This window comes from Sturnira hondurensis, unplaced genomic scaffold, assembly GCF_014824575.4.
Source record: "Sturnira hondurensis isolate 20B ecotype Veracruz unplaced genomic scaffold, ASM1482457v3 Scaffold0006413, whole genome shotgun sequence".
NCBI lineage: Eukaryota > Metazoa > Chordata > Mammalia > Chiroptera > Phyllostomidae > Sturnira > Sturnira hondurensis.
Genome location: NW_028079044.1, coordinates 59,456,698 through 59,528,786, shown reverse-complemented (window position 1 = coordinate 59,528,786; position 72,089 = coordinate 59,456,698). Strand labels below are relative to the sequence as shown.

Below are 72,089 nucleotides of genomic sequence, written 5' to 3'. Positions count from 1 at the left end.
GAAAGGAGGAAGCTCAAAGCATAACCGTAACGGCTTTGACTCAACCTTGACCTTGAGGGGGTTACTCACTTCTCTTTCTATTTGACCCTGCAGCTCCTAATTGGTATACACTATCATCATGTCTTACTAAATATTTATTGTGCCAGCTCATCTGTGTCTCCAAAAAGTAAGCAAGAAAGCCCAAAGTTAGGATTCTTGTCGTGCCACTCAGGGGCTGTAACGGTTCTCTGGCGTTAAGCCCTGCGCTCTCGGGATCTGGAGTCTGAGTTTAGCAGGGAGGAAGAAGGCTTTAATCAGAAGTTGTGCTGTTTGGGGGTTTCACCGAAGGAAGCAAGGAGATAAACAGCTGTCTTGACTGACCAATAATAGCTGCATTGATCGTGATAGAAGCTACAAGCTTTTGCGACCCTACTGTGTGTCAGGAACAATGCCTGGTTGGTAATGCACCCTCACTCTGACCCTCACAGTGAGTCTGTAACATAGCATCGCACAAGGTGGAAGTATAGGGGCTCTGAATGCAGACTGCCTGTTGGAAGCCTGGAAAAGGGAGGACTAATAATAATAATTTACTCACTGTGCCAGTCGAATGATGACACCTCTCCCCGCGTCCTCTCCAAAAATCATATGTCCACATCAAATCCCTGGAAGCTGTGAATGTAACCTTATCTGGAAAAAGTTTCTTTGCCAATGTATTAAGGATTTTGAGATTAAATTTTCTGGGATTGCCCAGGCGAGAAAATCCAATGACAAGTAGCTTCCTAAGAGGAAGGTGGAGACATTTGAGAGACATGAAAGGCCAGCACAGAGGAGACTCAATGTGACAGCAGAGGCGGACACAGGAGTGAGACAGCCCTGGGGCCACTGTCAAGGAGAGGATTCCGCCCCAGAGTCCCTAGAAGGAACTCAGCTCGCTGGCACCTGGAGTAGAGGCTTCTGACCTCCTGAACTCTGAGGGAATGAATTCCCATCATTTTGGGACACCCAGCATTTGCTAACTTGTCACGATAGCCATAAAAAACACTAGTGTACTCAGTATACTCACTGTCACTGTGAATATTAAATGAGCAACTACACAGAAGAGGTAATTGCAGTTAAAGGAGGTTGTAAAGGTGGGGCCCTGGCCCCATACACCCGGCACCCTCACAGGAAGAGGGAGAAACATGCCGTGCACAGACACACACAGGGCCAGGGCCGTGGAAGATGCAGCAAGAAGGCAGACATCTGGGGGTAAAAAGAGAGAGGCCTCGGGGAAGCCAAACTTGCTGACACCTTCATCTTGGACCGTCAGCCTCCAGAACTATGAGAAGATGCTTTCCTGTGGTGTAAGCCGCCAAGTCTGTGCTTTTTCATTATAGCAACCCCAGCTTCTTAATACAGCCTCCCGGCCCTCTGCCATGGCGGTGGACAGGGCTCAGACCCTAGTGGGCTCTCAGCTGGAGACATGGACTCTGCATCAGGTGGGCCTGCCCACAGGAAGCTCACAACACGGAATCGGCTTCCCACGGAGTATCCACGTGAGCATGCCTCTGGGAGGGGGCGGGGAGGCACGGAGGTAGAGGCGGAGGAAGAGAGAGACGAAAGCCAGAGTCGGTGGGTAGCCAATGTCAGAAGAGGCATCCCCTTTCTTTGCTGTGTTTGGTTCACTGGAAAGGAGTCACCAGGTTCAGCCTGCACTGGAGGGGAGAGGGTCACCCGAGTGTGGGCACCCGGAGGTGGGGACCGCTGGGAGGCTCTTTGCCACCCCGTCCACTCCCCACAGAGCGGACAGGGTAAACTTTTAAAAGTGTCAATCACATAACTGAAGTTGAACAAGGGACCACGACTTTCTATGGCTGTCCAGTGAAATCCAAGTGTCTGCCCGTGGCCTTAGGACGCTTTGCGACTGGACTTTGGCTTACCCCTTCCTCTTACTCCTTCCTCTCCATTCTATCACCTCTGATGTTTTTCTTTCTTGACACAGTAAACTCTTTCATGGCTCAGGGGATGTTCCTTTGCTTCCTCTTCTGCTTGGAGAGATCAGTCCCCAAGTGTCCCCCAGGTGAGCTCTCTTCTGTTGGTCAGACCTTCATCTGCCCTCCTGGGAGCTGTCTTTGCCGGTGTCTTGAGGTGCCGGTTGTCTCCGCTCCCCTCCCCCAAAGCACTTCATATCATATTCCCTAATGTTCTCGCCTTCATCACACTTGCCTGTTTGGTTGCCTGTCGTTGGGCGCTCTCCCAGGAACGCAGGTCAGTCGTGGCCAGTGTACTAACCTGGTGCCTGGACCAGAACCAGACCCGTACTAGCATCCGTGAGCTGTGCGTCAGTGTTACGTGGAGAAGCCAGGTGGGTTTGGAAGGGCCTGGCTGCCAGGCTGGGGAGTCAAAACGTGTTCTTCAAAGAGAGTCTCCAAACAGGACAATGATGTGTGTGTTCAAAAGAGAAATCTCAACGGACTGAGAAGCCGGTGGAAGAGCGATCAGGGGCGGAGCCTGCTGAGAGCCTGAGTCCGGCAGGTGTGGGGGCCAGGAGCACAGGGGATGACGGGGGCCTGTGAACATTTGCATAAAAGACAGTTGCTGGCAATATTCGTGCATGTCTGTGCCCGAGCACCCCTGGCAGGAATCCAGATAAAACTCCACTTTCCATTGTGACCATCCCCAGCTTCGTGCAGTTCTATTTTTAGCCAATTCTGACTCTTTCCAAAGAGACCGTCTCTGCAGATGTTGCCATAAAAATAGGAGGAGCTCCTGCCGCAAAGAGTAAATCACCTTGATGCCTTTCATTTGAGGCTTTTCATGGCCCCAGGAGCCCCTGTGTTTAATGCACACTCGGGGTTCCCGGCGGCGTTGACCCAGTCTCTCCGTTATGCCCTGAGTCAGCAGTAAGCAGCATTCTTCTCTAAACACATCGGCGAAACAGGGGGAAAAGTGTGAATCAGTGAGTGTTTCGACATGCGAGCCCTGCCTCTCCTTTCTCTTTGTTGTCTATCTTTCCAAAGAGAAAGGGGAAAGAGAAGGAACGGAGAGAAAAAGCCTCAGAGAGGCTCTCAGAGATGAGAGACCGATTTTGATTCTCTCTCTCGAGTGGCCGTGGGCACTGTGGGGAGAACTTCATCCTGGCATGGCGTTTAGAGCAGGAAATGTAAGCTGCATGGCTGTGGTTTCTCAGCCTAGAATTGGGCCAACCTTTCCTTCCTTTTGGTGGCTCAGGTCGTATATTGTTAGAGCTAGAAAGAAACCCACGCCAGCCTCAGTTTCCTGATCTGAATAAGGAAGTGGTTAAACTAGATAAGCTTTAAGAAACCAAGATCGTAAAAGCCTGAGATTCTAACTACACACACACACACACACACACACACACACACAATAAGCAAGATTCCGCTCGGGGACCCTCATGCATTGGATACACTCAGTAAACACTTGTTGATTGGATGTTGTTTGATCTTATCTGATCCAACACCATCTGCTTTCCATTTTCAAAAGGATGTGGGTTTTTCAGCTTCTTATTCTTGCTAATGATTTCAATTCCTGCTTTCATGTACACAGCACTAGGCCTGCACAGACAAGGGGGCACACGGTTAGCAGGGGCAGTGGAAAGGGGGGTGTCACAGAAGAGGTGCTCTTTGCGTCCCAAGGCACAAGTGGGAGTTCACCAGACAGAAAGGGTTGAGGAAAGGCATCTGGGGAGAACAGAGCGATGTGTGTGCAAGCTCAGTGACACAAGCCTGGTACACGGACAGTCCGGGCACGTGGGAAACTGAAGAGACTCGAGCAGTAAATTAGACGGTGAGGGATGTGCCGGGATCGCCTGTCCGCTCTCCGGCCCCACTCTGGTTGCATCCCTTCCATTGCTCTTTGAGAACTCCTTCTAGCCCACTCAGCACCTCTTGGTTGGGTGAGGCGGACCCCAACCCCTGGTTCTGGCGGGAGATGCTTTCTCTCCTGGTTAGGAAGAGCCATCTCCACTCACCCTCCAGGGTTTGCAAACAGAAGATGAGCAAGCAATTCAAGTGGCCAAGCCCCCTCCGTGGTTTTGTTGAAACAGATGGGAAAGAGAGATGGCTGCTCTGCTAGCCTGCTCAGCTGTCGGCCTGAGGCTGTGGGGGGCTGTCTTACCTGCATCTGCAGGGGGTCCGCCTGGGCAGGAAGTCATCGTGTGGGCAAAGCAGGGCCCAGACGTGGAGATTCAGCCGGACGGGTGGAGTGCTTTGTTCGCCCGGCCGGGGATTCTCAAAGGAGAGCCGCTGGCATGCTGGGTGAGACAGTTCCCCTGGGAATGGAATGTCCTGCCCATCACCCAGACATTCACACCCTCAGCCAGGGGCCCCGCAGTCAGCGTTCCCTGTCCCAACAGTGATAAGCAAAACTCCCCCTTCCAAATGTCCCATGAGAAGTGGTGTTGCCTCAAACAGGAGCCTGATCCACAGGCAGTCATGCCTACCTTGCGGACACAAAGGTCCCTTTCTATGTTTTGTCCTGTTTTGTTTTGGTGTCGTTTTGGCAGAATTGAGTTTCTGTCACTTGCAAGTAAAATGGTCCTAAGTACTTCAAGGAAGCAGAGCTTAAAGGGCCCACGTGTTCTCCTCAGCCTCCTTTAGCATCTGAGTCATGACTCTGTATGTGTGTGTGTGTGTGCGTGTGTGTGTGTGTGTGTGTGTGTGTGTGGTGGAGATGGAAGTGTGAGAGGTAATCACCACTGATGCTAAAACTGGACAAGCCTAATCTTGCGACTGCTGTCACTTCGACATCAACACTCTTAGGGCTGAGAGACACGTGGATATAAAGACAGGTAGGGAGGACCAAAGGCCAGGCAACTTGAGAAACTGCCACTGACATCAAATAAGCTTTACAAACTAGACACCCAGACAGGATGATATTTATTTTATTAATGTTTATCCTTATTTGAGGACATGCCCATTGATTTTAGAAAGAGGGGAAGGGAGGGAGAGAAACATGGACATGAAAGAGAAAAATTAATCTGTTGCCTCTTGAAGGAACCCCAACTGAAGACCAACCTGCAACTCAGGCATGTGCCCTGACTGGGAACCGAACCTGTGACCTTTGGGTTTACTGGATGATGCTCCAACCAACTGAGACACACCAGGTCTGGAGAGGATGATATTTAAAATATTCTACAATTGATACAGCAAGGACATGGATGTTTTTAAATGAACCTATCTAGTCAGTGTTCTCCAGAGAACCATAAAATTAGAATAGAATAGAATAGAATAGAATAGAATAGAATAGAATAGAATAGAATAGAATAGAAGTAGACCTATACATTACAGAAGATTGACTATAGGAACTGGTTCATGTCCACATGGTTATGGAGGCCAAGAAGTTCCATAATCGGCCATCTGCCAGCAGGAGACTCTGTGAAGCTGGGGTTAAAATTTAGTCCAATCCCTAGGTCCTGAGAACCCGGGGCTGCTAGTGCTGAGCCCCAGCATCCCGGAGCCTGAGAACTAGGAGCTCATGTTCAAGGGCTGACAAAGATGGACAACTCTGCTCAGGAAGAGAAAGGAAGAAGGACTCTGCCCTGGCCTCTTTGCTGCACTTGGACACCCAAAGGACTGAACGATGCCCTTCCACACAGGTGAAGGCAAATCTCTTTATTGGAACAGAATGTTTCTAATCTCTTCCAGAACCGTCCTCACAGACACACCTAGAAATAATGTTTTACCAGTTTCCTGGGCGCCCCTTTGCCCAGTCAGGTTGACATTGAAAATAACCCCCACAGAGACCGGTCCTTAAGCATCAATGCCAGTGGGTAAGAGGCAGCTGACCATTGGCCCTTCAACCAGGGATCTGGGTTTCTCACTAAGGCTTGATTGTTATTACATCGTAGTATCCTCACTACATGGCTCTGGTTTTAACCATAATCCTGTTAGGATTCTTTTTCTAACACAACCAAATTCTTTCCATTTCAGTATCAGGGGAGTGAGTGGGTCCAGGTTCCAGATCAGGAGGACAGTAAATGTACCTGCCTCGTTTTTTGGTGACTTTGCACATGGATTTTTCTTTTTCTAGTTAAGCTACTAACACAGATAGCCTAAAAATATCAGGTTGAGGAGAACAAATTTGATGATGATTAAATGCATACATATTATTTATAAGGTTTCACTCTCTCATTTTATCTTCTATTGTCTTTTTCTTATGCCTTTATCCCTATAAAGAAAATCAGAGACTTCTTTTTCCTTTTCTTTTTTTTCCTCTCTCTCTCTCTCCTTTTTTTTTTTTTTTTTTTTTTTTTTTTGCTTGGAAAGCACTAAACCCTGTAATCTGTTTCCCCTCATTTAAAATTGTGTCTTACTACTTTCTCAAAGAGGAAAAAATAACTATGTTTCCAGTTTCCTGCAGTTAGTTGCTTTTCCCTAAAATAATCCATTCACGCACAAGCACTCATGAGCAATATGTAATTTACTGGAGTTTGCAGAGAGCTGACAGGGGTTTATGTTGGCCCAGCCGGCAACAAATTGCAATCTCCCTCAGGCATCTCCTGGTGCCCAGAATTCTCCAGGCTGGAGGCTGAGTGGTGCCTCTCTTCCTCATTCACCCTCCTCCCTGCCCCTCCGGCTCTTTTTGCTCTATCTTTGGTTTTCACATGACCTACCAAATCTTCACCTTCTGTGTCGGGTGGTGCCATTCTGCTACGCTCTACTCTTTTCTGGACACATGCCTACCACCACCACCTCCACTGCCACCCCGAAGTCCCCCGCCCCCCATCCTAGGACCGGCGCTGTTTACAAACAAGGGGCTGTAAGTAACAAACCAGATGACCTTTTCTTGTGCTGGATGTTCTCCAATGTCTGGGGGTCAGTTCAGACCCTGCACAGCGGTGCCCTGCTAAACAGAGACTTTAAACTGGTATTACGACACTTTTAAGCACAATCCTTTGTGGAAAGAGAGGGAAAACCATTGCCCATGGCCCTGCTTTTCAATGCCATGTCTGTGACATGGGGCTTTCCCCTTCGGGCCTTATCCCCATTTCCGGGAAAAGGTGCTGCTGCCATTTTATCCGAGTTTTGAAGCCAATCTCTCTACTGCCCTCGACTACACCCTCCCCCAAGACTCAGCTGCTTTTCGGGGCACGGAGGGAAATGAGGGATTTTATTTTAAAGTAGGAAAGCAATGGGATTTTTGGTTTGTTTCCCACAGGCAGTGGCCTTTTGAGAAAAGGGGCCTGGATCTACATCTGTGGTAATAAATTGTAGGTTATGTAATAAAACCAACGACTCGGGTTAAAGTGGAACAACTGGTCCCCTGCTTGCTCTCTTCACCATGTCCTTTGGCCCCACACGCTATGTGGAGACCCGCATCTTATTGGTGCTCGTTTATGCGGCTTCCTTGTTCGTTCAAAAGCACATACTGAGCACGTGTGCTGCTGTAGACATGTGTCAGGTGTCAAAGATGCCCAGTGACTGGCCTGGCCTCTGCCCAGAGGGATGCTCTATCCAGCCCCGTGTGAGAAAAGATGAGCAAAGATTATGAAAGTGGCAGACAGCGATGATTACCTACTGGTGATGCTAATGATGGGTCACACACCCATCACTGAATGCTTGCATTCACCACACCAGGGCCCAGGCTGAAAAACTGACCTGCATCATCCCACTCGATCCTCAAAACAACACCGTGAGATGTGCACTAGTAATATCCCTCCTGGAACAGGGAGGTAACTGGAGTTTGCTTACGTCACAAAGTTGCTGAGGAAAAGCCGGCGTGGAATCCAGGCCCATCTGAGAGCAAGCGCATGCTGCCGAGTCTCCAGCGTGTCACACACAGGTTCGTGCTGTGAAGGGGACTAGGATCTGCACGGAAGAGAGTGATAACTGCCCTGGTCCGGAGGCAGCCAGGGAAGACTCCACAGATGAGGGGGATTTCAGCTGGGTCCAAAGACACACACACTCCTGTGCGGCATGGCTACGTGGGGAAGAACAGGCTGTCCAAGGGCCCCGCGTAAGCAGTGTGTAAAAGCAGACTTCGCTTTGGTAAAGAGGAAGAAGTGGGTGTATCAAGAGTGGGAATAGTTAATAGGAGTTGTCGGGAAAATTGGCCTGAAAACAGGATGCAGGCAGGTCGTGGAAGATTCTGGTCTAGCCTATTCAACTGTGCTTAATGTGATCTATTAATACGAGGTCTGTCCAGAAAGTATCCAGCCACGTGCTGTGAAAAATAGAGACCTTTATTGAAGAAGATACAAGAAACACTGTACAGAGGACAATGACACCTCGGTCCCCTTCAAAGTAGCCACCCTGGGACCTCATACAGTTCTCCCAGTTCCCATCAGCTGCTCTGTTGCATTTTCCTGAATCTTATGGACAGTCTGAAACGTCTTCCCTTTCAAAGGTGATTTTAGTTTAGGGAAAAGCCAGAAGTTGCGGGGTGACAAAGCTGGGCTGTAGGGGGGGCTGAGTCACCTGGGCGATTTGATGTTTTGCCGAAAAACTCTGCAGGAGACGTGATGCGTGAGTGGGTGCGTTGTTGTGGTGAAGCTGCCCGTCACCAGGTGCCCACAGCTGTGGCCTCTGAGTCATCCAACCAGTTTCTGAGGAGGAATGTTCAAGCTTCACACAAACTTGGATGAAGATTCATTGCTCTACTCACTCAGTCCTTTTGAATGTGACGGCCACACAATACTCATGCTCACTCAGAGTGTGTTCCACCCCCACTGACTAGTACAGTGAGGTCATCATTGTTTGCATATGCACATTCAAGTCCACTCTCCTTGGCAGCCAGGTTACATCAGTGTCACGCAAACTGTTCTCGTTACATGAACAATGGCTGGACTTTTTCCAGACAGACCTTGTGTGGGTTGAACAATACTCCCAGGTCCATGATGCAGAGAAAGTGATGAGTATACGACACTCTCGAAATATCCTCTCTCTCTTGGCATGGCCAAGCCCTGACATTTCTAGTCCAAAATATGTCCCAAATGCACCCAGTGGCCCTCAACTTCATTGCATGGACCCTGGTCAAACCACCCTCATCTCCTATCTAGACCACCATGACAGCCTCCTAAGTGGTAGCCTGCCCCCAACCCAGTTATCCTCCATTCCAACCCCCACCCACACCACCAGCAGGGAAAAGCTACTTAAAACACTAACAAGATTACAGCCCTCCTGTGATGAAAAACTGCAGTTCAAAGTCAATCAAATCACGAACATGACCCAGAGCCCCACATGGTCACTTGGCTGCGTCTCCCAGAAACGCTTCCTCTGACCCCCGCTGCTGCACGTGCTCTCGCCTCCTCCAGTGCCTCGGGTACCCCAAGGCCCCTCCCACCCCGGCATCACTGCCCCAGGGCCCCCTCCCATGCAGATTCCTCCTTCACCCAAGTCCTATGCATCCCTCTCGGACCCAACACCCCTTGCTCAGAGTGGCCTGTCTCCTCTGGACTTTGGTGTCCCTCACGGTCCTCCTCCCCTTGTGTCACTTGCCATGGTTTGAACATATGTGCTCATTCGAGTCATTATTTGTACTACTTCCTATAATGTCATTAGGACAGGGACCTTGTCTGCTGTGGGTCCCCGCCGGTCCTCAGTACCTCAGCACTGCCTGACGCAGCACCTGCGACACGGAAATGCACAATGAATGTGCTTGAATGCACAGTGGGTGCACTAAATGGACAAATAATGAGTTAAGTGCACACTGGGGCCCCTGTTTAAAAATGCATCCAGTACTCTGAAACCATCTCGCCCCTCCCTACCAAGGAAATGAACAGTCACCTCATCCCCTGAAGTGAATTTAGCTTTTGAAAAACCTAAGAGTCATCAGGAGGCACGACTGTCACGAAAAGTCATGGGCCAGACCGAAGGAGACATTTGGCACTGCCAGTTAGGGCCCCTGAACTGGGGAAGAGGTTGTCCAGTCCTGATCCCAACAGAGCTCAGATTGGGGGTAGGCAGAAGAGGCCGATGTTTAGCAGTGGTTCTCCTAGAAAATCATTCCCAAGGCAAAGCCTGTGTCTGCCTGTGCGGCAGCCCAGCACATGTCACAGCCTCAGGCTCGCAGGTGTGACCATTAAGCTGCCTCTCACGTAAAACTGCAATTCTGGGGCTGTCGATCCCATAATGTATCAACTGCTGTGAGGTGCTGCTCCCCCATCAGTGCCCCCACCGAATGACGGGGTCACACAAGGTGTTCATTTTTCTGAAATGTCTGAAAGCGTGCACATTCGGTTATAAAGCGAAGAAAGGCAAGGGGCGATGTGCAGCAATGTTCCCGGTGCTGTCTGCGCGGACACCTGCTCCCGTGAGATGAACCTGCGCGGCCTGGCCGGTCACTCCTGGCCGAGGTCTGCGCTCTGGGCGGTTGTCACACGGCCAGCTGGCAGCTCCTAGGGGCCTCGCTCTCCCCCTGGGCGGAACGATCTCCGTCCCATGCGGCGGGCTTCGGCTCACGGCCTCTGTTGCTTGATCACAGCAGCTGAAACAAAAGCCACCCCTGTCAGAGCGCAAGTCTGTGATACAAAGGGATACTTGGGCCTTCGATTTTGCTCTGTCTGCCCTGGAAAGGCACCACAACTCCGAAAACCAGGGCACCATCAACAAGGAAAGGCAGGGCCCCACTGGGAGTGGAAACAGCTGTGTGCCTCCGTGTTTATCATGGGGGACCAGGAAGGAAGGTCAAAGGCGATTGGGTCTGGTAGGAGGAGCCCTGAGTCTCCAGATAGGGTCAGCTATGGGTCAGCGACCTATATCATTAGGGGCAAGTCTCCTGGCCCGAGTGTCCGAGCATGGACTTCAGGACAGGAGGGATGCTGCCGTGGGCCCCTCCTGGGCAGCCCTCTCCCCCATACAACCAGTAGTGGCGTGATAGTCCCACCCTTTAGAGTGTGAATTGTGTACTATGGGAATGACCAGTTGGGCTCTCTGTTCATCTTTCAATCCTTTAATTTCCAACACTGTGGGCTCAGGGGAGAAAAAACAGAAGAGAACTATAAATAGAATCCACACAGAAAATCCGGGAGCAATATGCCAACAGCTGCAGTTCACTGTGACCCCCTGGCTCATAGCATTGCCTCTCACAGCTGGTGGGGACTCCACCCTGGCCAACTGCCCTGCTGCCCTCTGCTCTGTGCCCAGCCCCGCCCGGCCAGGGAGCTCTCTCCGTGCACCCTGGTGTTTCTGTCCGGCAGGCACTCATCCTTCCAAAGGGGACCCTGTGCTGTTTTTGATAGCCATGCCTGCGTGAGCCTCTTTCAGTTTTGCTGCTGCGCTCATGTTGCCTCCTCTTCTCCGTGGATTGCCCCCACTCCCCAGCTACCACTGACCTCAAACCTGGCCAGGTGGCGTCAGTTCTCAAGGCTTCCCTGTTCCACTCTCCACCCTCTCCCCAGCCAGGTGGGATTGCGATCATCCATTGAATCTTCGGGCAAATCTGCTAACTCTTCTGCCACACAGTACAGGCTCGGGATGCGCGACTTAGAAGACCGGCCTTTAAAACGAGCTCTGCTGGGCCCTGGCTCATGACTTTGGACCGGTGACTTTGCTCTTTTGTGCCGCATTTTCCTCTCTGTCCAACGAGGACAATATGGGCCTGAGTGGGTGCCGTGGGGTTTAGGTGGAACAACCTAAAGGAAGTCCCTGACGTTGAAAAACTCTTCCATCAACAGCGGTTTCCTTCCCCACCACCACCCGTCTGGGCAGTCTCCATATTTTGTTTTGCATGGTCATGCTTCGTGCCTTTCCCCTCTCTCTCCTCTTCCGGACTGTACGTTCCTGGAGGACAGGAGAGATACCCTACTCAGTTTAATAAGCAAGCAGAACTTCATGAATAGACATAGATGAATAACATTGGAGAAATGAAAGGGAACACAGAAATGCATAGTGCCATTGCCAGAGGGGGACACTGAGGAGATTAAGAGGGGACAAAAGTCCAAAGTTCTCGGGTGAGCCAGCCTCCCCCAGTGACTGAGGTGCGGTGGTAGGGAAAAGAAAAAGGCCCACACTTCTCTCCCACGCAAAACACAAACATTCCACCCCTTTCACTAAGCGCCTTCACGAATGCATGATACGCATTTCTCTCATTCTTAGCAGTCACAGCAGCCCACTGCAACGCCCCGCGTAGAGACCGCACGCCTTGTTCTCCTCACGCTGCACGAATACACAAAGCCCAAAGTGCCCCCCCCCAGCACTTCTCAGGGCAGCCTGTAGTGGCGAGGTTTCTCCACACAACCTCATCCAGTCTTCCCACGGGACAATGGGATTCTCTAACACAACCGGAGTCCCTCCTCTGTCCCCGGAGTGTCATATCTGTCATCGTGAGAAGATTACTCATGCTTCACTGAAAAAGGAACATGAACCCAGTGCAGCGAAGAGTCCCCAGCATTTTGCAGGTCTGAGGCTTCCACGCCCTTTGGTCCTGGGCTGTGGCCCCACCAGGATGGAGAAGGCAATAACAACAGTAGCAGGAACCAGAGGTGGGCGAATTTACTTTTGTGTCTTTGAAGCAGGCTTTTAAACACTTACTCCTGCATAATGGATGGGAGGAAAAACAGTGAGATTCAGTTAAAGTCTCCAGGGAAAGCGGGAGACAATCGGACCCAAGAAGGCTCTCCTAGAACCACAGCTTTCCTAGTGTAGGTCCACACTTTTTAGGGCCCGATACTCTCACGATGACTGTCGGAAATGAAAGCACAAGATTCCATTTCTGATTAGGTCAGAGCTACAGGAGTTATAAAAACAGCCTGGAGCCTCAAGGCAGATGAAACAGAGCTGGGCCATTGAGTTTGCCTCAATAATGAGAGCTGTTGGGCTTTGGGGAAGTGACAGTGTCTCTGAGTCACAGTTTCCCATAGAAAGGGTATTAAAAAAAAAGAATGCCCGCATCTCCAGGTGGCCATCAAGAGTTGAGACAATGGTTACAGAATGGCCTCGGCACTGGGCAGAAACCTTGGGCAGTGGTGGTGGTTCCAACCTCTTTCAAGTTGGTTGTTTTTGCTCTGAATCGAAAAGGGATAAGACCAACAGATATAAAAAAGGAGGAACCTTTCCAAATTCTCCCGAAAGTTACCGGTCAATGATCTGTTTGTGGACTAGCTCCCTCCCCCTGTCCCGTTTGCACCCTGCCTTAGGCACCACAGAGGCCTGGAAATCTGCAGACCACCATCCCAGGGCCCCGTTCCAGGGGGCTTTCTGTCGGCTTCTGCCAAAGGGCATGCTGCTGACAGAATGGAAGGCAGTGAGGGGGTGATGTTGTTTTGAAATGTGTTCCTCTGGTTGCCAAGGGCGCCTCTGGCAGTGAAGACAGCACCTGCGGTGGAAACCGAAGCCGCCAGTGAACAAACCCGCAGGGCCAGGCTCCCAGAGTGCACTCCTGATAGGAACCCGGGGGGGGGCTCGTGAGTGGTGGGTGGGCGCTGGGCAGCCTCCGTGCCAGGGTGGCCCCTGCAGAGTGTTTTGGCCCTGGTGGCTCCACCAGCAGCCTCAGCAGCAGTGACCGTGGCTCTTAGTCACATGTTTCTACCTCCTCTCCTTGTTTTCCTCTTATAACCCCAGCGGTGGTAGCATCTTCCCAGAAGTACTAACTCTGGGTAAACCTTTCTCTCCTTTTTGCTAAAAAGACTTTTTAGGACAGTTGTAGGTTCACAGCAAAATTGAGCAGAAAGTACAGAGAGTTCCCATACGCCTTCTGACCCCACCTACACACAGCCTCCCCCACTATCGGCATCCCCCCCACCCCGACCACAGTGGTGGGTTTGCTACACTCCATGAATCTGCACCGACACATTGTTGTCCCCTGAAGTCCATAGCTCACGTTCAGGTTCACGCTTGGTGGTGTGCCTTCTACGAGGTCCACAAGCGTATGAAGACGTGTGTCCAGGTTGTTATGTAAGCGTTCCACTGCCCTAAAATCCTCTGTGCCCCATCCACGCCTCCCTCCCTCCCCGGTAACCACCAATCTTCTCACTAGGTCCCAGCGATGCCTCTCCACCATGTCACAGGGTTGGAAGCACTCCTCTGTGGTCTTCTCAGACTGGCTTCTTTCACTTAGGGATGGGCCTCGAAGGCTGCTCTGTGTCTTGCGGTGGCTGGGTAGCTCGTTCCCTTTCAGCACCGAAGGATATTCCGTGATGTTAATGGGCCACAGATCATCTGTTCACCTGCCGAGGGACGTCCTCGTTGCTCCCCAGTTTCTGCAGTAATGAATAAAGCTGCTATAAAGACCCAAGTTCAGGGTTTTGTGTGAACATAAATTTTCACCTCCTTTGGATAAACAGCGAGGAGCAGGACAGCGGGATCCTCAGAAAAATATATTCAGTTTTGCAAGAAACTACCAAAGTGTCCTTTTTAAAAGTTTTAATTAATTTATTTATTAATATATTTTATTGATTATGCTATTACAGTTGTCCCATTTCTCCCCCTTCACACCCCTCCACCCTGCCTCCCCTCCCAGCCACATTCCCCCCACTTTAGTTCACATCCATGTGGCATACTTACAAGTTCTTTAGCTTCCACGGGGCTGCGTCATGTTGCGTGCCGTGTGGCAGTGACCGAGGGTCCTGTGCCTCCGCACCCAGCACTTGGAGTCGCCAGTGTCCCAGGCGTTGGCCCTTCCGATGGGCGTGCGGTGGCATCTCCCCATGGTTCTAATGTGCCTTTCTTTAACGACTGAGGGTCCTGGGCATCTTTTCCTGCGCTGATTTGCCATCGGTCTGTCTTCCTCGGTGAGGCGTTTGTTCATCTTTCCCCACTCTGTTTTGTCTTGTTTACGTTTTTATCGTTCCAGCTTTAGGAAGATATAATTGGCACATAGCACTATGCAGGTTTAAGGTGGACAAGACACCAATGTGATAGCTTACATGTGGCAAAGTCATCACCATCACAGCGTCGCCTACCGCTTCCACGACATCACACACTTACCGTTTATTTTGTTGTCGGGGCATTTCACATCAATTCTCTTAGCAACTTCCAAGAATATGATGCCGTATTCTTAACTACAATCACCGTGCTGTACCTTACTCGGTTTCTAGAGCTCATCCATCTTCCAGCTGGGAGTCGGGACCCTCTGACCAGCCGCTCCCCAGTTCTCTCCCGGCCCCCCAGCCCCTGGTAACCACCACTCTACTCTGTGTCTAAGATGCTAATGTCCTTAGATCTCACACGTAAGTGACATCACATAGTATTTGTCTTCCCCTGTCTGCCTTATTCACTTAGTAAAACGTTCTCAAGGTCCACTCATGTTGTTTTACATGGCAGGATTTTCTTCTCAGGACTGAATAATATCCCATTGGTATGTATACCGTCGTCTTCATCCACTCATCTGTTGGCAGACACTTAGCTGTTTTCTTGTCTTGAGTATTATGAATAACGCTTCAGTGAACGTGGGAGTGTAGATCTCTCTCTGAGATTCTGATTTCATTTCTTTCGGCTATGTATGCAGAAGTGGGCTTGCTGGACCGTGTGACGGTTCTACTGTTAATTTTGGAGGGACTCTCCGCACAGCTTTCCACAGCGGCTGCACCAATTCACATCACATTCTCGCCAACAGTGCACACGCCTGTCTCCATCCTTGCCAACACTTCTCTCTTGTCTTTGATAATGGCCATGCTAACAGGTGTGAGGAGGTATCTCACTGTAATTTTCACTTGCATTTCCCTGGTGATTAGTGCTGTTGAGCACAGACAGCTGGAGTCAGGCAACGTGAACACCTGTGGACGGAGCTACTGAAATCTGCAGGGGGTCAGCCGTGGCAGGTGAAGTTTGCAGGTTTGGTCAGTGGCTAAACCTGCTGGGACTGCCATAGAGCAGGTCACTGCGAATCTCGATCGCTCCCGCTGCTGGGTTGCTGTCAGTAGGCCCCGCTTTCCTCCCTGTTTCTAACCATCTGTCTCTACACAACTCAGCTTTGCCAGTCTGGGTCAGGTGAAACCAAAGCAGGACCTCTGTGCCGTTCTCCTAAAAGCCGGGGAGGCTGGTCATTCACCCTGTTCTTCCTTCACCTCTAAAGGGGACTCTTTCCACATGGGACGTTGCCCCTCTGGGTGCTGAGAAATGACAGCTTGTAAGGGGAAAGGATGAAGGCAACACGAAGCTATCTTCCTTCTCTTCTTGCTCAGTTATTCTAGGAATTTTTTTGCTGACTGTGTTACTGAGATGACTAATTGGACTGCAAGGCGCAGGGCTTTCGCTCCTGGAAAGCTGTCCGGCGGTTGGTCTTTGTAGGGAACAGGGGCTGGGGTCTCCTATACTGCCCACCTTTTAATGGTTGTCTTTGTTCGTTTGTTCTCTTATTGTTTAGTTTTAAGAGTCCTTTGTATAGCCCTCCCCATTTTTGTTCCTCCCATTATTCCATTTCTTTGCAACCAATTAGCAATGTTAAACGTCATTGTTTCAAAATAATTAGAGTCATGTTTGTGTTTCTGACTGGACAATGATTGGGACCTTTTTGCCTAGATTTTTCTGATCTTTTAAAAACAAATTATCACAAGGAACCTTGCCATGTAGAGAAAGAGAGCTACATGATTTTTCCCAAGAGAAGAAGTTCTACAAACTTTGGAATCTGAAATCATGATATTTGAAAATCTTAGGACTTTTGGGGCAACGCATGACTGTTGTGAGTACTTAAGTCCCAATGGTCAGTAACACCTAAAAATTCCCTCATTTACTCATTCATTTATTCATTCATTTGAAATGGGATTGAGTTGTTTCCCTCCTGACAGGTGAGATTCATGGTTTCATTTACATAAACGTGTCTTGTTTTCTTTGTTCTGGAGACACGTAGAGAGGAACTAATACATCAGGAATTCTACTCTACAAATAGAGTTTTCTGAGCAGTTGGGCCCCAGCCCCCCAAGCTGTCACGTCGTAGCTCGTTTGCTGTGAAAAGCAGAGTGTCAGGGAGCTCCGTGCCCTCGTCTTCACCTGTGTGCATGTCAGCGGAACCACTTGCACGCAGCGATCCCTGTCGGACCCGCCCTGTTGATCCATGGCTTTTCCCGATTCCATCTGCTTACTTGGGTCACCAAGCAGTTTCAATGACGCCGAGCTGAAGGCAGCACACACAGCCACAGCTTTTCTGCCTGGCTTCTTTATTTCATGTCACAGCGTGGATAATTACACTTGGCACTGAAAATGTAGTAGTCTGGCCCTGGCCAGGGTGGCTTCAGTGGCTGGAGCGTTGTCCTGTAACCAAAAGGTTGCAGGTTCGATACCCAATCAAGGCACATATTGTACCTAGATGCAGGTTCAATCCCCAGTCAGGCACGTACGGGAGGCAACCAATCGATGTATCTCTCTTCCTTCCTCTCTCTCTAAAAGCAATGCAAAAAAATTAATAATCTGCTATATAAGGTCTGTCCAGAAAGTATCAAGCCACACATTGTGGAAAAAATAGAGGAGTTTATTGAAGAAGAAGAAACAAGAAACTTTGTAGAAAGGGCAATGACACCTCAGTCCTCTTCAAAGTACCTCACACAGTTCTCCCAATCGTCATCAGCTGCCCCATAGTATTTTCTTGAATCTCATCAGTGGCCTGAAATCTCTTCCCTTTCAAAGGTGATCATAGTTTGGGGAAAAGCCAGAACTGACCTTGCAGGGCATCATATAAGGGCAATAGGGCAGCTGAGTCACCTGGGTGATATGATGTGTCAGCAAGAACTTCTGCACGAGACGGGATGCATCAGCAGGATGTTGTCATGGTGAACCTACCGATCACCAGCTGCCCATAGCTGAGGCTTCTGAATCATATGAATAGTTTCCGTGGAGGAAGGTGCAAGCTTAACGTAAAATCTGATGCAGACTCATTGCTCTACTCGCTCAGTCATGTTGAATGTGATGGCCATACAGTACACATGCACACTCAGCAGTATCTGCCGCCCTCACTAACTAGTATAGTGAAGTCATTGTTCACACGTGCATATTCCAGTCCACTCTCCTTGGCTACCAGGTTACATGGATGTCATGCAAACCATTCTCATTATATTAACAAAACTGACTTTTTTCAGACAGACCTTGCGTGTCTAGATTTCTCACGCCTCCTCACCTTCAAAGGCAACCTTCCCTGGGTACCCCTGCAGCCACCGCCTAACTTCCGTCCTCTATTCCGCCCTTGCAAAATGCCGAAAGCTGCCTGGTGTCTCCCTTGCCCCCTGCTGGCTCAGGCATCCCTTTAATCTTTGCTGCCCAGCCAGCCGGTTCTGACCTTCTGAATGCTGATGTGTAGATACAGCTCTGCCCCTGCTGTACCGTTGCCCTCAACGTGAAGTCCCATGACGCCCAGGCTGGTCGTAAACCTCTCCTGGGTCTCCAACCTTATCTTCGAGTACTTTGTTAGGTCTTCCCAAGCTACTCAAAGAACATGTTTGTTTCTCTTCCCTGGCTACCACCTCTCACCCTTCAGGATCATTCTTGAGATCTGTTTCTGCTCCAGACCCTTTGATGACAGTCCCCACTGCCTCTGAAAGGCACTGGCTCTTTCTGCCTTGCACTTATCACCAGATATAATACTTGTCCCATTGTGTCAGAAACTCATTTGCATATCTATGCCCCTATCCATCTGTGAGTGCCTTAAGAGTAGAACACATACATCTGAGTATTTCATTCATCCCCAGAGACGAGCAGAGTCTCAGGCACATAGGAGAAGAGATGGGTGGCTGAGTTGGCAAAGCCTTCAATTTTTGACTTGAATTAAAGGGCCAGATTCTAGGCAGCTGCAGGAAGACAAACATGTGGAAGATACGCTTTCTGCCACCAAGCAGCAAAGCACATAGAGAAACAGATAAGTCAGATGCACAGATGCCTTCAGGAGGATGCTTCGTGGGAGAAGGCGCCAAGGCAGAGGGGAAGCCTCTCTGAAGTGGCTGAAGGTCATTGTTAGTCCCTGAGGACAAGGACATTGTTTCGGTCCAGCATTGGACAGTTATTTTCCCAGGAAGACGTGTCTCGAGTTCTTCATATCCCACTGCAGGTGAGGCAGGGAAGAACGTTTCATTGAAAAATGGTGGTGCCCTGACCAGTGTGGCTCAGTGGGTTGAGCTTTGTCCCACGAAGTGAAAGTTCACCAGTTCAAGTCCCGGTCAGGGCACATACCTGCACTGTGGGTTCAGAAACAGGTTGGGGTGCATACGAGAGGCAACTGATTGATGTTTCTCTCTCACATGGATGTGTCTCTCCCTCTTTTCCCCCTCCTTTCCCCTCTCTCTAAAAATAAATACAATCTTTTTAAAAAAGGAAGGAAGAAAAACAGTGGCATAGTCATCATGTAATTGATCGTACCAGCTGCAGACCCCCAAACTGCAAATTGCTCTGAGCTGAAAGGAAGGGGCTGGGAAACAAAACTTCTTGGGAAATTCACTGGAGATTCTCCATGAAAATTGGCACGTCCAATTTTCTTCAGGTCCATGTGCACTGGCTCTCGTACTATCCCTCCTCAGTGACTGCAGCCTGCGGGCTTTTTGCGCTAAAGGTTCAGAGAGGTAAAATGGAATCCTAAAAGTGTATTACTAGAGGAAATTAGAAAAGACTCCATGGATATTTTATTGGCTGCATTTAAAAGTAAAATAAAGGATGTGTGTGTGTGTGTGTGTGTGTATACACTCACACTTCTGACTCAAATCCTTAACTGTATGCATGTGTTCTCTATTGCTGCCTTAAAAGTGACTCTAAATTTAGCAACCCAGAACAACAAAGATTTATCATCAGGTGACTTTTCTTAACTGTCAGGGATACACACTTTTAAGCATTCTGATTGTCAGGTTCATTTCAGAGATCCTGACAAGCAAACACTGCGCAGAAAGTCAAAACCGGTGTGACAAAACCTCGCCCCTGAGACCGCTGGAGCTCGCCCTGGGAAATTAAGCTTTTCACAAAATCCCTGCAGAGTTTGCAGTGGGCACCTCCCCTGTGCCTAGCACCGTGTAACCATAACCAGATGTGATTGAGTCTATTATATCTCAACAATACTCAACTTTGTTACCTTTTCCTTGGATTATTACAAATGCAAGACTTCAAGAGTCCCACAACGTGCTGAGAAGCCTCTCTGTCTGCCGGTGCTTCTTTGTCTCTCTGATCCAAGAACAGAGTTGCCGCCCACAGGCACAGTGGCGACAGGCTCACCTTCAGAGGCTGGGTGGGAGGGAGCGTGGAAGGAAAGTGGGCCATCCCTTCTCTGCTTCGATAGACAACACCCAGTCAAGTTCAAAGGCTGCTATTTAAAATAAAATAAAGTAAGTTGAAATCTTCTACCCCATCCTTCAGAAATATAATGCACAATGAAATGATACACACACAGATTTGTTTTGTTTTACCAAAGACAACAGAAATGAACACACATCTCACATTTCTGTTCTCCCCGTTTAACTGGCCCGAGCACTTGGTGAATCACACTCCGTGAAGAACAAGCCCACTCCATTCATGCAAACAAACTGTTCTTGTTTCCGCTTTATGACTTGTATGAACAATAGAGTCAAATGAATTAGTTGACTGTTCGAGTCTCCTTAATTCACTCTGGGTTTTTTAAACGGATTCCTAGATAGATGATTTATAATGGGATTTTTGAAAGATTGGGTTGAAAGCATAGATTAAGCCTTTACCCTTAACAATTTATTTAGTTCTAAGCTACTGGAGACACTGACTCATTTTAAGAGTTTACAATCTAAACAGAGTCTCTGTTCTGTGTATCAGTGTGAATTCAGACGTTCATTCAGTAACACTGATGATTGCCAGGTCTTGCTATTGCAGGTATGTTGGGAACCATTCACGCACCACCTTTGTGACTTACAAAGCACTTTCACAGGTATGTATCGCTACAACACATCACACAATACATTCTATCATCCAATTTATCTATCAGCTGAGAAAACTGAGGCCCAGAGGTTTTTAAGTGACTCGGCCTTTGTCAGGTCAGATCCCCACCAAGTTTCGTTTGATACAAAACCAGACGTCTCATCTCTATGCCACACCACCTTCCAGAAGCGGTTTTCTCCTATTTCCCCTGTGCCTTCTTGTCTCCTTTCTTCCTCTCCATTGCCCAAGGAGGAGAAGATACCCCTTTTATTGCAATAGGACTGGAGACTTCCCACCTTCTCCAAGTCCACAATCCCTTTCTCGCTCCAGTTCTTCACTCTGCTTCCTACTCATTCCTTGCTTACAACTTAGAGGCATAAGAAGATTTTCATGAATGAGTGAGACTTCCTTCTTCCCTCCCCCAAAAATATTCCTTAAAATTACCTTTCCTTGGTTGTTCTAAATACATTAATGTTCTAGTTCCTGGGCTAGCCTAGCTTCCAACCCCAGAAACCCTAAGGGGGCTGAAGGTCAAAGGTCATAAAGAGAAGGTTCAAATCATGGAGAGAGACTGGCCCTGAGCACAAACACAGCCATATAAAAATTCCTAAAGATTTACTCAGTTTCTCCAAATGCTCTAATATTTGTTGAGGTTTGTTTTGAAAAGTACTCTATACATGTTAAATTTATATATTTTACCTTAAATCATGTAAGGTGGATTAATTATGTAAAGATTAATATAATCTTTAATTATATTATATGGACATATAAACCGGGTCTCAGAAAAGTCCGTGGGCTTGCCTCAAAGTCACACAGAAGAGCCAGGATAACAACACATATTTGACTACAAATCCCATGATTTCCACTCTCTGTCATGATCACTTTCCTTAAAGCAAGACTCACCTCCCAATTTGGGTCTGCTAATTAATCTTCTTAGCACCTTGCATTTGATCGGCCATCTTGGCAAACTTCTTCCTGAAGGAAGGTGGCGATTTCCAGAACAAGGTCATCCTACTTCTTCGAAGAACACCTGTGTTGATTTATCAGCCCCTTTAGAAAATTGCCTTTGATGGGAGAAAATCTCCAAGTTTTGGCTCTCAGGAAACTGGCTTAAGCTGAGGTTTGTAGCACCTCGAGATAGGTGTCTGTGATGGGTGTTCATCAATGCGGGGTCAGGCATGGCTCGCACTCAGACTGTGCTCTACTTCTCCTTTGTTCTTACTCTTTGAAACCAAGGACACCTCGCGCCTTGGCACCTGTGCTTTGGCAATTAAATACGCTCATCAGGACAAGCTAAACAAGGTCGTCACCTTGCAGGTAGAAGAGACCTTCAAAGTCATCTAATTCAACTTCCTCCCTTTTCTGAGGTGGGAAGACTTGGGAACGTCTTGCTAAGTTCACTGCCACATTAAAAACAAAGCCAAATCTGTAAACCTACTCTGTGTCTCTTAGGAAGAAGGTGTTTTCTACCATTTCAGACCACTTCCACACGAAACAGAGAAAGGTTCTTCTAAAAAGTGAGGTCTTTTCTGACTAAGCGTTTCTGACAGTGACACTGTGCCGCACAAGTGAGCACGCACTTCGAAGTCACACAGGCAGGGCAGGAGCCAAACACAGCTACAGTCCGGAAGCTGCCTCTGCTACATGCGTGATTCAAAAGCTCAGTGTCTTTATCGGTGAACTGGAGATAGAAATACCCTCGTAATTATTTTGAGGATTAAAGAGAAGTGATTTAGGCAAAGCTTTTTTTCATATAGCAAGTACTCAGTAAGTATGTGGGCTCCCCTCATTCATTTTGATGAGATTCTATAATCCACAAAAGAATAAAATTCTTCTTCCCTGAATTGTGTCCTGTGTTATTTTTAATTTTTATTTGTAGCAATAGAACATGTAGGTTTAGTCATGTACTGGAGAAATTCTTGTTGAGATACTGTCATGTGCCAAGGATGATTTTAGCCACTGGGAATACAGAGGCGAACAAAACAGACAAAATTCCTATTTTCCTGGACCTTCCAAGACATTGAGAGGAAACAGATAATAAAATAATGAAGTGAATGAAGAGTATGTTAGAAAAGAAAGGCTATGGAGGAAAACAAACCAGGGGGAGAGGAGTGGTGAGTGTGGTAGGGACTGCAGTATTAAACAGGGAGAGTTGAGCCCAGTTTGAAGGGAATGAGGAATGAGCCATGTGGATATCTGGGCACAAACCATTTAGGAAGATGGTGCAGCCAATGCAGAGCCTTAGAGGCAGAGGCATGTCTATTGTGCTTGAAGAAAAGCCAAGAGACCAAAGGTAACTGGAGCCATGCTAGACCACACAAAGACCACCAATGAATCCTTGTTGATTTACTCGCACCAGTAACAATTTTTAGAGAGCTTTTGTCCTAGCCTCTAGGATCCAAGGCTTCTCAAACTGAGAGGCAGTTAGTCCCTGGCAGAGCCAGGACTAGAATTCAAACGCTCTGAGTCTCAGTCTGTTCAGTACTTGTCTCGCCCAGACACAGAAAGGGTGGCATTAAAAGGCTGTGCTCAGAGACCAGGATATTTCTGCCACTGAAATCTGCCAACCTTGACTTTCTCTTGTTCTGTCCTTGTTTAAAGCTACAAGTTTACAATCTCGGCCTTTCTGTGCATGAGCATGAGGGGACAGAGCAGACATGACCCCTGCACTTCGGAGCCCGCAGATCACTGGAGAACAGGGGTGTGAACATCCAGTCTGCACGTATTCACTGAATGTCTGCTGTGTGCCAGGCACTGTATTTGGCCCTGGCACTCAGCAGGGAACAGAGTAAACACAGCTCTTCAGCAGAGGAGTTGACAGTAACACGGAGATGACAACAAATACTTCATGAGTGAGATCCCACGTTATGTAGGGATGCTCAGGAAACGATAGCCCAGCTGTTCCCCCGACTGTTGCTATGAATTGCCCACGAACACCGAAACTCGCCAGGTACAGACCAGTCTATATACACCAATTTCAGATCAGAAAACGTGTGTACTTCTTTCTGAGAATCAGAATTAGACCGTAGACTACATTACTAGTGCTACTGATATCTTAAAATGGCAATGAGAGGAATCAAAATACTCACTACCAATTTTGGAATAACTATTTTGTGCCTATTGTGCCAGATAATTAATATTTTAAGGGAAGTGTGTTTATTTCACTGCTGCAGAAGGAGAAATGGAGCCCAGAAGTTTGCGTAAATGGTCCATGAGCACACAGTTGTCCCTGATCGATTCATGAAGTACGCGCCCACTAGCACTGATTCTCGTGAACATGGCTTCGACACAGGCTTGCTCAGAGACGCTGTCAAACCTGTGAAGACTTCACCTTGAATTCCCATGCACAGTAAGAATAAAAAGAGTCTTGGGAGAAAAGAAACTAACAACCCCTCACAAAGTTGAAAAAGAGTAGAAACTACAGATGAATCATTACGATGATTTTTCTTTTCTGAAAATCCAACTTGTCAGGTAAGAAAAGGTAGAGAAGCATTTAGCTGTCTCCCTCCACCCCGAGCAAGCCTGAGGAAATGCTTCTAGAGGTGCAAATTTGGCTTAAAGGGCTGTGGGCTGGTGGAAAAAGCCTTTTAGACTCCAGCAGAAAGCTCTTTAGCCTCTTGTGTTGGTGTGAAAGTGAAATTTAGAATAGATGCAGAGGGCTGATATATATTAACTCTTTAACAACAGCTGACGATGTAAAAGGTCATTTAAAGACTCAGTGAAAGCTCTGATTTTGTTCCTGGCTCCTGAAAGCTATGCCCCCCAAGTCCCGCTGGAAAGCAAGGGACAGAGATCGCATCAGGCCCGTGCACAGACACTTTTTGTGGGTGTCTCGTGCTAGCCCCCAATAATCAGACCTGAATTCCATGCCCTCCCCATCAGTTAACCAAAGGGGAGGTTTGGTGTGTGACTCACTTCCAAGAGCCTGTTTTCTTATCTATTAAATGAGGGCTGTAAGATATGCCCGGCGATGTTGTTAGAATCGGAAAACGATATGCATAAGGCTCCTCCCAGGAACACAGCATGCCATTATTATTGTTATTGTTGTCATTATTAAATTCCCTTGGCCTAGAATGCCTTTTCCACTAGAGACCCACTTAGAAGGCTTTCCAGTACAGCATCGGTTATGGATAGAATGTTTACTACCTCCCCCCAAGTTCATATGTGGAAGCCCCAACGTGCAATGCGACTCTATTTGGAAACAGAGTCTTTATGCGGGTAAGTAAGGACATGAAGACAGGGCCCTGGTTTGATAGGATTAGTGGTATTGTAAGAAAGACAGCAGAGAGCTCCCTCACACGCTTCCTTCCATGTGGAGACAGAAAGAATGCCCACCTGCAAGCCAAGAAGAAGGTTCTCACTGGAAACCCACTTTTCCAGCAACTTGATCATAGACTCCCGGATTCCAGAATACGAGACACAGTTTCTGCTGTTTAAGCTGCCCGGTCTGAGGTGTTTTGTTACGGCAGCTCCTGCCGATACACCATCTCCTCCAACCTCAGCATAGACATACCAACAGGTTGCTATTATTCCTCCGCTTCTGAATTCCACAGCATGCTTGGCCCTTCTGAGGTATTTACAGGCTTCAATCTCTATTACAGGTGTCTGAGGCACATCCTCTGTCTGAATGGAAGGTGAACTGACCTCAGGAGGGCCAGTCTGCTGCTCCGAAACAGACCTTCCCAGTAAGTGACTATTGACTACATGAGTGAATCCTCTAACCTACATGACTCTCAAAGGTTAATATTTGCCTACGTTAGAAATACAGCTCTTTATTTGTGCCGGCCTCTCTACTTGCGCTTAATGTGACAGGTCAGGTCTGTGTCATTTGTCCAGATGTCCGTCTCCATCCCCAGGGATTGCGGTAAGTGCAAATACATACCTGCTATACCTGAGAATCAAGTAACTCTGCTGAGGTTAACAAGACAGTGGGACATGCAGTGCAATGATTGGGTACACTTGACTGAGGGCTGGAGAAATTTTATGTGCAGGAATTTCTAGAATGGTCAGGGAGGAGCAAGGGATGGGCAAAGGAGTGGACACTTCCCGGGGAGCTCGACACAGCCAGAAGGTCAAACGCTGAACATTCTGGCGGTGGAAGGCTGTCTGATGGGAGAGGTGGAGCTTCTGATGGTTACAAAAGCCAGAATGTTGAGACTCTCCAGATCTTCAGAAACATTTACTGGATCCACATTAACCTCAATGCTAGTGACTTTTATTTTTTAATGAGAATTAGGTAAGGGGTAGAATTTTGGACTCAGCTTGAGGCATGCAGAACCAAGAGAGTAGGTGCAATACCAGAGGAGAAATAGAGATGAACGGTGAGAAGAAAGTCCAGAATTTTCCAAATGATCTATAGAAGTCGGGACTTGGCCAAGCCACGAGGCTGGGGGAGTGAGCCAGGTTCACCTGAAGCCCAGAGAAGTGAACGATTCCAGGCGGTATCTAAATCACACGTCCAGTGAGCGTAGGCAACAGTCCTTGGCCCCTGCTCTGAACCAGCCCTTGGCTGAGTGCGGACAGTTCAAAGGTAAGACACAACGCCCTCCTGCACTGTGAAGACGCTTCCCCGGTGGGTCAGGCACAAATAGGTCTACATAGAGGGCCACACTCATATGAATGTGCAATAACCACCTGCGTTTGTAGGCACTGCACGAGACGGAAAGTAGATCAGAAACCTAGAAGAGCTCAGAGGAAAAGGGCAGTACTGTCTCCCTTGCCTTTACCAAACCTGAGCGGGTGCCCAGAGCAGCATCATTGGGTCTATGTTCAAGGCAAGCACATGAAGGCCCTGACGTGGAGTTGACTTATCCAAGGCCACTCACCTTGACGGTAGCAATATGGGGACCACACCGCATCCCTAACCACCAGGCAGAAGGATCTGGGGAGAGAGACAGACACCAGGATTTTAGTACTGTTGCCACTGGTAGGTCCCTCCTTTCAAACCCTAAGATCATATGACAATGAAAAGTGAATGACTTTATAGGACACCGTTAATTAGTTACCCACATTTTAAATGAAACACGCACAACCACATCTACAAATATGTTCATAAATCCTATAATTATCCAGTTGTTTATCCAGCTTAGCTTCTCCTTTTCTCTTTAGCTTTCCCCTTCACACCTTCTACCTCATGTAATCTCTTCCATATTTTCCTGCATTTACTCAATTCATTCATGTACTCAATTTACATGTACTTACAAGGCACCAATTGTGTGCCAAGTAGTAAACCAGTTGCTGAGAATGAAGCAATGGATAACAAAAACAAGCAAGAAACCCCAAAGACTCCTGATCATATACAGCTTATACAGTCTAATGGGAGCTGATCAACAGTAAACACTGAAGTGGGTAAAAAGTATGTCAAAAGACAAGTGTTTCAGGGAAAAATAAAGCAGACAGTGGGGTCAAAAGTGCTGGGTAGGAGTGGGCACAAAGGGAGATATATGGTGCAATTTTAAATAAGCTGGTCCCTGAACAGATACATACACATATAAAACTTTTGCTATTGTTTTGAGAAAACAATGAATACACACTTGTTTTACTTCTTTTTTTTTGTCCATTCAGTAATACCTTGTGGGAATTTCTTCCATGTTAATCCATTTAGCTATAAATCACACCTTTGAATGACTGTATAACATTCCCGAGTGTGAGTGTACCAAACTTTATTCAGCCATTTGCTGTTGATGGACATCTTGCATTATCTCACTTTATTCTCACAATGTCTAGGGTGGTGGATGAGAAACCAGTGAGGCTTTCCTACCCAATGTTTACATTTTCTTCTGATGCAAAGGAGTGCTTTCAACACACCCATGCTGTAGACAGTAGGGACAAAAGGGGTCTCTCTGTTTTTCACTTACTTGAATGTGTTCTCACCTCCTTGCTACCCCATACATTTCAGTCTTGCTTTCTTCTTTGTCCTTGGGTGGAGTTCTTGGATGGATTAGAAGCAGTAAGAATCTAGAATCAAGTTAAACAGATCACAGCATCCAAAAAGATCTCAGCAGTTAGTTGGTCTCATTGCCCCAATTTCTAAGCGGGCAAACTAGGTCCCAAACTAGGACATAGATCTCCCAGGGTCACACAGGAAGTTTGTAACCAAACCTAAAGAGCATACTCAAGTCTTGAATTCCCACCTGGCGTTCTTGTCTCTTGCATCCTCACCACTCACAGTGTGGTCCACAGACCCTCCACGGCAACATCAACTGGGAGTTTTTTTTAGAAACTTAGAATCTCGCCCTTCTCCCCAGACCTATTGATCAGAATCTGCATTTTGACAACATCCCAGGGCATATATGTAGATGCTATAGTACACAAGATGCCCAGGTGATTTAAGTAGATCCTACATTATAAGAACTATTCCCAGAGGGACACAGACTTACCTGGAGGATGGGTCAGGAATGTGAGCGCACATATACACAGGTGGGGAACACAGATAGGGTAATTTCAATATTGTCTTATCTGGAAATATGGAGAGATACAACAGCAATCACTAGCTTTGCCCGGGCTGGTGTGGCTCAGTTGGTTGGAGCATCATCCCATAGACCAAAGGGTTGCAAGTTCAACTCCCCATCAGGGCACATGCCTAGGTTGTGGGTTTCGTCCCTGGTTGTGCTGCATAAAAGGGGCAACCAATTGATGTTTCTCTCTCACATCAATGTTTCTTTCCCTCTCTCTCTTTCTCCCTGCCTCTCCCGCTAAAATCAATAAGCATGTCTTTGGGTAAGGATTAAAAACAAAAACAATAACTAGCTTTACTTTTTCCCATTTCTCTCAGCAAAATGTTGAAATAACGTGAAGAGCTGTGAGCGTCCCAGATGAGGCTCTATGATGAGATTTTGGACCGAGGCACGAGATCAGGCATGTTCCTAATCAAATCGCAAACCCATCACCAAAAAGTCAAATAAATTTAAAAAAGAAAAGAAGAAAGAAAAAGGGAACAATTTCCATTTCTTGTTAATAAAACTGTATTTTATACATTTGCTCTTGAAGTATTAGATGAACAAAGAATTTTACGAAAATGCGGAGTGGGAGGCAGGAGGCCTGTGTTTCAGAATAAATGCCGCACGTGTCCTGAGGGAAATAAGTTGCTCGTTTTCTCGGAGAGGAGACACTCCATTGCTGAAGAGCAAAAGTGAACACATTTTTCTCCTCTCCCAAATGGCCTGTCACTTACCACTCAGCATTAAAAATTCCCACGGAGATTTTCCCCCACAAATATAAAAACTTACGTTCTGTCTACATGGAAAAAACTCCCATTTTTTTCATGATGTGTATCCTGCTGCTAATAATACCTCCGTTAACCTTTACCATCTGAGTTTTGTGTAACTGAAAGTATCTAGTCAAATCTAGTCTTAGAAAAGTTATTTTTACTCAGTTCAAATGCTAAATTACAACTCTCGTATTTTTGAAGCATTCCTTTTGGGTTCTCATATAGATGATAGGCTGAAAACTGTTAGTAGGAAAAAAGAAAGACAAAAGTAAACAAAAGCAGGAAACTAATAATAAAATTTAAAGATGTGTTTTTTTACTTAGATTCACTTACTCATTTACCTACTTTGTTAGGGTTTACTATGTTAGGGTTAATCTGAATAGCTATTTCTCAAAGAAGATCTTACTCTCCTTTTGGAAGTGAAGAATGAATACTAAAAGAAGTCAACATCCTTGTCACACTTGAATAAACCAAATAAACCACCTGTACAGAAGCCAGGGCCCTGGCTGGTGTAGCTCAGTGGATTGAGCGTGGGCCTGTGAATCAAAGGATCATGGTTCAATTCCCAGTCAGGGCACATGCCTGGGTTGCAGGCCAGTTCCCAGCAGGGGACTCATGAGAGGCAACCATACATTGATATTTCTCTCCTTCTCTCCTTCCCTTCCCCTCTAAAGATAAATAAATAAAATATTTTTTTTTAAAAAGCCGCCAGGACCTCCCCACCACACCGCACTGGGGGGGTGGGTATTTTGGAAGCAGTCCATTCTCAAGCTGAGTCCCGAGCACCTGACCTCCAACAGCAGGGACTGTAGAAAACATTAAAGGGAAAGAAATGCCCTCGGGAGGGAACAGATGATAAGCAAGGGTGTTGGGAATCTCCCTGCCTAGTTTCAGGAGCTGTAATTGCCCCCCCCCCCCCACTCACCACCACCATGGCTAAGGCTGAGTGAGCAACCTTCAGACCATAAGCCACTAAGGAGACAAAACTTATCTCCCTGGCAGGAGCTCACTTCTACTCCTTTTACTTCATCCGTAACTGGCCCCCAATGCTTGATTGGTTAGCCAATGATGGGTAAGATTCCCCAAGCGGGGAATGACCTAAGATGGGCATAATCACATGGAGGCCCCAGGGGAGGACTTGAGGGGCTATGAAGAAAGGGGGTGATGGACCCTCGCCCCTCAGCTTTGACAAAGCCTGAGTCTTCATTTTGTCTGAGAAGAGTTTCCTAATCTCTTGGCTGCCTTACTTCCACTGCCTGACTCAAGCCTGAAACAATGACAGAGGGCGGGCAGTGTAGCCCTGTGCTGGAAAGGGCAGGTTCCCCAGATGATCAGGCCTAAGAAAGAATATATAAAATCCTGTGAAACCTGCCTTGCTAAGAATGCTCTCAATTAAATGATAAGGGTCCGAGCAGGAAGTGAGTTGGTTTCCCAAAGTTTTGTAGCCCTTCAGCTAATAGACCCTGACTCAGAATAGGCCTTCTGAGTTCTTTATATGCTATCTATTGTTTGATCCTTACTGCCTGACAATAACTAATGAACTTTGCCTGTATTCCTGTGCTACCTGAACCCAATAAAAGCCTGTCTGGGCAAGGGTCAGTGCACTCTCCACTTGAGTGAGTGGCCAGGCCACTCCAAGGTGCTCCCCCCTTGAGGGGGTAGCTATGCCATCCCTTTTCCTCCACAGGACTCAGTAGTCCGTGTGAATTTATCTTGTATCTCATCCATAATGCCATGGGCACTGCAGGCCAGTATCTGTGTCAGGAGGGGACCAGAGTGTTTTCCTGGATGGGCCCCTGGGGGTTCTGGGAAACCACGACCGCAGGTCAGAGGCCTGCCCTGCACTGTGTAAGCTCTGCACAGGCTCCCTGTCCTGCAGCGCCAGCTCTCGGCCTCTAGTGACAGACTGACCACTCTTCTGGGCCTCCTTTAAGGAGCTCAGTTTGCATGGAAGAAATGAACTCAGGGATCCCAGCTGCCTCGAGGGAGGGATGGCCAGCAAGTTTTGAACAAAGCAGCCCCACTTCCGCTCTTTCCCATCAGTCTGAACTAGACAAAATGCTTGTTTTGCCAGGAACAACTCCCCGGTTAAGCTTGCTACTTGAGAAAGCCCTCGGAGCCGGCAGCTATAAATCGCGGGGCCACCTCCCTGTGTTCCTTCTACAGCAGCCAAGGTGCAGGGGGGCCATTTATCAAGCAGCTTCCAACACCACTTCATTTTGGGAGTCAGGCAGAGATGCCAACAGGCTTTCAGAGCTGAGCCAGGATTCCCCCCGAAGAAGAAAGCAGGAGACACTTCGTTGAGGAGGGGGTCCAGGAGACAACTGGAGCACCTGGGCTGCATGGGGCGCCCTGGGAGCTGGTGTTTTAGGTGAACATTCTCCCTCCCTCCTGTTTCTTTATCCAGAATGGAAATCACATGGAGAGGTTCCGAACGCTCCCCACTCCCCTTCCTGACCACCCCTTCTCTGCATGCTTCCTTAGACAGGAAACTTTAAATTGCTGGGATGGGCCAGCCTAATTGCTACTCTTTTAGCAGCGTGGTTCACGCTTTAAGGTCTCAGTGAACAAGCTGGAAGTAACGTAGTATGGCTGGGAAGAGAAGCACGTGACTCAGACCCACCCTCCCGCAAGGAGACTGGCTTGGAGGAATCAGACCAGTGTTAATCAGCGCCTCCAGCCTCAGCCCTCCTCTCTGCTGCCCTGCAGGCACTCCTCTGTGTTCACAGGGGTCCACTTACTCCCCACCCCCTCCCCCCAGCAGACTGGTCGTTGCTTTCTCTACTTCTAACCACCTGATGCCCCCTCTACGATGGCACTGCCGAGGGCTGTCAATGCAGCCCAACACCCAACCTGTCCTTCATGCCCTCATTCGGGAAAGGACTGGTCTAAGTCCTTTCACTCTGTAAAAAAGAAGGCTGAGGAAGCCGGGCAGTGTTACCCAGGGCAGCGAGGCAAGGTCGTGTCAGAGCCCAGAGCCCAGAGCCCCAGCATCAGCCAGGACTCTCCCTCTACCTGGATGCCGTTCCAGGTCACCAGGGCTTCCCCGTCACAGCCTGCAGGGATGTGGGGCTGGTAGTGGTGGCCTTTCTCTGTGGCATCACAGGAGGTTTTGATAACTTTCTTAGCATTTCTACATGGAGCAAACTCGTGGAAAGAATTATTTGAAAACCAATGAAATGAATGGGAATTGGGAAATACACATAAACTCCATCTGGACCCATCTACTTCTGTTTTGGTCCCAGGGTAGATGACAGGGTCTGAGAGGTGTTTGCTGGTTTGTGGCAGAAGCAAGAAATTTTCAAATTCTTCTGTCATCAAAAAACAAACTGTCACAATGCCCCTTCCCTGGAAGGCCTGGGCTGGGAGGAGGCAAGTCGTCTTGGTGGCAAAGTGACCAGTTTCAGGACCCAGAACCCCCAGCGTGGTGAGCACCAGGGTGCAAGAGGAGAAACACTGTAGCCGATTCTCAGAGGACCAAGTACAGGGATGGAGCCTGAAGGGAGTAGCAGGACCCATAGTTTCATTCCAAATGCTGTCCACAGCCTCAGGTGGACGGAGTTTGGAGTGGAAGCCGCCAGGAACCAGAGAAAGGGTTGTCTGTTTGCTCCAAGCACCACTAGGTCCCCGCAGCTGCCTTCAGAGGCTGACAGGTGAGCTGGTCGTCAGCCGGCATCCCAAATACCAACAGGAGGGAATCAGCTTGAGTAGGTAACTGAAGGGATATGTTATAAGACAAGAGATTCATTATAAATAAGGCCTGGCTAGCAATGTTTTAATACAGAGACGGCTTCCTGAGGATTTCTTAACTCTGAGATGCTTGGGCACAGAGTGTCTCAGGACATCAGCTACCACTGGGTTCTAAAGAGACGGAATAAAGAATTAGAAAGCCTGTGTGAAGTAGGGTGGGGGTGGCGAGGAAGCTCAGGTGGGCACAAGACTCAGCCCATGGGGATGGGGACTCGGGTGCCCAGTCAACCAAAGAGCATGGCTTAGACGGACGTCAGCGCTGGGGGGTAGGGAGGCAGGACACAGCATGGGCTGGTGGGGGCCGGAGGGTGAAAACATCGTACTGTTTGGGTGGTGATGAAATCTTTACGCTTTGCAGACAGGAGGCCTGGATCTGAACACTATCCATACCCGCTACCAGCTGGCAGTCTCGGGCAACTTATCTAAACTCTCTGAGTCACAATTTTCTCATCTGGAAAATGAGGGTCATTTCTATCTCTTAAGGTTGCTTTAAAGGTTGGTCATGGTGCGATTGGGGATGACGATGTCAGTAATAAAGTGACAGAGAGGAAGGAGGAAGGAAAGGAGGTGGAGGAGAAGGAGCAGGAGGAGGAGAAGTGTCAGGACCATGACAGGGAGCATCTTTAAAGCTACGAGACAACAAGGCTTAGGGGGGTATGGAAATGGCACCGAGCCAGTCGGCAAGTCTCATTTCAGTGGCCCCACCCTCCCATCCCACCCTCAGTGTTGGACTTCCAAAATCCCTTCCATTGCAGCTTAGACCTGGCTCCAGGACTCAGTGAGTAAGGGATGATTCCAGCTGGAAGCCCTGGGGCAAGGCAGGGGTTGACAAGGTTATGGTCTAGCTATCTTGCTGATAGAATAGAATAGATAGAATAGAGTGGGTCAGCCACCACTTATCAGTCAGAACACCTGTGCATTTAGGCGATAAGAGCACGCCGGCTAAACCTAAGCCTACTGGCAAATGTTGACTTGCAACGATCTTCAAGGGGGAGGCGGACACACTTCGTTATGCAGATCTCATTTTTTACAACAGCGCATCTGCACTGTAAGCCTTCATGAGAGCTGCCAGGGGGGTAATGACAAAATAAATAATACTTGTGGTTTGGAAGGAAAAGCAGGACTTTGAACACAGGGCTTTTAATTCCTTAGTAGGAAACCTAGTGTCTAGATTAGTTACCCTGTGAGGTGAAATTCACCCCGCGTTTCTCGGATGCCCTCACAGACTGGCCAAGGGCAGTGAGGGAAGGAGCTCTACCACCAGAATGAAAAAGACTGGCCTTCATCTGTGCCCAGGAGAGTTCCTGGCACTTAACCGAAGAAGGGAAAAGATGTGGGACCTACCGGCCCACTAACTACGGCAGCTCCAGCCAGTTTATTGGCCTCTCTGAACCTGATTTTTGTAGGTAACACAGGACAATAAAACTCCATAAAAACCTGTGAGACATAAGGTATTTCCTTCAAACGACCACCAGAGTGATGGGCAAATTGTACAGACTCAGCAGGGTGGGGAATTGCCCGATGTGAATGTGTTTGAGTAAACCAGGTGTATTCTCTAGATAGTTAATGCTGACCCTTTTAAGTTCCAAAAAAAGTCTTTTCTGAGAAGTTTAATTCAATTTTTACCGGTGTCAAGGTGCTATTACACATTTTCTGTCTTTTAAAATAATGTAACCTTTTCTTTAGGGTCCAAGTTCATCTTAGAAAATAATACTGAGGGTTTTCTATACATATCAATGTTCTTAGTTTTTGTAGACTTTGATGTGCTGTGACTCCATAATTATTTAGCTGCCACATTACACTTTTATATCTGCGCATGTACACAAAAAACACCTCATTTAGCAGGAAGACAGGAAATAGGATGCATTAGAGGGGAAGGGCTCCAGGAGTCGCCATGGGCAGCTGTGGGGCTCGGGCTGGTGACTTTACCCCTCGGGACTTCCCTGTTCTCACCTGACCAAAACACACACACCCACACACAAGTCCCCCAAACATCCCTAAGAGCCCTGTCTGCCCATCGTTCTGTGTTGAGCGATTCACTTTTCTCTCTTTTCAACAGCATTGCACTGGCCAGCTGGTGGGTTCGGAGCCAGCATTTCAAAGGAGACCGTGTGAGAACCAGGTTTTCCTTGGAAGCAGCTGTGGCGGTTACACGGGGAAGAAATGTCCACGGCAGGCTCTCCGAGCTCCTTGCACAGAAAACAGTAGAGTCCTCCCATTTCATCTTCAGGCGACAAGGCCCCGGCCATGCAGAACCACCATGCAGACTTCCCATCAGCTCCTCTGATTATGGGAAATCAATCCAGGCACTCTCCCAAACACTGCTTCGGTGTGAGGATTGAAATGAAAAGCAGGGAGGCCAGCTGAAATAAAAGCAAACCAAAGAAAGATAAGGGGGACATGGAAACTCAGAGAAAAAGACCAAATGACAGGAAGATAGAAAGGACTAAATGACAGAAAGAAAGGGACAGAGCCAAAAATAAACGGAGAAGAAAGAGAGAGAGAGAGATGCCAGTACAAACTGAAAGAGACCTGAACTATTTTCACATTAACTGTGTCTTTCTTCCCATAATCACAGTTACTTCATATCCTGCTGGAGTTGGCAGGCTTCCCCTGGGAAGATAAACCCCCTCTGGCAGGCTGCCTGCCCGCGAGCCGAAGCAGGAAGCGCTAGTCATCCTTGCATTACGCAATCCCGCGTCCGGCCAATAATTGCCTATGTGAATGCTAGCCTCCCACATTCCTGAGATTTGTCTAGAACAGCCAGAAGATTAGATTAGTGTGTATTTTCAGCTAGCCGAATCCCTCGGAGCTGGTGGGCCTGCTCTGTCAGCTGAATTGGGTGCAGGGAGCCTTCTGTCGACTGGGGACCCTGTGCTTCACTGTCTTCTCAAAGATGCCCAGCCCTAACAGCAAACCCTACCTGTAGAAAGAAAGAAGGACAGAACTCCAGTCCCTGCCACCACAAAGTGTCGTGTGGTGGACTCTGTGACCACAAAGCAACCAAGGACAATCAGGAAAAGCCAGGTGAACAAATCCTTTCCAGCCTAAGACTATATAACATCGTGGAGGACAAGGAACACACGTGAAGGTTTTGGGGAACGGGGATCTCACCCTCTGTCTGCTGCCTATTGCCTGTGATTGCAGATGTTTCCTCACTTCTCTAAGCCTTGGTCTTTTCACATGTAAATTGGCCTCAGTAATAACCACTTCATCTGGTTATCGTAAGGATTAAATGTGGATAAAAACTCAGGGAGCACATTTGTCTCTGAATTAATGCCACTGCCCTGCACCTTTGTGAAGAATTGCTTCAAAATGAGTGCATTTTTACACCTGTGTTCCCAGAACACCTATCAAAGCACTTACCACGGGGGACTGGAACTAGGTATGATCGCGGAAGTTCCTCTGAGGCAGAAATGATGTTGCGTTCCTACATCCCGGAGCCTGTCCGGGGGTTGGTACCCAGGGAACCAGTGAGTTCATATTGAATGCTGAAGGAAGGAAAGAAAAGGACAGTGAGGGAGAATGCGACTGAGGGAGAGGAAGGGCAGGAGGGAGAGAAGGAGGGAGGGAGGATTTCGTGGCCAAGCCGGAGGTAGAGTACATTTCTCCTTCACTCAGCCTTTCCCCTCCTCCCTGCGGTCCACCACTCTCACCGGATCATTTTCATCCCTAAGCCACACTTGCCATTCTGCTTCAGCCTCCGTACCTCACCCTTACGGTCGCCATGCCTGGAACTACCTACAAAATCTCTTTATGTCTCAGTTTGGGGCACAGTTGCTTCTTTTGAGGAGCCCATCTTGACTACTCCAGGCCACACGGTGGCTAATGTCAACAGTCCTACTTCTCCACCTATTTTATGGCCAGTCACTGCTGCCCAGGATATTATCTGTGAGGCCCACAGAATTTCTAGAAGAATGCTCTCGGCATGACCTGTTCTCTTCAGTCCTGAGGACAGGGGACCCTGTTTAGCAGTAGTTCGCAGAACATGGGCTTCTGGGAAGTGCCACGAACTCCAGTGTTTGCCCAGGGTGGACTTTTCTGTGAGTATCATTCAGTTAACACCTGCCGCAAGAAGCATGTTGCGGGATGTGCCTTGCTGAAGGGGGCAAACCATGCTACCTGACCTTGGACTTGGTTGCCAGCACGGTCCTTGCATCAGCCTCAGCCTTGCAAACAGCATTTCCACCACAGCCTGGGCATTTGCATGCCAGGGAACAAAGCATCACAGACCAGGGGTCTTAAAACAACATCATGGATTTGCCGACACTCTGGCAGCCAGAATTCTGAAATCGTAGTGCAGACGGGGCCATCCTCTCCCAGGAAAACCCTTCCTCACCGCATCCTAGAATCCCCGGTTTTCTGGAAATCTCTTTCAGTCCTTGGCCTGTAGATACATCACTTCTGTCTTTGCGAGGCCTTCTCCCCGTGTCTCTGCATCTTCACGTGAATGGTTTCTTAAAGGGACAGTAGTCATATTAGGAGAACACCCTATCCCAGTGTGCCTTCGTGTTAACTACTTACATCTGCGACAGCCCTGTTCCAAGTCAGGCCACATTCTGAGGGACAGGAAGTTAGAACTTCGACATATGGACTTTGGATGCGCACACTTCAACCCACATAGCACACGGCAGGTACAGCCAAGCCAAGGAAGCCAGGAGACGGGGAAATAATCATCGGAGCAAGGAGAACACAATCACAGAATTGAATCGGGAGAAGTGAAATAAGAGACCCCAAAATTAGTGTGAATGGTTTTAGGACTCTTTTCTTTTGGCTTCCAGATGAGTGGCAAGGCCTGACTCGAAGGCGCCAAGTGAGTATTCCTGTGAAGCGCCTTGGACCAAGCAAATCCCCGCCCAGGGCCTTCTTTGAGGGACACTCTGACCATGCCACGTGGTGGTACGTCATGTTCCACACCTGAGAGCCCCCAGAAGAGGGTGAGGGGCAGGGTGGAAGCAGAGCTGACCGCAAACTCGCTCGAGCCCTGAAGGTGAGGGGGATGTTTAAAGCTGTCCTGTGTGTAAAGTACATTTGGAACATTGAATAGACTCAGCCTCTCTTCCAAAGGTGATTTACTAGTCATGCTGCCTGTGGCGTCTCCCCTCACTGAGCCCTGCAATTTGCCGATTAACCGTGGGCCCAGCGCAGGCTACCGAAGGGGTCATGGAGGCCCGCTCTCTGAAGCTGGCTCCTGAATCGAGATGATTACAGATGATTCAGACACACCTTTTGCATCTTCAAAGCACTTTCCCTGGATGTGTCAGCAGAGGCCTCAAGGCCGCGCTCTCCCCAACGGAGCTTGGCAGGAAGGGTGAGCGCCACGGGCTCCCACGGGACCACCAAGGGCGAGTGCCTGCAGGAGCACACTGTCCGTCTGCAGCTTCAGCTCGACACCTCTGTACTTAACAGCACTCAGGTGCAAAAAAAAAAAAAAAAAGATGCAGCTGGAGGTCTTCCAAGTGTGTGTTTCTAACCACCTTGCCCGAGGCTGAGAGCCTGTGTCAGTGCAGATGGGACTTGCGGGCTCCCAACACGCAGGAACACCAAGCTTCTTCCAACAGTGAGATATTCCACAGAGCAGGCCTTGAGAACTGCCGCAGGGGGAGGAAAACTTGAAGCAGAATGCCTTTCCTTCCTCCAGTAAGGACCCTGAGCTGGGGCGAGAGGGGAGATTGTCCTAAAACAAATTATCACCAGCGATGGCAACGGAAATTCACATCAACGAGTACAAACGGGCGTCACGGGCGTAGTTCCTCGGGAAAACACCCCATGAGTGCCCAGGATGTATCGGCTGCTCACTAGAGGTGTTATGGACCTACCTCGGAAAGGCTGATCCTGCTGCCTTAGATTTTTACTTGTTTTAAACAGAAGAATCCTGGGGTTTATACCAGCGCCGTTACTTTCCTAAAGTCACTCAGTACCTTCGCCGGAACTGGTGTTTGGACCCGCCTCTCTGTCACCCCAGGCCTGTGGCCCGATGGAAGGGTTGGTGGATTTGACTTCCAATCCACTAGACAGAGATGTGAACAAGGCTCCACACACGGCATGTCTTCACTGAAAACGGAAGGGCCCAACTTACGGACCGGTAGCACTCTGCATTTCTGGGCCGTTACAGCAGGGTGGCTTAGGAGGGACACAGAGCCATCTGGCTTCTTGGAACACCAAGAAGTGCCCTGTGCGCCCAGAGCACCCTCGACAGAACGGCTCTCAACACCTTTCTCGGGGCTTTGCTCCCTCCAGGTCCCTACCCAGCTATGAATCAGCAACTGGGTCACCCCTTCCCATGACAACTGCTGAAGGCGGAGCCCAGATTTATGCAATTATCATAGTTAATGCCCGAGCTTTGCACTCCCACAGCATCTGCCACCTTCAAAGCGCTTGGTGAACATTCATGAATTAATCTGGGCTGCAAACTGTGCCAAGGCCCAGAGGGCTGAAACCGCTCAGATCTGATGGTCCCTGAACTCCCCTTCGCCTGGTGCCCGGCAGGGGAGCATGTGACCTCCGCTCCATCAGCTCTGCTCTGGGCCCCCAGGAGTCCTGAGTCCCACTTTGATGGGCTAAGCCTGCGCATAGGGCACATAGAAGAGGAAGCCAGGGGCCTTATGGAAGAAAGTGACACACCAGCAGGCAGCAAGCACACGGTTCACAGTTAAAGATAGAGCTTCACGTGCACTTGGTTGTTTAAAGGGCTCACAAACGCCTGTTTCCCAAATGGAGAAACAGATTCGCAGGAGTAAAGTGACCCACTCAAGTGCACCCCTGGTACAGGGCAGAATCTGATTTCCTGGCAGGACTTTTGCCAAGTAGGATAACAAATTCTATTTGTCACCCGCAACTTGACATACAAGTGAGGAATGAGAAGTAGAGACAACTGATGCTAGAGAAATTCATAAACAAGAGATAAAATGTTCTTTGTGTAGGAGAGGAAGACTTGTTTGGAGACCAAATTTGTGTTGGTACTTAGTTACTTGTTTAAAAAAAGTGTTAGGGCGTAATTCACATACATAAGCTGCATGTGTCTGAAGTATGCAGTTCAATAAGTTTTGGCACCTGCACAGTAGCACCATGGCAATGACCATGACCACTTCGGAAAGTCTCCTTATGCCCCTTTGGCGTCCTCCTTGCTGCCCATCTATCACACCCATTACCAGCTAACTACGGATTTGTTTTACGTCACGATAGATTAGTTTGCGTTTTCCAGAACATAATAAATTTGGGATCATGGAGCATGTCTGCTGATTTTTTTTCACTCTCCCAATTATTTTGCAACTCATCCATGTTTTTGTTTTTACTTACAGTTCATTTCCTATCATCGCTAAGTGGGATGATGTTGTATGAATATACCATAATTCATTAATCCATTGGCTGGGCATTGAGTTGTTTTGAACTTTCATCTATAAGTTATTGCATAGACACATGCAATACCCTAGGAGCAAAATGGCTGGGTCATATGTAAGTGAACATTCATTTTAGAAATGGTCAAAAGGATTTCCAAATTGGCTGTACCATTTTATATTATCACCAGCAATGAGGAAGTTGTAATTATTCCACATCTCGCCAGCACTTGGTATAGTCAGCCATTTTAATTTTGACATTTTGATAAGTGTAGAGCGGTATCTCACTGTGATTTTAATATGCATTTTCCTAATAACTGGAGATTTGAGCATTTTTGGCATCTATATTTGTTGACCATCTATGTATGACCCAACTCTCTGACCATGTTTCAAGATGGGACGCGGTCTTGTTATTGAGTTTTGATATACACATATATAATCTAGATACTACATATACATACATACATAGATACATATTCTAGATATGTTGGTTAGCAAATATATGACTTGCAATTATTTTCTTCCAGCCCACAGTTTATCATTTTAACAGTATGTTTCAAAGAATACAAGCTCTTAATTTTGATGAAGTCCAGATGAACAAAACTTTTGTTGTTTCATGCATCATGCTTATGATGTGTATTTGAGAAATCTTTGCCAAACCTACAGTTGTAAAGATTTTATCCTATGTGTATGTCTGAAAGTGTTACAGTTTTAGATTTTACATTTGTGTCTGGGGTTCATTTTGAGCTGTTTTTGCACGTGGTGTAAGAGATAGATCCAAAGTTCATTTCCTGTGTATGAATATAGGATTGTTCCCGCACCCTTGGTTAGGTAGGCTCTCCTCTCTCCATTGAATTGCTGCTCACCTTTGTCAAAAGTTGATTAACTCTCCACCCCTGGCTCTCTTTCTGAACTCCATTATGTTAATTGAATCTTTACATCTGTCAACATCAATATCACCTTATCTTAATTACTGTAGCTTATAATAATTCTTGGAATGAGTATGAATCCTCCAACTTTTTTTTCAAACTTGTTTGGCCAGTCTAGATACTTTGCATTTCCAAATGAGTTTTTGAATCTCCTTGTCAATTTCTAACACAAGGCATGCTGGAACTTTGATTGGAATCTCACTGACTCTGAAGAGCAAAAGAGAGAACATTTGCATCTCAGGAGTATTCGGTGATGTATTTCAAGAACACAGAATATGTTGTCATTTATCTAACTCGTCATTGTTTTCTGTGATGTTCTGTTTTCCATACATAGCTCATCGCATCTTTTGACAGATTTTGCCCTATGTATTTTATATTATTTGACGCTGTAATAAATGGATTTGATTTTTTATTTCAATCTTCTAACTTTAGCTAATATATACAATACAATATATCATGTATATTTACCTTATATCCCATAACATTTTAAAACTCACTTACTAGTGTTAATAGTTTTTTAAATGTAGAATTCACTGGATTTTCTTTATAGATCATATCAACACATAAAAACAATTTTACTTCCTTCTTTCTAATTTGGATGCTATGTTTTGTATTTGTTTCCTTTTTTTTATTCTTCCATAGAGCTGATGGGAGAAAATATCCTTTTCTTTCCCCTCCTTGTTCTCAATCTTAGGAAGAAAGCATGCAATCTTTCACCATTAACTATGATGCTGGCTATATCTTTTTGATGTTGCCCTCTATCAGATTGAAAAAGTTTGTTTCTATTCCTAGTTTTGCTGAGAGTTTTTAGCAGGAATGGGTGTTGAATTTTGTGAAATGTTTCTTCTATATCAATTAAGATAAAGACTTTTTTAGTCTGTTAATAATGTGATTGCTATGGACTGAACGTCTGCGCCCCCCGCAGAAAATTCATATGTTGAAATGCTAATCTCCAGTGTGAGGGCATTAGGATGTGGGGCCCTTGGGAGGTAAAACACAATCTTGCAAGAGCCAATTGTTAAATGTTCAGTAATTTTATGAGTTGGTTGTTATATATAGTTATCAAATATTAAATTATATAAACATGAAGCTAAATTATATCAAAAACAAAGGTAGTGCATACTCAGAACTCATCATTTTCTAATTAACTTACTATATGTTATCACTATCTGTGTTCTTGAAGATGTTTACATCTACCATAACTGTACATTGGAAATGCTATGTAATGGTGTGCTAGTGAGAATCTCCTCCTAGCTTAACATTTGTTAATGCCACATTTGTGGATTAAAGTTAGCTATGGAGTGCCTGTTTACACCAATTTGGCAAATATTCTAATACAGGTCTTGAATTATTGTTGATTACCTAGGCTTAAGAAAATTATGGAGAAAATCCTAATGCAGATTAAACTTAAATGAGTATCATGCGTATAGCTAAAACATGGTGAATAAACATTGTACTATGAGTAAATATTCTTTCAGCATTTGAAAACAATTATCCAATTTAGCACAGTTGCTCCATCATTGACAAATGAGTAAAGTTCAGGCATAGTTCCTTGTTGTTTCACTTTGATCCTACTTGTCAAGATAAATTAAAATATCAACTAACATTTATGTTGGAAATATACATGTCCATCAATTGAAAACATATTTTGTCTACGGATATAAGAGTTTGGTGAAAATCAACAAAAGCAATTGCTTATACGAAATTTTTAGTAAAAAGTATTTAATATTGTCTTATTTGTAAATTATATACTACAGATACACTATATCAGCAAAATTGGATATATATTAAGAGAGCCAGGTATTAAAATACCAGTGTCCAAAATTCCAATTTTTATAGACCAATATGCACACAGACCTTGCCTTTGTCATATTCTATGTTGATCTGAGAATCTGTAACCTTTCAGAGAACAGAAGGTTGAAAGACAAAAATAAGTTGAAGTTACTGTGTTTTCCTGGCTAATATATTTTGAATTTATATGGTTACACTGAGTTATTGTCTGAGAAGAACTAGTGAGATTGTCCAAACAAAGCTAACTCCACGAGGAAGCAAGGACGCTTGATTTGTGGGCTCACTCTTTCAAAGTAACTATTGATCATTAATTATCACTCTGCCCTGAGCACATTTAGAAGCAAGGAAGCCACCGAATTTTGTATTCTGTTTACAGTCAGAGATTCAGTGTTGCTTCAAAAATAATGACCAACATGCATAAAACACTGGAAGCTTGGCAAGTTTTGTAATTAAAGGATAGCAGGGACTCTTGATTTACACTCACTTCATAACATTTTGTGCACTGCTGAAGCAGCAACGTTTTTATTTTCTACTCCAAATGTGAAAAATGTGCGTTGCTATGGATTTCAGCTGTCATTTAAAAATGTAAACCCTGTGCCCATACATGCAGAGGAAAAGGGAGAGAGAGCTCTTGATGACTTCCTCAGGGAGCATGCCTCTCCTGGAGGCAGAGAATTCTTAAGACATGAGAAGAATGAAAGAGAATTGAGCCTCAGGGAATTGTCTCAAATCAGAGGCTTGCCTGGGAACGGCCTTTCCTGATCACTCTTACCTGGTCTTACAACCAGTTCTCTAACTAACCTGTAATGTCATCCCTTAAACAATTTAACAGAGGCTTTTCCTGGAGCTAAAATTTACAGGCTGAAACGGTTGTGGGCTTAACACTACAAGGTTTGTTGGTCTGGTTGATTGTTATTGTTGTTTTTTATTAGTTTTCTCTTATACTTTATGGTACTCTGGAAATATTTTAACATCTTCCCATGGCTAAACTACCTCTTACTCTGTAACATATGATTTGGGGACTTATTTATCTTCTCTGAGTCATAGTCTTCTCAATATTAAAACAGAAATTTAAAAAATAATATCCCTCAGGGTTTTTGTGCAAATGTCTGGTCCAGGGCTCATCACAAAGTAGATTCTTGAAAGAATGTCCTGTCTTAGTTTCTTCTTTCTTGTTTGCCTCCTGGCAGTCCCGTTTACCCTCCTTCCTTAATTTCTTCCTTCCAAGTTCTTTAATATATAAATTATTATGACTGTAGTAATTACTACAGGCTTTTTCAGGTCAAGTTTCATTGTGTTCCTGTAAGCAATACCTGCCTGAATTGCGAACTGATGAACTGACGGCTGGAAAGAAACCCACGTTGTGAGACAATAGGCAGCAGGGAAGTTGGCGGCAGAGGTGGGGGGGCGGTGAGTGAGTGAGGCTGCCTCCTGGAACTCCGTCCTGCCCTGGGATGAGCTGGGGGGAGAGGGGCAGGAGCAGGGACAGGAAAGCTCCACAACCACGGAGGAAGTGACGACAACCAGCACAAACATGGTGTCCCCAAGAATTCAGCAAACAGAATGGAGAACATCAAACATGGCTCACATGTATTAGGTCTGGAGAATAAGACCCAAATCAGACCTGCTTCCTGTCCTCTAGGAGCTCGCTGGAGAAGACAGACACCTAGATGATTCTAACACACTAAGGAAAGAGCGTCAACCTTGAGGGAGCCATTTGGGCTGCGCCCTGAGTAAGGCATTTTCTAATGAGATCTGTGGCAGGTAAAACATAAAAATCTAAGACAAAGAATTGACCTTGAGGCATGGGGACTGGGAGTTTAGGAGCAAACAGTACTCAACAATCCAGGTGTGAGACCAAGACAAAATTCAGATGGGGCACATTTAATGAAAGAGTTCTGCACCCAGGAAGAGAATTTATGATAGTAGTAACAACAGTAACAGTATGCACAGAAGATTCAAAATAGCGCCACGAGCACTATTCTGGGTAATTTAAGTCAGTATCCCTAATCCTCACAGCAACTTTGCGAATTATCTCTTGTTCCTACTTTGCATAGACAACACTTAGAGAAGTGCAAGGCAGCACACCTCATCCAGCTCTTCAGAGCTCAAATGTGAAGAGTGTTTCCCACCATGTTGACTCTGCGTCTGCCGTGCATGCAGTTGGGGTCACTCAGTCCTCACCTCCCCCAAAGGTTAGTACTGTCCGAAGGGTTTCTGCCTCGTTGAAAGGGCAGTGAGGGAAGTGGAGCAGCCTTAAATGCCCAAAGGACTCCATGGGAAAGTCCCTGAAGCAGGCTATGCCTCCAAGTCGACTATTAATATCCAAAGGACTTCTCAAAGATGAATGGGCTTGACTTGACTATGGACACCGTGTCCTTATTTTTAACATTTTTCAATGTTTTCAGATGAGCAGGGCTATAAAATAGAAAGGCTGGCCTGTGTCAGTGACATTTTCCCAAGGATATCACAACATTCATTGCTCTTGTTTTCCCTTAAGCACAGACAGAGTCCCAGTGTCCTGAGTCAAAGGCAAGTTCCACTTGGGGAGATGATGGAAAGGCAGTCTTGGGAGTTGGTTTCATAATACATCATCTAAATGGCCTCCCTAACCTTTAAAGGACAAAAATCCATGGAAAGCGTGTGTACCTCTGTGCATTGAATCTTCAAGGACACATAAATCCCTACCCTCAAGGAGAGAAACAGCCAGCAGGACCATTGATGGAGCAGGGAGGAGCCGCAGCATGCTAACTACAAGACTCTCACATTATCATTCCTACTTTGTTTTTTATAGAGGAAGGGGGAACTCAGAGCTGCTGACTTATTGCCCCAAGTCCGCACAGGGGATAAGTGGTTGAGCCATGATTTCTCAGTGGCTGTGGAATGGGGAGGCATTTGGTAAGGGCTGAATGTGCATCCTTTCTTAACATGTAGGGTGGGCAAAAGTAGGTTTACAGTTGCGAGTGAGCAACTCTATTTTTTTCCATACGAACAACTGTAAACCTACTTTTATCCACTCCTGTACAAACCAAAACAAGTAAGGTTTATTTTACTTACTTTCTGTTGTTGTTTTTCCATGCAATGGAAAAATAGAGTGTGAACGTGTAATTCCATGTAGTTCCAGGGAAGGTTTGAAGTATAAGACTCATCTGCCCTAAATAATGAGAACAGTAGCAAAAATAAAAAAATTTAAAAAACCAACCCCTAAAACAAAAAAAAACATTAGTCTTCAGTTTGCTAGTGGTTCTGATTCTACTTCTGTTTAAGGCTCCGTAAGTTTGTTCACCAGCGGGTACCAGGCCCCTGCAGATGGCCATTTGGACGTGCCGATGGATTGATTCCTTTTGTCTGCCTCGTGTATCCTAAACAAGGGACCTTTTCCCAGCTTGCCCATTTGTGTGGGGCCATGTGGATTGGGATTAATCCTGCTGGTCCTCATGTTCTCACTGATACTTCCAGAGAGCTCTGTGTGCCCCGATCTGTGACACACACACACCCCCAGGGTCCCTTCTGCCCTCCCAGACCCAACAGAGAAGAAACCCCGACTCTCCTCCAGTAACTTTGCCTTGCGCGCCACACACTCTTCCGCGCCCTGGGGAGCCCACCAAGCTCCAAAGGCGCAGTGCCTCACCCAGCCACGCACAGCCTGGACTAGACAATTTACTTCCTCACTCAGGGCTACCCCAGAGCAGAGGAAGAAATTCTCCATGGTGCATTGCTCTTTTTGATTTATTCAACTCAATTGCTGTGTCGTGTTTTGAAATTCATCAGATAGACATTGAATATAGACATGTAGAATATATGTATACAACCCTTCTGAGTCCTGTCTCCACATATTATAAACATGGTCTGTTTGAGCTCCTGGGCCCCGTGTACAGGGATTCTAATCCCTAGAACAATCCTGAGTGAGTGTTCACATCCCCCAAAGTGCTGTCTTAGACAGGTTAAGTCATTTTCCCGTGGTGTCACCGCGTAGGGGTGGAGCTGAGATTGTGAAGCGGGCTTTGCCTTTCCTTTTTCCAGGACATGCAGATATTGTTCCAGCACCGGAACACGGCTAGTTCCTCCTCTGCAGTCTGACTTCATTTCCGGTGCTGCAGTGGAGAGGGCGCGAGCCAGCGACTGGGAACCTCAGTCTGGGATCTGAGTGATAGGGGCAACAGGCGTAGATGGGGCAGGTGTTCCTAGGAAATCATTCTGTGGCTCAAAAAATTAGAATAGGAAGAATAGAATACTTGAAGTAAAATAAATAAAATGGAGCTGTTGAAAAGTATGATGTCGGGATTTACTGTTACTCTTTGAACATGTTTTTCATCACTCTTTATTTTTACACAGTAAGCCAACATTCATTCACTGCCCTATTGCTATAGCAGACACTGGATCTAAAAAAAAAAAAATACATGAGCCAGTGTAGGAACCATAAAGAATCTGTGAATATTAAATGTTCTGTATGATGACTTGGGAGAAATAGCCACCCCCTCCCCAAATGCAGAAGATGCCAAGCACAGTCTTTAGGGAGATTTACTGCTCCAACAGCCTGGGAAGCGTGGGGCTCATCAGCCTCGCTCCACACTGGGAGAGCTTGGGAGGGCATGCGTGCTCTTTGCTATCCAAGGTTCTCTAAAAGAACTTTACTGTTAAGATAATATTGTACCTAAGCACACGTCGTCAGGCAATTTCCACCCAGCTCTGTGTGTTTGGGCCAGACGGTCAACCTCCCCGAGCCTCAGCTGCTGGATTAGAGCTTTTAGCAGCTGGACTGGGCTTTAGGAACCAGCTGATCCAAGTTCCCTACTTTAGATGAGAGGAAACTGCAGCTGAGCAAGATGAGAGCTCACTGCAGCTCCCACCTCTGCCTAGGCAGCAGGACGGCTATGCAGGAGACCAGATTCACCTCTCGCCCCCAGCTTTGCTACGGCACCATGCTGCCTGCCATTTGCAGACTCAGTCATGTCTCCATTCATTCTTCTGGGTAAACAGAGAGAAACTTATCCAACTCTTCATAATAGCAACCAGACCCATAATGATTGGGAATCTATTTTCATGTTTTCTTGAAATAAAAAAAGACCTGGCATGCCTCATCTTCCTTCCTTCCTGCCTGCCTTCCTTCCTTCCTTCCTTCCTTCCTTCCTTCCTCTCTCTCTCTCTCCCGCACCACCTCTTTCTTTCATACGCAGGTCAGACCATTATGTGTGAAGGTTATTTTGGCCATAAGCAATAGGAAAGAACTCGAGATACAAGGCAGCCCCCCTGAAGAGGGCCACCTGAGAAATGCTCAGTTCTGTGGGGTCACGTCACAGCCCTCCACTCTCTCTTGCACAAATCTGTTGAGTGAGCATCTGTGAAGGATGTATTTTGTGACAGGCACAATGAAAAGTTTTAAAGGAAGTTATTCTTACTCCTACCCCACCCGCAGACCTCTAGGTAATGAAAAATGCCCAGAGAGAAGTCATCACTCATCAAGAATACCTGAGGTTTCAGCATCTGTTTTTGAGACCCTCGGGCCACAGGGCTCACTGCTAAAATAAACAGGTTAGGGACAGGTTGAGAGCAGCTCCATGCCCCCTGAGACTTCAGAGGGAAGGAGAAATCAGATAAAGCACATAGCAAAGAAAGAAACTGGAAATGTGGGTTTGGGGTTCAATATAAAAAGACTACAATTGTCAGTGTTCCAGGAACATTGTTTCTGTTTAGTCCATTTATTCAAGATTCTTCCTTGGAAATTAAATGTGCCTAAAAATAGAATGAACAATAAAATAAGAGGTTGTTTTTCTTTAATAAAATAGTAACCTTTCCATTTCAAGATAATTTTCTTCAGGCATATTTTGTATTATTGAGATTTTTATTAGTACTAAATTTTAATAATTTATCATTTGTTATGTGCTATTATATTTATTTAAAATGTCATGGTTTCTGGACAAAATAGAGACTTTGTAGAATTTTTTTAAATCTGCTATTTGGCATTCCTATTTTTTTAAGTTTAATAAATCTTTTTTGGGGGGTGGTAAGAGACAGTGGAGTCATGTGCTGTTAGATACGATTTTCCTGTTTCTTGAGAAACTATCTGATAAATAAAACCAAGTCTATTTCAATATATTTCTGAAGAATGTGCTTGAATAGACCAACAAGAACTCTGGTTAGACCTCAGTCGGGCTATCAGGTATGGACATTTCGAGAAGCACAACACAAAATAATGAAACGCTAGATTAATTTTGGCACCTTTATTTACAATGTGAGTTTCAGCATGAATTTAGTGCAGGACTCTTTTATCACTATACCTGATATTTTTCCAAAGATCAAGTACATCTTGGAATTTCTTAATTTTCAAAATCCCTTCTTAATAAAAGCAAGGAAGATGAAATTGCTCTCCGCTGATAGACTCTTGGATGAGATGTGTTACAGTCTAATGACCCGTCCTGTATTCCTGCAGCGGAGCAGTCACTGATTTAAAAAGGTAAGAATGATTTCTTTAATTTGTAAGTTTGTAACTGTCATCCCAGGGGGCACTGCCTGACAGATTCACACATATGGAGAGTGTCCATTACCCCAAAGATGACAGGATGAGAGTTCTTCTGGTGATCTGTGGGTAATAGATTTCTAAAACAATACCACAAAGAATACATCATGATGAAATAATGCACCATGCCCATGAATGAAAACAGATGTTATATATAACGTTTTTTTCAAATGTACACGCAAAATTTATCACACTGCTCTCATAGATGCTCCATGGCTGATATGAAAGGGTTAATGTAAATAACAAGAGATGGTCTTATTTCAGTTGAATACAAATAAATAAAATAGACACCATGATTTTCTTGCTTTGAAATTCTTTTTTTTAAATATATGTTTTATTGATTATGCCATTACAGTTGTCCTATTTCCCCCCTTCATTCCCCTCCACCCACACACCCCCCTCCCCCCATCCCCCCCTTTAGTTTATGACCATGTGTCTCAAGTTCTTTAGATTCTATATTTCCCCTACTATTCTTGCCCTCCCCCTATCTATTTTCTACCTGCCATCTATGCTACTTATTTTCTGTACCTTCTCCCCCTTCTCCTCCTCCCACTCCCCTGTTGCTAATCTTCCATGTGATCTTCATTTCTATGTTTCTGCTCCTGATCTAGCTGTCCTCTTAGTTTGCTTATGTTTTAGGTGTGGTTGTTAATAACTGTGAGTTTGCTGTCCTTTCACTGTTCATATTTTTTTATCTTCTTTTTCTTAGGTAAGTCCCTTTAACATTTCATATAATAAGGGCTTGGTGATGATGAACTCCTTGAATTTGATCTTATCCAAGAAGCACTTTATTTGCCCTTCCATTCTAAATGAAAGCTTTGCTGGATAGAGCAATTTTGGATGTACGTCTTTGGATTTCATGACTTGGAATACTTCTTTCCAGCCCCTTCTTGCCTGGAAGGTCTCTTTTGAGAAATCAGCTGACAGTCTGATGGGCACTCCTTTGTAGGCGACTGTCCTCTTATCTCTTGCTGCTTCTAGGATTCTCTCCTTCATTTTAATCTTGGGTAATGTAATTATGATGTGCCTTGGTGTGTTCCTTCTTGGAACCAACTTCTTTGGGACTCTGAGCTTCCTGGGTTTCCTGGAAGTCTATTTTCTTTGCCAGACTGGGGAAGTTCTCTTTTATTATTTGTTCAAATAAGTTTTCCACTTGTTGCTCTTCCTCTTCCCCTTCTGGCACCCCTATTATTCGAACGTTGGAATGTTTAAACATGTCCTGAAGGTTCCTAAGCCTCTCCTCATTTTTTTGAATTCTTGTTTCTTCGTACTTTTCTGTTTGGTCGTTTTTTTCGTCCTTCTGGTCTACTCCCTGATTTGAGTCCCAGTTTCCTATCCATCACTATTGGTTTCCTGTGCATTCCTCTTCATTTCAGTTAGTTTAGCCTTCATTTGTTCCTTTAATTTGTGACTAAAATCAACCAGTTCTGTGAGTATCCTGGTCACCAGTATTTTGAACTGTGCATCTGATAGGTTGGCTATTTCTTGGTCGCTTAGAGTTATTGGCTTTGGGGCTTTGAGTTGTTCTTGAGCCATAATGGTTTGGTCTGTTCGCACCTGTTATGTATGAGGGGCGGAGCCTTAGGTATTCACCAGGACGGGGCAACTCAGTGGCTGGGTTGTGATGCTGTATGTGGGGGTGGGGTCAAAGAGGAGCAATAGCGGTCCCCTCTGCTGCTTCCTGCCACTGGGGCTACCCAGTCTGTCTCACTGCTTGCTCCTTCACCTGGTTTATCTGCGTGCGAATGTGTGACCACGGTCAACCTGCCTCTTTGCGCCCTCACTGGGTCTGCCTGTCGCAACCCAGCACCTGGGATCTGCCCACTGCCACCTGGGTCAGTCTGGCCAAGTTTTCCTGCACAACCCAACCCCGACCCAGCTCTGCCAGTCACTCGTTCCGCTCCTCTTACCCGTCTGTCTGAAAGGTTCGTTGTTGTGGGACTTCCGTATAGTTCAATTTTCTCTGTTTTGGTTGCATTTTTGTTACTAAAACTTTGTTGTCTTTAAACTTGGTTGTGCAAGGAGACACAGTGTTTCCACCTATGCCCCCATCTTGGCCGGAAGTCTCTTTTGCATTGGAATTCTTGTTACTTATGTTACCGTCTCTACTTTGAGGTTATTATTTATGTTGTGACTACCATATTTTGCTGTCTTTAATACACATTTTTTGCCCACATTTTTGAGGGGGAAATAAAGGTGCACATTATACATATATAGTATTAATTCCATGTCTATATAAATATTTCTAATTCTCTTATGTATGCTTATGCATTAGAAATGTAACTGTATATAGCAATAATACTATCTACATGTTCAAAAATAAGTGCTAAAATGTCTTTATAATACTAAAAACAAGTATCTAAATATAAATAAGGAAAAATGAATTAAAAAATTAAAATGAAAGATTTTTTTCCTGAAAGTTTGAGCCAAAAATGTGGGCACCCATAATACAGCAAAACACGGGTATTTCAAATTGTGTTCAGGGCATCTTAAGGGGAAAAGAAACAGAGACATAAAGTAAATAACAACACTAAACATACATCTCTGGACTATGTGGTAAGGAATGCATGTAGTATATATATCGTATATTATATATATATATATATATATATATATATATATATATATATATATGAAACCAGCTCGCACATCTGCTCAGAGTCTAATGTCAGCTGCAGTTAGAAAAGCACTAGGTATTCTGGAGCCTGAAAATCTCCCATCTTCAAGTCCCATTTTCTGGGGACAGAAATGCCAGTTTGTCATGGTCTCTGTTTTCTGTTCCTTGTGAAGGCCACCACGTGGGGAACCAGTGGAGGGAGACTCATAGCCTCTCCATGTGGTCAGCCAGGGAGGCTGTCAAGACCGAAAACTATACTTGAACAACAATTAAAATAAATACATTTAAATTTAAAAAAAGAGCAAAAAGCAGCAAAGGGGCTCACAGCAATCTCTCAGATGAGAGACACCATTGGTTCTCCAAGTCCAGGGGCGACCTGGAAAATGCATACATTCCAGAGGGATCTTCGTGCTTTCTTAGGAATGCTCATGTTTCATCACAACCACACTCTGTCCACTCAGCGTCACCCCCTGCCCTCCTCCCTACACATAATCAGGCCACACTGAGTTCCCTTATGTAAAGGGTCTGGCAGAAGTAACGCTTGCTTGGGTGTGGTTGGTAGGCTAATAACATAGATGTAGTCATTTATAGTTTTAATTTGAACATTTTGCCTAAAATGTCATATGGTGGGATTGAGTGTGATATTGTCGTCTTGCAGAATCACATGCTTACAGTTTTGTATTAAAAGATTTTGTAATAAAAAGGGGGGTGTTATTTGTGCCAGGCCCTGTATCTGCTGTTCTCTCAGCTGTGACTACTCCTTCTACTCTTCACATCTCAGAGCTAATTCCTACTTACTTTTCAGAGGCTCATGTGAGCGTTGCTTCTCATAGAAATTTCTTCCTGGCCCTTAGGCAGGGTTTCGTGACTGTCCTCTTCTATGGCAGGAATTGGAGTACACAGGGCTGAGAAGACCCCAAGGGATTTCTTAGGTCCAGTTTTTATTGACCACCAACCTAATAGCATAGGACAAGTCTGCTGGTTTAAACAGACAGGGCAGAGATGGAATGCATCCTTGTCCTACTACTAAAAAGTACTTTTTCTAAAAGATCTGAGCTTTATGCCTTCTTCCTCAGTTATACCAAACGGGTAATAAAATCTAAGCCACAGACATGTACGAGGCAGTAGTCAGCCTGACTACCTACTCACAGGATCACTAAAAATGCAGAAAGAACCCAAGCACATCCCTTCAACGGGAGCTAGATGGTTGTTGGTGGTGCGGGCTGTCCTTACGGAGCTGTAGATTGAGCCTCATTTATCTGTTCAGCCTGTTTCCAACCTGTTCTCCAAGCCCTATTTACACATTTGCAACTGCATGCCTAATGAGACAGGTCACCAAGGTTGCTGTCCTGTTACAATTCAGTTAAGCTAAACAGATATTCACTTGGTGCAATGGACTGACGTGGAAATGAGCAAGCTCTTCAAAGCATGGCCCCTGGGCCAGCATGAATGACGTCCCTTGACAGTGCTGAAGAATCTCAGATCTCACCCCAGACCTATCGGATAGAATCTGCTTTATTAGAGGACTCTCAGGTGACTCTTACGCCTGCTCAAAGAAAGGGACTGTGGGTCGTCATCAAGCTCCTGACACAGCTCTCCACAGTGGGCTGGGAGAGTTCTGTGCAAACCCACATCTTGCTCCACCCTGCTTCCTCCATTCTGAACAAATGCTTTATTCTGACTATTGATCCTAGGTGTTTCCATGGCTACCTTGGCCTTTCCACTGACACTTGACTGATCTGTAGCAGGTAGGTAGGGTGAGACAGATCAGCGACTGAACGTCTTCATATGAACTGTCCTGTAGAAACATACTAAGGTGAGCGCAAGAAGGGGGCCCTGTGTCCAAAGCACTAGCACAGTTTGTTGAAGGGATAGATCAATGTTGTTATAATATGGGCTGGTTGGCACATAACATTCTAGCTGACACTAGAAATATGTGGTAGAAACCCTCCTTTTCTAATTGCTCAGGCAACTGAGCTCCACTGGGTTGCTCTCGAATATTCTCTGGCTCTTCTCCTCCCCCCAACTTCTGCCTGCCCCATCATCTGTAGCCTGATCATTGCTTCAAAATGTTTAACACATTGATCTGCCTCACCCTGGGCCTTCGGTCTCGCAGAATCAACCCAGTTCTCTTGCAGGACGGCCTGGCCAACTGCCCCATTTTGCAAGCAAACCCTGTTTTCTTTATTCCATGACCTCAATCTCAGTTTCAACCATTTAAAAGGTTTTCCAAGGGAAGAACCACATGTTCCCCTCACAGTTCTTCCCAGCTTGGCGAGAACCTTTTTCAGGCTCCGTGGGACTCCTCTGCTTTGAAAGATGGCAAGCACCACTGGGTATGATTGCACACTTGCTGTTAGAATGGGGTACAGTGGGGTTCAGTGACTAGTTTCCTGTGGTCAGCACCAGGGTTTGGGGAAGTGTCATGGATCAAATAAAAGAATGGAAATGATGCTAAGGCCAGGCACTCTCACTAGGCAGAGACAAGCCCTCCGAGATAGAAACAGACGTACAAAGATAGGCCAGACGGCACTCAGGACACCATCGTTCCTGTGCATTGGTGGCTAGAGAAGATGTCCTACAGGAAGGGATCTGAAATAATAAAACTTTAATGACCTACCATGAGTTTATATGTACAGCTGCTTGCACCATGGCAAAAATGTGGTCAGATAAATCAAAAATTTTTATGGACAATATAACAAAAACAGATGATTCGTTTCCTGCAGATTGAATTTCTCCCAACTAAAATGGCTATTTCATGTGGGAGTGTGGGGATTTTTTCTGTCTACATTAATGAATAAAGCAAAAATATGATGAGCAGGAAGGAGCACACTCCTGGAAGAATAATTGAATGTAAGCCTAACACACATAACCTGAAGGTTGCTATCCAGACCCTCCTTCTGCCATTCCAACCAAGGATCTTCTTCAGCTGCCCACCCCTGAGAGCATGTTCAGGCTCCAGGGCTTTCCGAGAGTGGAAAGCGTTTTTCACTTCTTCCTTTCTCTCTTATGAGTAATTTCCTCCTTGCAGGGGAGTAACGCCAAAAAGCCTCCATTATCTCCATGACATTGCTTCTTCATGTTCTATTGTAGTTTTTAATTTTACCCTGGGGACTGCAACACCCAATTCCTGAACTGTTTTGTGTTTTTCAGTGTATGAGTTGGCACACACTCTTGTAGAAGAAGTTAAAGCTTTCTTTTCAAATCAACAGACTAACCTTGGCTGGCTCATAAGCCCTCAGGAACACCAGCTGCCTTTTACCTGGAACATGACCATGCACGGAGATGCTGGCCCTTGCCTATCAGTAAAAGACAAATGCATTTAGGCAGAAATGGAGGAAGTTTGATGCAATGGTTCAGGACTTGGACTCTAATTTTGGAGATCCAAGAAAAGATCCCGGTTCAAATCCTGGATCTATCAATTTCCAACTATAGGAATTTGGTAAGTTACTAAATATCTTTATCTCAGGACTATAATCTTAATTTGTAAATAAGAATGGAACCCACTTATAAGGTTGTTATGAAGATTAAATGTGATAATTTTTCTATAACATGATTAGAATTGATTGGAATTTAGAAAACATTGAAGATGTTAATATCAGAGTAAATGTGCTAGATGATAAATAACAGATAGTATACAGTAAGATCCTGTTCACCAGTTTCAAAATCAAGTAGATTTGAATTTCTGCTTTGTGGTTTTTAGTAAGTAGCTCTAGACCTAAGTTACAGAAAAGATATAATAAAAACTATATCATTTTCTGAAGTTTTAAAGAAGTTACCCTGGCTGGTGTAGCTCAGTGGATTGAGCACCAGCCTGCAAACTGAAAGGTTGCCAGTTTGATTCCCAGTCGCAGCACATGCCGGGGCTGTGGTCTGGGTCCCCAGTTGGGGGGATGTGAGAGGCAAACGATCAATATATCTCTCACACCTTGATGTTTCTCTCCCTCTCTTTCTCCCTCTTTTACCCTCTCTCTAAAAGTAAATAAATAAATCTTTAAAAAAAGGGGGACTTCTAGCCAAGATGGAGGCATAGGTAGATACACTGTGTGCCCTTGCACAACCAAAAGAAGGACAACAACAAATTTAAACAGAAAAACAATCAGAACTGCCAGAAAATCAAACTGTATGGAAGTCCAACATCCTAGGAGTTAAAGAAGAAACAGTCATCCAGACCAGTATGAGGAACACAGCTGGGCAGCCGGGCAGAGAGGACTCCCAACAAGGTGGCGGCTGGAGGACTGGGGTAGAAAAGGGAGCAGCTGGCAGACCAGGCAGTCCCACATTCGTGTGCAGATAAGCCAAGAGGAACAACTGGGGAGCAAAACAGACCTCACAAACCAGAGTCCCAGTGAGGAAATAAACCCTGAAAACCTCTGACTGAAAATATCTGTGGGGGTTGAGGTGGTGGGAGAAACTCCCAGCCTCACAGGAGAGTTCAGTAGAGAAACTGATAGGGTCCTAGAACGTATACAAAACCACCCACCCAGGGAATCAGCACCAGAAGGGCCCAATTTGCTTGTAGGTAGTGGAGGAAGTGACTGAAAACTGGCAGAAAGCTGACCAAGCAGCACTGTTTGCTCTCAGACCCCTCTCCCACTTTAGGCATACAACACAGTGACATGGGTTGCCCCACCCTGGTGAATAACTAAGGCTCTGCCCCTTAGAACATTACAGGTATGCTGAGACAACAGAAAAAAAATGGCCCAAATGAAAGAACAGATCAAAGCTCCAGAAAAAAATACAACTGAGCGCCGAAGAGATAGCCAACCTATCAGATGCACAGTTCAAAATACTGGTGATCAGGATGTTCACAGAATTGGTTGAGTGTGGTAATAAAATAGAGGAAGAAGTGAAAGCTATGAAAAGTAAAATAAAGAAAAATGTACAGGGAACCAATAGTGATGGGAAGGAAACTGGGACCCAAATCAACAGTTTGGACCAGAAGGAAGAAATAAACAGTCAACCAGAACAGAATGAAGAAACAAGAATTCAAAAAAATAAGGGCAGTCTTAGGAACCTCTGGGAAAACTTTAAACATTCCAACATCTGAGTCACAGGGGTGCTAGAAGAAGAGGAAGAGCAAGAAATTGAAAACTTATTTGAAAAAATAATAAAGGAGGACTTCCCCAATCTGGCTAAGGAAATAGACTTCCAGGAAGTCCAGGAAGCTCAGAGAGTCCCAAAGAAGTTGGACCCAAGGAAGTACACACCAAGGCACATCATAATTACATTAGCCAAGATTGAAGATAAGGAGAGAATCCTAAAAGAAGCAAGGGGAAAGGAGAGAGTTACCTACAAAGGAGTGCCCATAAAGCTATCAGCTGATTTCTCAAAAGAAACCTTCCAGGCAAGAAGGGGCTGGAAAGAAGTATTCCAAGTCATGAAAGGTAAGGACCTACATCCAAAATTACTCTATTCACCAAAGCTTTCATTTAGAATGGAAGGGTAGACAAAGTGCTTCCCAGATAAGGTCAGGTTAAAGAAGTTCATCATCACCAAGCCCTTATTATAAGAAATGTTAAAGGGACTTATCTAAGAAAAAGAAGATAAAAAATCTGAACAGTGAAATGACAACAAACTCAAAACTATCAACAACTGAACCCAAAACAAAATTTAAGAAAACAACTAGAACAGGAACATAATCACAGAAATGGAGATCACGTGGAGGGTTATCAGCAGGGAAGGGGAGGGGAAGAGAGGGGGAAAAGATACCAGGAATAAAGAGCATAAATGGTAGGTACAAAATAGATAGGGGGAGATTAAGAACAGTATAGGAAATATAGAAACCAAAAAACCTATATGTACAACCCATGGACATGAATTAAAAGGATGAGAATGCAGGTGGGAGAGGTGTGCAGGGCAGAGAGGAATAAGAAGGGGAGAATGGGACAACTGTAATAGCATAATCAATAAAATATATTTTAAAAAATATGCATGTATAGGTTTTTACCACATATTAAGGGTTTAAATCATGATCTCATTGCATTTTGTGACGTGTACTCATGAATGATCCAGCAGAGGCTAGGAGATTATCTTGAAAACATATCTAAAATAAAAAGATGAAGTTAATAATTATGGGTCATGGACTACATTAAAGTTTGGAGTGAAAAAAGGTGAAGGCTGTAGAAGCACTCCCTACAAAAATATATGCCATGATTTCTTGTACTAGGGTTCGATGAAGACTAAAATGTGGCATGACTTCCACATGGCTAAGGACAAAAGAGAAGTATGACCAGCTATAGAATCTGAAGTATCCATAAGGTACAAAACAATAGAGCAAATTTACAAAAGAAAAAGAGATGTTCGTTAGTTTTTTTGTTTGTGTGTTTTTTTTCCAGTATAAGGGGTGACTAATTTTTTTCTTGGCCGATTTGTTTAATTCCACTCTACTTTGGGTCTGGTTGCTGGGTCAGCACAATGTTAGAAGATACTGTTGGAATTCCATCGGTCCTTCAAGGTGAAGGGTCCTGCAGTGTCTCCCCAGAAGAATTGAATTATCCTCAGAACGAGAGGAGCTTCATTTTCCAGCTGGCGGGCAGCTGGTGTGCATGCTCAACTTTTTGATGAATGGAGTCATTGCATTATCTGTCTCCTGTACTCTAGACCACCCAGCACCTTCCTGGCGTTGTCTGTGGATGTGAATAACAGCCCCTTTGTTAAGCTTGCCGAAGCAGCTCTCCTGCAATATGACCCACTGAAGAACTGTTTCTGGGCTGAGCCATTTCCTCCCAGAGAGGGTGGCCTTGTGGGAGCACGGGAACGTTGTGTGGACCCTAGAGGAGCACCCTGTTCACTAAAGGCACCCAGTGGGAGTTTAATTTCACCACCTCCACCAGCACCCCCCCCATTGACATCAATTCCACTTTCTGAGAACTTTCTCTATGTGAGGTGCATTACATTTATTATCTCAGTTCATTTGATCAGCAAGTCTATGTGGTCTAATTCTTATTTTATACATTAGGAAGCTGAGAACCGCAGATAAAAGAATCTAACCAAGATCACATAGCAGAAAGATTGAAGAGCAAGAGTTCCTATTCCAAAGTCTATGCTTTTCTGGTATACAATGAAATTCCGGTGTACAGTAAAACTGCTAAAGGGCCCCAGAAATCAGGTATTTCAATATCTTTACTCATTTATTCAACAATTATTTATTGTGTACCTACAATCAACTAAGTGCTAATCTGGGTAACAGAGTGAACGGGACCTAAAAAGTCTTGCCTTCCAGAACTAAAGTAGACACTGACTATAAAAATTCATATGGCTTGAGGTCAGTTAAATTACATTTTTTAATTTTTTTATAGTTCAGGATTTTCTACAGCAAACTCAGTCTCATTCCACAGTTTTCTGAAGCTGTCGCAGCAAGTGTGCTAGGAAATTTTTTCTATGCTCATGTATATCGTAATAAATATCAGTGAAGCTGCTGGCTTCAAATCATTCTTTAAAAATATATTCATGATTCCTATTTTCTTCCAAACCATAACTAAAATATTTTTTCTAGTAGCATTTCACTGAACATTTTAGAACCACAAACTCTAGTAAAATGAAGCTTTTTTAAAAAGCCTTCATGTCTTCTGTTTCAGGATCAACACAATTGAGATAGGAAGTGGTTCAGGCAAGTTCAGTTTATAGATCCACAGAACAAAAAGGAAAAACTTTCCTTAAGTGCTGTGGACTCCCTCCATGCTGGTTTTCCAGAGCAGCAATCAACTGGTGATGACAAACGATTTGTGTTTTTTAAAGTGCTAGGATTATTTCACTTGGTAAAAAAAAATGATGATTTGTGAGTTCCAGCTACATTTTTTAAGGAAATGTAATATATTTCTTCGGAATTTTTTTTTTTTTGCTGTTTTCTGGCTTACTTTTTATGCCATTGTTTTGGTAAACAATAATTTCTAATTCAGATCTACTTCATCTGAATGTAAAGATTTTCTTCAGTCAAGATTCCTCTATTGAAAAATAACCCTGCTTCTTTATAAATGTTTGAATAGGTTAATTGGACCAAAGTATTGTGCCTGGTTTAAAATACATAAACACTATGAAGTTTTTCCCAACATATAAGTCTTTCTTCATACATTTGCTGTTAAATTTTTAGTGACCCAACCTTTACATGTTGCTCAAAGATCTTCTCAAGTTTTTTCTCACTTACTAGTTAAAATTCTCTATTTTCCTTTTTGCCAAAAAAGTCAATCTTGATTCCTTCTCTATCATTCCCCAATTCGATTTCTCCGCAGAGTACAGGTGCCTTGGAGGACTTGTGAAGCGATCTTTCTGCAGACTACTTCAGGATTTCTGTGTCGTGATTTTTTATTCTAGTATAAACTTTTATAGCTGCCTTTTTCATGTATGAGTCAACAGTTTTGTAAATTCATTCACCCTTTCAGAGACTCTGCAGAGCTGGCATAAACAGCTTTGCTTGGTCTGGGACCAAGCACAACTAAACTGGTAAGTATTAATTTGGCTGGTAAAGAGAAGAGTACCATCCCATCAGAGTGCGCCAAGGGCACCAGTTAATCCAGTAAGTGGAGGTTAAAAGAGTTTCTACTGTATTATCAAAGACTGAAGTATAGGTACATTACATGCATATTTTGAAAGCTATAATTTCTGATTGATTTTCTAAAATATTTCTGACATGTATCGCTTCTCGGCCTTTTGGCTAAGATCAAGTATAGTATCTGTTCTTATTAGTTTAAAATATTTCTGACATGTAATTTCATTTTATTATTACTGATCTTATTAATTATGTTTACATATAATATTTATTTGTACATGATATATTTTCTATTTTACTATTTATTTATTTATTTATTTTTAATTTATTTATCTTTAGAGGGGAAGGGAAGGAGAGAAATATCAATGTATGGTTGCCTCTCGTGAGTCCCCTGCTGGAGACTGGCCTGCAACCCAGGCACGTGCCCTGACTGGGAATCGAACCACGATCGTCTGGTTCGCAGGCCCGCGCTCAATCCACTGAGCTACACCAGCCAGAGCCTATTTTACTATTTATTATAAATATAATAAAATATTAATGAGATTAGATGTCATTAATATGTTTAGTGGCCATTTATATTTTCTTCTTTTATAAATTTTCTAGCAAAATCCTTTACTCATTTTAATTTCCTTCTTTCTTGTCATTTTATCAAAGCTTTTGTGCATGATGTCGTCCATGTTGCAACTTCTTTCTCTTTAACCTCGAGTATGGTGTTTTGTTACTCAGAGCTTTGATGTTTTAATATACTCAAATCTATCAAACTTGTTTTTATACTTTCATGGGTTGAGGTGCCATTTCCAAATACATTCCAAACTCTGATTATAAATATTCGCCAATATTTTCTCCTAGTGTATTTGTGGGATGATTTTTTAAGATAAACCTAATTAAAATTTGAGTTTAATGTGTATATATCACAAGGGAGTCAAAGATAAGGGTCTAATCCCCCCGCTACCCCCTCCCCCAGGCTAGTTAGTTGTCCTGGTTAGTCACCCATAGCACCGCTTCATGGCACACTCAACCCATCACAGACAGGTGCAGATTTCTGGGTTCTCTTTTGTTTATTGAGTTGTTGATCAACTCTTGTGTCGCGGTGGCATTATATTAGGTTTAAATACTTAGTGAGGGAAGTCCATCCTCATTATTCTCACTTTTCCAAAGCTCTGTTAAGCAATCCAATAAGATCATTTTTCCAAGGGAAGTGAGAAAAAAAATCTTATTCCATTGAAAATCTATTTTCAGCAAGTTAATATAAAGATTAGTTTAGCAATAGCTAACACCTTTACAATACTGATATTTTTCTGTTCAAGTAAAATGTGTTCAAGTCTTGCTTTCATCGGTCTGAAGGGTTTTACAGTGTTGTTCCTGTAGGCTGTAAGTATTTGTATTTAAGCTAATCACTGGTTCTGTCACATTTTTAATCTTGTGACCATGTTAATTTTTTCATCATATTTGCTACATAATTAGTATTCCTATACATCAGAGTTATTCATTTATAAAAATTTTATAAGCAGAAAACTTGCAGTTACCAAAGTTTCATAAAACAATTCCAGTTGATTTTCTTGATTTTCTAAATGGACACTCTATCTGAAAATAATGATAACTTTGCCTTCTAGTTATCAATATTTACAACTCTTAACTTGTTTATTAATTATTTATTTTGTGCTTGATTCGGTCTTGAAAATGGCATAGGAAAAAGTAAAAAGCTGTGTGAGTAAGAACAGTCAAGGTTAAGTGGCAGATGTGAAAAAGAGCCACTGGAGATGCAACACCTTGTTAGCCAAGACCTGAAAGGGATCACAGATCAAGTTTTTAAAAATAATCTAAAGGTATAAAAATATATTTTTGAAATAAAGGAAGACCTGAACCCCACCTCATCCAGTCCCACACCAGTAGCTGAGAGTATTTTTCCATCCCATTAACTTGACCATAGGACTTGCTTTGGCCCATGGACTACAGGTGCCTTTTTAAGCCAAAGTCTGAAGAAGTATCACATGTTTTCAATGCCTATTTTGACCTTCTTGATTCTTTTATAAGAAATACACACTCCAGGTATCAAGATTTCATTAGCCGGACCTCCGGAGGGAAGACCCACCACATGCCCAAGGCAAGGAGGTGAGCCTGCGCCAGCAGAGGTCAGCTGACCCATAGAGAACCCACAAACCTGTGAGCTAAACAAATAGTAGGAAATACATGCTTTTGTTTTTGGAAGACGTTGTTGGATTTTACTCTACCATTGTAGTAAAAACAAATATACATGTTATTGGGTGGCGGGGGAGCAAACAAAGAAAACAGATCAATGCATTATTGCAATGAAGTCAGTAAACTTCTAGAATAAGGAAGCTTGCAAGAAATCAGTTTCTGGGTCGAGACTACTAAAAAAAGAAAGTTAACATCCTCCCACCTAGACATTGTTTCAGCAGTATTAGAAAATGACACGTTTTGTGAAATTCTACAGAAATTTGAAAGGGCAGCTGTGTGACCCAGTGCTCCTCCATGGCCTGCAAAGGCTCTGTGCGTAGAGTTGACAGTGAAATGCTTCTCTGATAAAAGCCCTTCGAAAACAGAACATATGTGATCTGGTTTTCAGAAAATGTGCCTGAAATAAGAATCAAAATAAAGATGTCATAAGTGAGGAATTTATGGTGTATGAAGAGAGGTAGCAAATATGGAATCAATTTAAATATAGTATCACATCAGGCTAGATATTTTCAAAAGAAAAAAACTTCATACAACACAATAGTTATTAAATGATTATCATTGAGGTTCACATTTATTCCCTAGTTTTAGTTTTAATATACTTTTCTTCTATCCTTTTTAAGTTTACCAATAAAACATTGACTTAAGTGAATTAAATAATTCTACTAATATTTTTTAGATTGTGCACAAATATTATTCACCATCACCCTTTACATGTAAAAAGTATTTTCAACTTTAAGTGGCTTTTTTCTCTCTAATTTAATAGCTTGAAAGCATTATCTGATCTCTGAGTTTCCAATCTGTCATCTAAATATATAGGTAGTCACTGCAGTACGTGGTGGTATGCGAAGGTAACTATGATGGAGAAGAAACTCAACAATGGACTCTTTTGTGTCAACACATGATGAGTCAGGACAGCCCCCACCCAGACATATAGAATCACCCACTTAGTATTGTTTTGACTCACCAGACCATGGTTTCCCAGAGAGCTGGGCCACTGTCTCTTTCGTCTTTGCCTGTTTGAGTCCAGATCGGTGCCTCACCTAACCCATCAGCACCACCCAGGAGATCCCTGTTGAAGGCGGGTAGAAAGGGATTGAAAGAACCCCTCCACTCTCCCTCAAGGAGGGAGTTAGCTTAGAACATGTATTTCCAGTCTGCATTTGTTTCTGATTAGTGGCTCACCAAGGCTGTTCAACTGTGTGATGGGGACACAGAAGGTCAAATGTTTCTTGCTATTCAGGAACGGGCCTGTCCAACAGTTCCCAGCAGGACCATCTTCCTGGAAAACATTTAGGAAGACGGGGGTTTCTTAGCCATCTCCATATAAACACATTAGGAATATTTAATATGTGGCTGACACTATGCTAGACATTTTCACAATGATTATCTCATTTACTTCTTGTTACAGTTCTTATGTTGGGTATCATTAACCATATTTTGCAGATGAGAAGTGAAGTATCGACTCTTCAGTGATTCTCTCACAGCTAATAAACGTCAGAGCACAGTACTGAACCACAGTCAGTCTCTCTGACTCTGGGTCGAGTTCTCACTCCGTTGTGCTCCAGCCGCCTGACAAAGAACTTGGGAAAGCACAGCCTTTCTGTTTCCCTCTCTCTTCTGTCCTCTTCCCGAGCATGGCTCACACAATGGAATGGAATTCTAAGGAGGTGGAGAGACGTAAACTCTTTTCTTTTGGAATTCCTTTTCCTTTGGAGTCGTTCCCAGTTCTTGTGTGAACCACGGTTCAACTTCTACATCCTCTCTCTGACCCTAACATCCTCTTAGATCCTTTTTCCAAAAATCCTCTTTCAGCCCATGTGATGAATCACCTGGCTGCCTGAGACAGAAAAGCAGGACTCTAATCACTGTCTTTATCCACGGTTCAAGTCTCTGACTATCCCTGTATTTAGATGTTCCTGTCTTATTGGAATACATGCACCTAGGAAAGCAATGGAGTCCCAGTGTTTTCTTTTATTAATTTTTATTTATTAATTTGATGGGGGAGAGAGAGAGGAGAAGAGAGGGGAGGGGAAGGGAAGGGAAAGAAGGGAAACATCAGTGTGTTGTTCCTCTTACTCATGCACTCATTGGTTGATTCTTGTATGTGCCCTGCCCAGAGATCAAACCCGAAACCTTGGTGCATCAGGACAACACTCTACCGAAATGAACCACCCAGCTGGAGCTCCAGTGTTTTTCTGTAATACATAGAACCTCCAGCAGAAGGTTAAAAGTAAGTGGTCATGCTTACTTCTAGTCATTTATTTAGTCATTAATTTATCGTTGTTCTAGTCCCTGGTCGAAACTGTTTGCCTTGGCCTTGCTACCATATCTTACAAACCTGAACAGCAGATGTCCGTCACCAAAATTATCTCAACCAACTGACTTTGCATTTTACAAAGTTTATAAGCCATCTCATTTGAATCTTGTAATAAGTCTCTGTGGGCAGATGGGGCAGCACGATCATCTTACATCTGGGGAAAAGCCGGGTGTTTCTAAAGGAAGGAACAAGCGAGGGACCAGCCAGCGGTGGGACCCCCTTTCTCCGGCCCCCGTCTGCGTATCTGCCTCCCTCCCACAGCGCAGTTTGGCAACAGCAGCAGGTTAGTGAACGTCTGTGGCTGATTCTTTTAAGACGTCTCTTCCTCATAAAGCTCGTGAACTTTGGTCGAACAGATCACTCTCTTCTGCAGGGTTGTTCAGGAAATCACTGAGCTCAGACAGGAATCTGGGAAGGAAATTGCGCCTCCGAGCTCTTCTCTCATTGTCCATGCAAGACTGAGCCTGGGTGTCCAGGGGAGGGCTGCCAAAAATGAAAAGGCAGAGCCTGTGACCGCTAACAAAGGGCCTGGAGCCGTTTCATAAAACCTCCTCATGTTAAAGAGGAAGAAACGGCATCCAAGAGAAGGAAATGGCCATGGCCAAGGAGCAGGAAAGGCCCGGGTCTCCGGGGTCCCACTGAGACTTCAGGTTTCTTTGTTCCTGTACTCAGCGTGACCTTCGCAAATGCAGTTTGTTTTAAAAGATGTGATCACAGGGGAATTCATGAGTGCCTACTATAGGCAAAGTTGTTTACCAGACACTCTTGGAAATAAAAAAATTATTGAACAGTCTTCATATGTGTCTATATATGTGCATGTGTAGAAAAGCATTTATGTATATTATTCATTTGAATAATCGGAGATTGCTACATCACACAAATACATGCCCATAAACAACTATGCATATATATTAGTATACAATTATTCATAAGATAATTATATATGCATACATATGAATGAGCCTTGCTATACCTCTGTGTAAAAAGCTATGAAAGTTGTGCATACTTTGTGATATGTATATAGCATATACATCAAATATACATAGTTACTCATTTATGCACATTTTCAGATGTATGTCACTATACAGAGATGTGCATGTATGTGTACATATACATATGCAAAGCAGAGAGATAAATACATACATTCAAGTATACATTTATATGATAAAGACAAAATGTGTACATGCATACATATGAGGTCTGCCCAGAAAAAGTCCAACCATTCTTAAAGTAACAAGAACAGTTTGTGTGACATCAGTGTAACCTGGCAGCCAAGGGGACTAGAGTGGAATGTGCATACATGAACAATGACAACTTCACTGTTCTGTGTGTGGGAGTAGACCTCATTGAGTGAGCACGTGAACTGTGTGGCCATCATATTCAAAACGACTGAGCAAGCAGAGCAACAAATCTGCATTAAATTTTGCCTTAAGCTTGAGCATTCCCCCGCAGAAGCTATTCGGATGACTCAGAAGGCCGCAGCTCTGGGCAACTGGGGATCAGCGCCTTCCCCACAACAATGCGTGCACTCATGCATCACGTCTCAGGCACATTTTTGGGGCAAAACATTAAATCATCCAGGTGACTCAGCCCCACTGTAGGCCAGATTTGGCACCCTGCTTTTCCCTAAACTAATAGTATAGGAAATGGAGAAGCCAAAGAACTTATATGTACAACTCATGGACATAAACTAAAGGTGGGTGGGAATGCTGGTGGGAGGGGGTACAGGGCAGAAGGGAATAAAGGGGAGAAAAAATGGGACAACTGTAATAGTATAAATAATAAAATATACTTTAAAAAATTAAATAAAATCATTTTTGAAAGGGAAGAGGTTTCAGACCATCAATGAGATTCAGGAAAAGACAACAGGGCAGCTGATGGTGAGTGGGAGAACTGGGTGAGGTCCCAAGGTGCCTACTTTGAAGGCGTCTGAGGTGTACACAGGACAATGTTTCCTGTACCTTACATCTTCTTTAATGAATGTCTTTATTTTTTATATGGCATGGCTGACTACCTTCTGGGCTGACCTCGTATCTACTGTACTTAGACAATAATAGTGTGTATAAATCCACATACGCATCTACATGAATTATTTTAAAATTCAGGGCTTGTTCATTTGGTTTCTCTTCCTTATATCCCTGACATCCTTTTCTCCACCCAACTTCATCAGTAAACCCTCCAAGATGAGACTATTTATTGAAATGTCTGCACACACCCTCATTCTTCACACTGCACACCCTGTTTGGGTGTTGGCTGTGTTTGGGAGTGGAAGGCCGGTAACCCCAGTGCTCAGAGAGACCCGGGAGTTGGGACAAACAGGGTGAGGCTGGGGCTGGAAGGAACTCTAGAAACAGTTCACAAGGTGATTCCGTGGAACTTCGAAAGTGCCTGTGGACCCGAAAAGGCATGCCAGGGCTGGAAACTTCGTTTTTTCAAATGAGGTGTTTCTCTTCAGTCTGCCAGCTTTCCAGCCAGTCCAACATGTGTGACTGCTAAAAAAAAAAAGAAAGAAAGAAAAGACAAAACAACCCCAAAAACCTTTCACCCACAATATGCAGGAGTATTTCCTTAATTAAGGAAAGCATAATTTTAATTGCAAAAACTACATGAAGCCTAATGAAATTTAACACTTTATGAAAGTCCTTTCTTTAAAGAATAAACAATGTTCAAAGCAGGTGGGTGGTTTATTCATGGGCTCATTTATTTGAAAAGTAGCTACTTTGCCCTTTTGTGACTGTGCTAGGCACTGGAAAAACAGAGAGGGGAGCTGCCCCCAGGAAACTCACAATAAGAAGTGGGGTTCAAGCAAGGAAAATCAGCCCAGTGTACAGTGCTAACTGATGTGCCAGCGTTCAAAAGGGTCCCCCAAAGATGGGAAGTTTGAGTCAGAGTCAGCCAAGGAAGAAAACAGGAAGGATGCCCGGGCAGAAGGTGCCGCCCGTGCAGAAAAGTGAAGACCGTGAGAGCGAGGCAATGTTTAGGAAAAACCAATTACTTAGGACTGAGGAAGGAAGCCAGAGAGGAGAGCGGACTTATCAGGAGATAGGATTGAAGAGAAGATGAGGCCAGATGGGTAACATCCATTCCAAAGTACCAAACAAAGGACTCTCCATTTATCTTAAAGTCAATTAGGTACCATGACAATGTTTTTTTGAACTTAAATGTCTTGGTCTCTAATCGTAAAACACAGTGACTGTGCAGCCTTGCACACCACATTTTCTTCATTTCTTATTAGGTGTCCATTATAGCCAGAATACGTTGGACATTAATCCGTGAAGCATCTTTCAACTTAGCATACGTGTTACTTAAGCCAAGAGAAAGGCAATATTGAAATTCTAGCTTCTTTACTAAAAATAAATGTACAACGCTCTGCAATGTCCTACATGAGTGGCACCCTGGTGGAGTACGGCGCTAAGGGCTTTTTTTTTTTTTAAAATGATCACATGAAGGTTTGCCCCCGTTAATGGCCTCTCTATATCCAAACAACAACTTAGAAAGTGTGACTTTCGAGCTCCCCCAATCTAGAGATGGGATCTATTTTTCTACATTAGAATATCCTACCAAATATATTCAACACAGATACAACATGATGTTCGGTCCTGTGCTGGTCGGTAGGGTGAGGTGGATGGCGCTGTAAGTGGCAAACGGGATCGTGAGGAAAGCACTCCAATGACCCACGCGTGAGATACCGTGGTGCGGCGGAACTCATCCATGATGCAAAAACAAAAGAGTGCCCTTGAGTTTTCGACGTCCCACCGCCATCCATCCTGCCGTGAAAAGCTTCCAACCATGTCCTCAGCAAGGCCAAAACGGAAAACAAGACCCGGAACTTCTGTTTCATATTAGAGCTGAGTCCTCTGTGGCCCACGCAGTCTGCTCTGGGCCCCGGGAGCTGCTAGACGTTCATGTGCTCCCAGCCGAGAGAGGAGGCGCGGATACGCGGGTGAGTGCGGTCATGAATGAGAGGGAGCCGGAGTGAGAGAGTGCTTCTCTTTCCCTGGGATTACCTTAGCTTGGCCTGGGGACAGACCAGGTGCCTTCTCCAAAGAACCAGTCGGCTTCCCAAGCTTTCATGGGCTTTTGAAGGCCCACCCCCAAGTTAGACTGACAGGCCTCTATGTCCAGCACCTCCCCTTGCCCCCTGTTTTACTTCTACTGTGCATGTGCCTGCCTCCTTCTGCTGCCCTCCCTGTCCCCCTCCTAACCCCAGCAGTCCAATACTGGATGGGATAAGGGAGGACGAGTGATGACCCCTTCGCCGGGCAGTGCTATGATCCCTGGGGTGTGAAGCTGTAGCTTCCTGGTGAAGTAAACAGGCTCATGCTCTGTGGTTTATCAAGCTCAACATCTAGTTCCCTTTGCTTCCCTTTCTTATATTAATATCTAGCTAAATACCAACAGTGACAGTGGGGGAGCAGGACAGTTAGGCACTCAGGCCCGTGCACTTGCCCATGGACCCCCACCACTGCCAGAGAACAAGCCCAGGCTGGCATGCTGGAGGCTGAGAGGCCACACGGTGCAGGGATTGGTCTGCACGGCCAAGACCATTCAAAATTTTCCTGCCCCGGCCACCCAGCCACTAACCAAGGACCCAGGAAGGAGCTCAGCCCCAACCAGCAAAGCCTGGTTCAGATCAGTAGACCTTCACGCATCATTGGTAGAATACTGAGAAGAAATGAATGCCGACAGTTGTCACTGAGGGTTTGTGGTTGGTTGTCACACATTAGTGTAGCACCTGATAATTAATGTGGGCTTGGAATTCAAATGACCAATCTAAGCCCTAGTACCTCCACTTCTGAGTGATGGATGTGTTCTGCTGAAAGTCCTTCCATTTTTCTGACCCTCAGTGTTATTTTCTATAAAATGGGGATAATCAGGACCCGTGCAGAATGTGTGAAGACCTGAGTGACGGAAAGCTCTCAGTAACTGAGATTTTTCTCCACCTCAGTGTGGGGGGCCTTCACCAACCTCTCCACCAGCACAGACCTTCAAAAGACAGGTTCTCCGTCAAAGCCAGCACCCCAACACTGGGGGGTGAAAGTACTTGGGGGACTCTGAGCACCTCGTCTTCTACTCCTACTTCTGAAACCACCGGCTCTTTTTATATTATTATTTTTAATCCTCACTTGAGAACATATGATATATTTATTGGTTTTAGAAAGAGAGACAGGGAGAGAGATGGGGGGCAGAGAGAGAGAAACATCGATGTGAAAGAGAAACATAGATTGGTTGCCTCCAATATGTGCCTCAGCCGGAGATTGGACCTGCACCCTAGGTATGTGCCCCGACGGGGAATTGAACCCACAACCTTTTGGTGCACAGGACGACATTCCCACCAACTGAACAACCCTGCCAGGGCTGAAACCACCAGCTCTTTTGAAACAGGGTTCTGAAAACAACATGAGCCCACAAACCCACAGTGAGCACAGGGCTGGGTGCCGGCTGCGTCCTCTGAGTGGTGCAGGCTTTGTCTCCCTGGCTGGGCCTGACCACCATTCTGCATGCCTAGGGACCTCCCATCAGAGTTGAGCCATGGTCAGCAACTGGAGAGTCCCACTCAGACCACCCAGAAGCCTTTGCTGATGCACTTGGATGCCTAATTAGAACATGAACGGATGGGAGCGCAATGTTCCAGCAGCCCAGGCTTGTCAGCTGCCCTGACTTTGCCTCTCAGGGTCACTCCATGGGGGAGGCAACGCCTTTGATCTACAAAGCCCACATCCACTTTGATCCCAGTCACCTTTGGGGTCAATCTTTCAGCAGCTGGCCCTTCCTACCACGTCAGTCACCTGTGCCCTGAGACACACTCGTTTAAGATTTCCAGATGGAGAGAAATCAGGAGAGATGTTAGCTGCTTCTGTGGTGAAGCCAAAAACATGACATGAAAGAGATCTGAGACGCCCCATGCATTTTGTTTTATGCTTTAAACTCCTGTTAGCGATGGGAAGAGAAGCACCGAAACTCCATGAGACCATCCCCAGCACTGGTAAGTGTTCGATTCATCACCACAAACAACTTGAAATCCAAGTCAAGCTCCCGGACTCGTTATCTTAAGTCACTGTGAAAAAAATCCTACTGTCTTCAAGTCTCAATTTTCTCACCTAGGGTATAACAAAAGTTTTTTTTTTTTTAAACAGCAACATATGTAAAATGCATGGCATTTAGACGTCATTATCATACCTCTTGCATAATTAACACATCACCTGCCATTTTAGAAGGAAAGAATGAGATACTTGGGGACCCAGGGTGAGTCAGAGCTGAGATGAGACTTGAACTCAGGTCTGGCGGCCTCTGGAACCCTGTGGTTTCCATTCTGTAGTACCATCTACTGTGAGCTAAACACACTGACCTGAGGGTTGTTTGGTTCTGCTGGATTCCTCCTGTTTGGCTTGGTCGGTGAGGCCAACTGGTGAGAGGGGGAAGGGGTGAAAGGAACGGCCTAGCATGAACTTTGTGTCTATACTGTATATTAATTATTTCCTACAAAGCTCACCCATCAATTTTTTGTATGAGTTAATATTCCAAATAATTTATTTATTTTTCAGCTTTTAAAAATGGTCAGCTTCTCCATTTCAGTTGGAAATCTTCCTAAAATGATTTATATACTTCTATTCCTTCTTAAGAGAGGTTAGTGGCCATCAACTTTTCTTGATGGCGTGGTGTCATTATTATGACTCTCTGTGACACTGTTATGGCTATCAATTAGAACATTCTACATTAAAATGATTCTCACTGTCCACTCACCCACTCATCCATGAGTGACTCTCAACCTCGGGGTGGCTACCATTACCTGGGAAGTTTGTTGACAATGCAGATGTCAGGGTCCCATTCCAGAGATGCTGTAGGCCTGGAGTGGGGCTCAGAATCTTTCAATTTTTACAGGTTCCCCAAGGATATGCTGAGGCAGGTGGTCTGAGGACCACACTGTGAGAAATATTATTCTTTGGGCTGAAAATCAACTGATTCAACAAATATTTTCCAGACTAGGTACTAAAGTCAAGAACCGGAGCTGACATACACTGACTTCTCTCCACTGACATGTCCACAGTCTAGCAAGCTCGCAACCCTAAAATAGCCATCAAAGTGGGGTCAAGGACGGTAAGAAGTTTGAACTTGGAAGGGCTCTTAACCCACCAAGGTTGCCTTAACTGCAGCACAAACCACAGAGCCCCATTTTAAAGGGTAAATTTCTGTTCCTGGACAGGTGGGTCAGTACAGGCAGAGAGAATA

The 72,089-nt window shown here is 45.1% G+C and overlaps 1 long non-coding RNA gene and 1 pseudogene across 1 annotated transcript; both read left to right on the top strand.

Annotated features, from left to right (window-relative positions):
* The first annotated feature begins 49,073 nt into the window (after window positions 1-49,073).
* Window positions 49,074-55,234, top strand: LOC118988953 (uncharacterized). The gene is made up of 2 exons (XR_005066891.1): window positions 49,074-49,175; window positions 55,068-55,234. It is a non-coding gene; the product is annotated as an uncharacterized LOC118988953 (long non-coding RNA).
* A 5,254-nt stretch (window positions 55,235-60,488) lies between these two features.
* Window positions 60,489-60,589, top strand: LOC118989045 (uncharacterized; annotated as a pseudogene).
* The last annotated feature ends 11,500 nt before the right edge of the window (window positions 60,590-72,089 follow it).